The sequence below is a fragment of the Gopherus evgoodei genome, unplaced genomic scaffold (genome assembly GCF_007399415.2).
Source record: "Gopherus evgoodei ecotype Sinaloan lineage unplaced genomic scaffold, rGopEvg1_v1.p scaffold_48_arrow_ctg1, whole genome shotgun sequence".
NCBI classification, from domain to species: Eukaryota; Metazoa; Chordata; order Testudines; family Testudinidae; genus Gopherus; species Gopherus evgoodei.
The window spans coordinates 1,838,376-1,905,827 of NW_022060069.1; the positions used below are offsets into that span (position 1 = coordinate 1,838,376).

General features: G+C 63.0%; 3 protein-coding genes across 4 annotated transcripts in view; all 3 read left to right on the forward strand.

The window, feature by feature from the left end:
- Positions 1–3,874: 3,874 nt before the first annotated feature.
- AXL (AXL receptor tyrosine kinase) lies at positions 3,875–33,793 on the forward strand. Its single transcript, XM_030546750.1, has 20 exons — positions 3,875–4,483; positions 8,606–8,804; positions 10,044–10,144; positions 11,041–11,223; positions 15,066–15,146; positions 15,385–15,500; positions 18,276–18,471; positions 19,106–19,245; positions 19,765–19,903; positions 21,461–21,487; positions 21,848–21,980; positions 23,001–23,092; positions 24,583–24,678; positions 25,471–25,548; positions 25,742–25,834; positions 26,945–27,066; positions 27,720–27,829; positions 29,898–30,057; positions 31,564–31,700; positions 33,232–33,793. Exons 1-20 carry the CDS (start codon positions 4,411–4,413, stop codon positions 33,587–33,589), a joined length of 2,634 nt encoding a protein of 877 aa, XP_030402610.1. The 5' UTR covers positions 3,875–4,410; the 3' UTR covers positions 33,590–33,793.
- Positions 33,794–38,709: 4,916 nt separating this feature from the next.
- LOC115642997 (olfactomedin-like) lies at positions 38,710–47,006 on the forward strand. Its single transcript, XM_030546748.1, has 4 exons — positions 38,710–39,187; positions 40,556–40,768; positions 45,472–45,619; positions 46,157–47,006. The coding sequence occupies exons 1-4, from the start codon at positions 39,059–39,061 to the stop codon at positions 46,948–46,950; spliced, it is 1,284 nt and encodes a 427-aa protein (XP_030402608.1). The 5' UTR covers positions 38,710–39,058; the 3' UTR covers positions 46,951–47,006.
- A 3,096-nt stretch (positions 47,007–50,102) lies between these two features.
- HNRNPUL1 (heterogeneous nuclear ribonucleoprotein U like 1) overlaps positions 50,103–67,452 on the forward strand; it is a 24,773-nt gene continuing 7,423 nt past the window's right edge. The window contains exons 1-10 of one of the 2 annotated variants that reach the window (XM_030546641.1): positions 50,103–50,280; positions 52,654–52,788; positions 53,636–53,945; positions 54,989–55,062; positions 55,977–56,116; positions 58,776–58,875; positions 59,402–59,514; positions 61,069–61,335; positions 62,311–62,433; positions 62,983–63,111. In XM_030546641.1, the coding sequence (XP_030402501.1) occupies positions 50,118–50,280; positions 52,654–52,788; positions 53,636–53,945; positions 54,989–55,062; positions 55,977–56,116; positions 58,776–58,875; positions 59,402–59,514; positions 61,069–61,335; positions 62,311–62,433; positions 62,983–63,111 (1,554 nt within the window). In that variant the 5' untranslated portion in view covers positions 50,103–50,117. Of the gene's footprint in view, positions 50,281–50,750; positions 50,852–52,653; positions 52,789–53,635; positions 53,946–54,988; positions 55,063–55,976; positions 56,117–58,775; positions 58,876–59,401; positions 59,515–61,068; positions 61,336–62,310; positions 62,434–62,982; positions 63,112–67,452 lie in introns of those variants that run through there. The other variant, XM_030546642.1, reaches the window with a different exon arrangement.

Here is a 67,452-nt window from a genome sequence, read left to right on the forward strand (position 1 = left end):
GGGCTGTCTCAGGTGCCTGTGTCCTTGAGCCACATGGGATATGGCCCCCTCTACCCCCGGCTGCCCTCAACGCCAGGCACCCCAGAGCCCGATGATCGCAGCTGGCATGGGGCGGGCGGGGCTGGGGAGGGAGCCCAGGGCCGGGCTAGCAGGGGCTGCGGGTCAGGAGTGAGGGGCACCGGCACAGCTGGGGGGGGGGGGAGTCCAGGGCTGGGCTAGCAGGGGCTGCGGGTCAGGAGTGAGGGGCACCGACAGGGCTGGGGGGAGCCCAGGGCCGGGCTAGCAGGGGCTGCGGGTCGAGAGTGAGGGGCACCGGCAGAGCTGGGGGGACCAGGGCTGGGCTGGCAGGGGCTGCGGGTCGAGAGTGAGGGGCACCGGCAGGGCTGGGGGGAGCCCAGGGCTGGGCTAGCTGTGGCTGTGGGTCGAGAGTGAGGGGCACCGGCAGGGCTGGGGGGAGCCCAGAGCCGGGCTAGCAGGGGCTGCGGGTCGAGAGTGAGGGGCACCGGCAGAGCTGGGGGGGGCTGTCTTAGGTTCCTGTGTCCTTGAGCCACATGGGATATGGCCCCCTCTACTCCCGGCTGCCCTCAACGCCAGGCACCCCAGAGCCCGATGATCGCAGCTGGCATGGGGCGGGCAGGGCTGGAGGGGGAGCTCTGTGGTGGATGGCTCAGGCTCCCTGGCCGGTGGCTTCTCTGTCCCAGTCTGAGGCATGACGCATCCGCCCAGCAGACCCCTCGGGACAAAGCCCCCAGCCTGGTGCTCCATCAGCAGCAGCCCCCGCGTGGAAACCTGAGCCCGCAGGCGCTGCCATCCAGAGCTTTCCGCTCATCTCATCGCTGTTGTGTTAACCCCGCAGACAGACAGACAGGGGATGGATCTGGGACGCTCTGCGGCAGAGAGTAGGGTCTAGTGGTTAGAGCTGGGAGCCAGGACTCCTGGGTTCTGTCCTAGCTCTGGGAGGGGAGTGGGGGCTAGTAGTTAGAGCAGGGGAGCTGGGGGCCAGGAATCCTGGTTTCTGTCCTAGCTCTGGGAGGGGAGTGGGGGCTAGTAGTTAGAGCAGGGGAGCTGGGGGCCAAGACTCCTGGGTTCTATCCTAGCTCTGGGAGGGGAGTGGGGGCTAGTAGTTAGAGCAGGGGAGCTGGGGGCCAGGACTCCTGGGTCTATTTCTTGGTAACCGTTTCCCCATTTATAAAATGGGGACAGTGCCCCTGACCCAGCTCTCAGATCTAAGGCTAAGATGGTGGAGTCTCTTGATTCGTTTAGGGCCCCTGACCAGCTCCCCTCCCCAGTCCCAGCTATGATCACAAGGGAGACCGACATGCCCACAAGGGTAGAAGTGGGGTGGCTCCCCTCCTCCTTCCAGTGGCAGCTGTTCCTCCAGCTCAGCCTGCGGGCGGGATCCTCCTGCTGGAGGTGGCTCCCCAGGGCCACAGTCCCACCTGGCAGCTCTTCTGGGGGTTAATGTTTAAACCAAAAGGACCCAGGCTTGTAATGGGCTCCCGCCCCCACTTAATCTGGTCAAATACAACCTGGGGCTTTACTGGGCCAGGAGGCACCTGCCTAGGAGCCAGGACTCCTGGGTTCCATCCCCAGCCAGGGGAGGGGGTTGGAGCCAGGACTCCTGGGTTCTCTCCCCACTCTGCCAGTGACCCCAGGCAAGTCATAGCCTCTTTCTATGCCTCAGTTTCCACATTTGTAAAATAGGGGTATGGCTCCTCCCTGTGTCAATGTAGACTGAGCTGGTGGGGGCAGGGACTGTCTCTCACTCTGTCTGTCAGCTGCAGCCACCCAGGCTCTGATCTCAGCTCCTGCTGTGGGTGGGACCCAGCACAAACACAAGATAAGATCCCCTGTCCTTTATCAGATGGATTGTCTTTCCCTGGAGTTCTCACTCCCTGGTTTCTTTATTGCAGGGTACCTTGGCAGGCTGGGCCTGTGGATTTACTATTTAAATTACTGTGGCTCTCAAAAGCCTTGACTGACATCAGGGCCCCGTGGCGCCAGGCACTGCCCAGACCCCGGCCAAGATCAGGGCACCATCACGTCGGGCACTGCCCAGACCCCGGCCAAGATCAGGGACCTGTCGGGCCAGGCATCACCCCGACCCCGGCCAAGATCAGGGCACCATCACGTCGGGCACTGCCCAGACCCCGGCCAAGATCAGGGCCCCGTCATGTCGGGCACTGCCCAGACCCCGACCGAGATCAGGGACCTGTCAGGCCAGGCATCACCCCGACCCCGGCCAAGATCAGGGACCTGTCGGGCCAGGCATCACCCCGACCCCGGCCAAGATCAGGGCCCCGTCGCACCAGGTGCCACCCAGACCTCAACCGAGATCAGGGCCCCGTCGGGCCGGGCGCTGCCAAGATCAGGGCTGGTTGTGGTGTTTATCTTCCATTGCCAGGAAGGAGCCTTGCTTCTCTCTGCCAGCCCAGCCCCAGCACAGGGAGAGGCAGAGAAAACAGCCATTCCTGCTCTGAGGCTCCGGCTCGAAGACAGGACAAAATCAGGAACCTGGTTGGGCAAAAATAACCCGACAGAAAGTCCCCGCAGCAGTGGGTGTAAAGGGAAGTGTGCCAGTCACAGCTGGTGTAAATCAGGAACAGCTGCAGGGAAGGCAGTGGGGACAGCCTGGGGTAAAGCTGGCATAAACAAATGAGGAGCCGGTTCCCAATTGCCCCTTCCTGGTTCAATATTCGTTCTGTGCCAGCCACGGGCCAAGGCAGCATGAGCTGATGCTTGGGGGCTGGGCTGCAGTCAGGACACCTGGGGCTGTGCTGTGCCTAGTGCCACGGGACCCTCATCTCAGCTGGGGCCTGGGCAGCGCCCGGCCCGATGGGGCCCTGATCTCAGCCGGGGTCTGGGCGGCGCCCGGCCCGACGGGGCCCTGATCTCGGCCGGGGTCTGGGCAGCGCCCGGCCCGATGGGGCCCTGTTCTCGGCCGGGGTCTGGGCAGCGCCCGGCCCGATGGGGCCCTGATCTCAGCTGGGGTCTGGGCAGCGCCCGGCCCGATGGGGCCCTGTTCTCGGCCGGGGTCTGGGCAGCGCCCGGCCCGATGGGGCCCTGATCTTGGCTGGGGTCTGGGCGGCGTCCGGCGCAACGGGGCCCTGATCTCAGCCGGGGTCTGGGCAGCGCCCGATGTGACGGGGCCCTGATCTCGGTTGGGGTTTGGGTAGTGCCAGGCATGAAAGGGCCCTGATCTTGGCCGGGGTCTGGGCAGCGTCTGGCGCAACGGGGCCCTCATCTCGGCTGGGGTCTGGGCAGCGCCCGACGGGACAGGACCCTGATCTCAGTCAGGGTCTGGCCCCACCAGGCCCAATGGGGCCCTGATCTTGGTCGGGGTCTGGGCAGCTCCTGGCACGAGGGGGCCCTGATCTCAGCTGGGGTCTGGGCAGCTCCCGGTGCGACGGGGTCCTGATCTGGGTCGGGGTCTGGGCAGCGCCCGGCACAACGGGGCCCTGATCTCAGTCGGGGTCTGGGCAGCTCCCGGCGCAAGGGGGCCCCGATCTCCACTGCACACTATTATCCTGTTAATAAGACTAGAAAAGATTGAATTTGTACTAACCCCTGGTGTGCCCTGGGCGCAGGCAGCATCTGCCCGCCCCCCTCAGCAACCCAGTCCCGCGCCCGCCTGGCCCCGGCCTCGCCTGCTCCGTTCCCAGTGCCTGTAACTTTAACAGACTGAAAACTTTCTTTCAGTCTTTCTGCTGCTCTCCTCCCATTAACCCCTCGGCTGCCAGCTGGAATTTCCCAACCATTCACCCCAGTGCTGGGGCCAGCAGCTCCCTGCCCCCTTCTCCTTTTGGGCCCAGCCAAGTTTCAGCCCAGGCAGCGTGGGTGGGTGGGGAGCCAGGCAGGGAGGAAAGCGTAAGCAGCACTGGCTCTGGCTCTGGCTCTGACTCTGGCTCTGGCTCTGGAAGGAGGGAAGCCAGAGGGCTGGGAAGGGGCCAAGCCCTCGCTGGGGTTGGACTGGATGTTTCAATCTTGTGTTGCGAACTTTTCTGACACCCGGGCGCCGGCGGGCGGATGAGAGACGTGGGGAGTCAGGTGTGGACACCGCGAAGGAAGGCTGAGACCGGGACGATCCCACTAGCTCGGCCAAGGAAGGAGAACTGGAGCCAGCTCTGTGTCGGGGCTCGCACTGCTCTGGCCCAGTCGTGGGGAGGAATTTGTTTCCCCCAAGCCCCGGCAAACCATCCTTCGAGGCACGGATCGGCTGTGTGGAGCCTGCGCTGATTCGGGACCTGCCTGGACCAATTCCAGCCTCGGGACAGTTCCCAGCCCCTGGCTCTGTCCGTCAGGGCAGGGCTCCTGGCTCTGGCCCCCACCTCCCCGACCCCCCACCTCATTTCCAGGAGCTGGCGATTTGGGGGGAAATCGGAGCCGACGGCTTGTTTTGGTTGGTAGAAGATGGGCAAGGCCTGCAGGTCCCTCCTGTGTGTGCTGGTGGCCTGCTGGATGGGCACAGGCGCTGCCCAGTCGGGTGAGTACCCACCCTGAGCCCCTCCGCAGAGGCCTGGCTTCCAGGCTATGCCAGGCGCTGTGGGAAAATGCTCTGGGCCCCCAAGCAAGTCACACTGGCAAGTCTGGCTCTCCCTCAAAGGGCTGTTGGGCCGCCTGGAGGCAGGGACCCAGTGCTTGGTGGGAGCCTTTGAAATCCTTCTGGAAGGGCCTGGGCTGGAGCTCAGGACACCTGGCTCTTCTGCAGCCTCCCACGGCAAGTAGGGCAGAGCCAAGCGGCAGGATCAGGGCCATCTTCCCCTGTGCCCCACTGCATGCAGAGGCAGCTGGGTCCTAGAGGGTAGGGCAGAGGCCTGGGCCCATAGGAGACCTGGGTTCAAATCCTGACTCTGCCACAGACTCCCTGTGTGACCCTGGCCAAGTCCCTTCACCCCCACTGTGCCTCAGGTTCCCCATTTGGGGTAAGGCTCTTGCCCAGTCTCCCGGGCACGGGAAGGGCAGTAGGGTAGGCTGGGGTAGAGAGGAGGTCAGACTCTAGGACCTGCTCTCAGACTCGCTGTGCGCTTCGGGAGGCGCCCAGAGCCCACAATGAGGAGGGTTGTAGAGGTGCCTGAATAGGTGGATGCTAAAAATGGCTTTACCCCGAAGTACCCTGCGGGAAAGGGGCCTGTTCAGAGCCCAGTGGGGCTGGGACGGCAGGGGGCTGCGGGAAAGGGACCTGTTCAGAGCCCAGTGGGGCTGGGACGGCAGGGGGCTGCGGGAAAGGGGCCTGTTCAGAGCCCAGCGGGGCTGGGACGGCAGGGGGCTGCGGGAAAGGGGCCTGTTCAGAGCCCAGCGGGGCTGGGACGGCAGGGGGCTGCGGGAAAGGGGCCTGTTCAGAGCCCAGCGGGGCTGGGATAGCAGGGGATTGCAGGTCGGAGCAGAGGGGCATTGGCAGAGCTAGGGGGCAGGGCTGGGACCCAGGAGGCAGTGGGGCAGGGCTGGGGGGCACAGGCAGAGCTGGGGAGCAAGGCTGGGACCCAGGGGGCTGCGGGGCAGGGCTGAGGGGCACCGGAAGAGCTGGGGGGCTGGGCTGGGACCCAGGGGGCTGCGGGGCAGGGCTGAGGGGCACCGGCAGAGCTGGGGGGCTGGGCTGGGATCCAGGAGGTAGTGGAGCAGCGCTGAGGGGTAGAGCTGGGACCGAGGAGGTAGTGGGGCAGGGCTGAGGGGCACCAGCAGAACTGAGGGGCAGGGCTGGGACCCAGGGGGCTGTGGGGCAGGGTTGAAGGGCACCGGCAGAGCTGGGGGACAAGGCTGGGACCCAGGAGGTAGTGGGGCAGGGCTGAGGGGCACCAGCAGAACTGAGGGGCAGGGCTGGGACCCAGGGGGCTGTGGGGCAGGGTTGAGGGGCACCAGCAGAGCTGGGGGGCAAGACTGGGACCCAGGAGGTAGTGGGGCAGGGCTGAGGGGCACCGGCAGAGCTGGGGGGCTGGGATGGACCCAGGGGGCTGTGGGGCAGGGCTGAGGGGCACCAGCAGGGTGTGCTGCGCATGCCACACATGATACCTCCTGGCTGGGAGAGTTTTGCACCTGCTGCTCCCCTCAGGCGGCGGCCGGGGGCCAGGACTGCCAGGTCAGGGCTGTGGGGACACTGCTTGGACCAGCCCCCCCGCCCCACCTCTCCCGAAGGGACCCAGAGCAGCTGAGGAGCCCGCCCTGCTGACCAGGGCCAGACATCTGGGACTGGTTACTGCTGGCCAGGCGGTGCCTGTGGTGAGGCAGCCGGCCTGGACAGCCCCTGCCCTGAACCCAGGTGTCCGGGGGCCTTTCCCAGCTGCTGAGGAACTCCTCCCCAGAGCTGGGTGCATTTCAGCCCCACATTGACCTTGTGAAATGTCTTGGGCTGGGACACTCGCTGGTTGTTATGCAGTCCCTGCTAGTGCCTTGGAGCGCTGAGCTCTGCCACTCGGACACACCAGGGCGGGTCATGGTGTTCTTATTATCATCTAAGGGGCCTCAGCTGAAAGGGCCCTGTCGTGCCAGGTGCTGCCCAGACCCGAACTGAGCTCAGGGCCCCGTCATGCCGGGCGCTGCCCAGACCCCAACCGAGATCAGGGCCCCGTCACGCTGGGCACTGCCCAGACCCGAACCGAGATCAGGGCCCCGTCATCCCGGGCGCTGCCCAGACCCAAACTGAGACCAGGGCCCCATCATCCCGGGCACTGCCCAGACCCGAACTGAGATCAGGGCCCCGTCATGCCGGGCGCTGCCCATACCTGAACCGAGATGAGGGCCCCGTCATGCCGGGCGCTACCCAGACCCAAACCGAGATCAGGGCCCCGTCATGCCGGGCGCTGCCCAGACCCAAACCGAGATCAGGGCCCCGTCATGCCGGGCGCTGCCCAGACCCGAACCGAGATCAGGGCCCCGTCATCCCGGGCGCTGCCCAGACCCGAACCGAGATCAGGGCCCCGTCATGCCGGGCGCTGCCCAGACCCGAACCGAGATCAGGGCCCCGTCATCCCGGGCGCTGCCCAGACCCGAACCGAGATCAGGGCCCCGTCATGCCGGGCGCTGCCCAGACCCGAACCGAGATCAGGGCCCTGTCATGCCGGGCGCTGCCCAGACCCGAACCGAGATCAGGGCCCCGTCATGCCGGGTGCTGCCCAGAGACATGGGCCCTGCCCCGACGAGCTCCCAGTTGACCAGCCCAGAGGAGGACGATTCTCCTCATTTCCCAGAGAGATGAAGAGACTGAGCCCAGGCCCTCCAGGGCGGCAGTGGTCCAGTCCCTTCACCACTAACCCAGCCCGCCCTGGAGCCTCTGCCCAGCCCCCCATCTCTGAGCCCAGCTAGGCTGTCGGGGTGAGTCCCAGGCCCTGAAATCTCTGCAGCCACCGGGACGTGCTGGGAACGGCTGCCCGGGGGCCTGGCCCCGGCCCCTCGGCCGGAAGCTCGAAGGGGAGAAATGAAAGAGGAAATAAATACTTTTGAACCACAACAGAGGGAGGGGGCACGGGGTGTCATGCTCCAGGCCGGGTGCCTGTGTCTGATACACACAGCTGGGTGGCGGGGTTGGGGGCTGGGCTGTGCAGAGCTCTCGGGCTGCTAGGACCCACAAGCCCCCAGAGTGAGGAGCGGGGCCCTTGCCAAGTCCCATCTGCTTCCCACGCCCTGGAATGTGGCTCCCCTTCTTGAAGGGCTAAAACAGACTGGGGGGGGGAGGGATCTGGGAAGGTCCCTTCTCGAGGGGGCTGCAGAATAATCATCTGTCATTCGGCCACTGGGGAAACCGAGGCACAGGGGGCGGGCAGGGACTGTCCAAGGCAATGCAGACACTCAGTGGCCAAGCCAGGGATGGAACCCAGGTGTCCTGATTCCCAGCGCTCTGCTGTGTGCAGGCATTCAGGTGCCAGGCCTCGGGGCGGCCATGCCCACCCCATCCACCAGAGTCTGCCAGTGCGCCTGGCACGAGGCAGGCCCCTCCCACGCAATGCCGGCTCGTGCATTCCCTCCGTGCTGAGCCAGCCGAGTGCCTCCTGCCCCCCAGCCCAGGCCGCAGGGTGTCACTCTGCAGGGGGGTCTGTCACACCAGGACAAGCCCCGAACCTTGCCCCACCTTACCCAACACACCAGAGAGCAGGGCCCTCTTGACGAGCCCCCTGGGTCCACTCCCAGCAGGTGCAGCCAGTTGCATGCGTCAGGGCCAGAGCCCCAGGGGTCAGGAGGGACCTCCCCTGGAACCCGAGCCCATGGGCCAGCTCTGGCTGTAAACCAGCCTCTGTCTGGCTCTAGAACTTCAGGGCTGGTGCTGTCCCAGGGGCTCATGATGATTTACATCCCTGGGATATAGATATACACAGGGATCCCTTGCCCAGCTGAGATGCAGCTGCTTCTGAGGTGGGGCATGGGGGCTGGTTATACAGGGATCCCTCGCCCAGAGCTCAGATGCAGCCACCTCTGGGGTGGGGCATAGGGACTGGTTATCCCTGGATCCCTCACCTGGAGCTGAGGTGCAGCCACCTCTGGGGTGGGCACAGGGGCTGTTTGTACAGAGATCCAGGGAACCTGAAGTGCAGCTGCTCCCATACCCAGGGGATTCTGGGGGGGCAGCCTCTGGCACTGGACCCCTTCATCCTGTCTCTCCTCCCCCACCCACCCGCAGACTTGCACTTCCTGGAGAACCCCTCGAACCAGACCTCGTCCCTGGGCAAGGACGTGCGGCTGCGCTGCGCTGTACAGCTGAGCCAAGAGCTGCCCGAGATCAGCTGGCTGCGGGACGGGCAGGCACTGGAGCTGGCCGACAGCAACCAGGTGCAGATGCCCATAAACGAGAAGGTCTGGCTGGCCATCAGCGAGCTCAGGTGAGTAGGGGCCTGGCAAGGAGGTGTCTGGGGGGCACAGCAGCTCCTGGGGACCAGGCAGGGTCCCCCCTGCCTCCTCACAGGGCGGCTGCGTGGCCCAGTAAGGGAGGAGCCAGGATCCTGGGCCAGATGGGCCCATTGGTCGCCCCTGGGGTGGGACGCACAGGGACACGGGGCTGGTGGCCTGTCGCTCTGATCTGGGTAGCCAGGGGGGACGGGGCTGGTGGCCTGTCGCTCTGATCTGGGTAGCTGGGGGGGACGGGGCTGGTGGCCTGTCTCTCTGATCTGGGTAGCCGGGGGGGGACGGGGCTGGTGGCCCGTCGCTCTGATCTGGGTAGCCAGGGGGGACGGGGCTGGTGGCCTGTCGCTCTGATCTGGGTAGCCAGGGGGGGACGGGGCTGGTGGCCTGTCACTCTGATCTGGGTAGCCAGGGGGGACGGGGCTGGTGGCCCGTCGCTCTGATCTGGGTAGCCAGGGGGGACGGGGCTGGTGGCCCGTCGCTCTGATCTGGGTAGCTGGGGGGGGGCGGGGCTGGTGGCCTGTCGCTCTGATCTGGGTAGCCGGGGGGGACGGGGCTGGTGGCCTGTCGCTCTGATCTGGGTAGCCAGGGGGGGACGGGGCTGGTGGCCTGTCACTCTGATCTGGGTAGCTGGGGGGGACGGGGCTGGTGGCCTGTTGCTCTGATCTGGGTAGCCGGGGGGGACGCGGCTGGTGGCCCATCGCTCTGATCTGGGTAGCTGGGGGGACACGGGGCTGGTAGCCCATTGCTCTGATCTAGCGTAGCTGGGGGAGGGGAAGGTTGCTGGTGGCCTCTTGCTCTGATCTGGGTAGCCAGGGGGGATGGGGCTGGTGGCCCGTCGCTCTGATCTGGCGTAGCTGGGGGTGGGGGTTGCTGGTGGCCTGTCTCTCTGATCTGGGTAGCCGGGGGGGATGGGGCTGGTGGCTCGTCGTTCTGATCTGGCTGCCTGCGGAGGCCCCTCTGTTGGGCCCGTTGGGGAGAGATGGGGGCTGTGAGAGAGGCAGAAGAAGGGTTGCGGGGGGTGATATTGGGGGCCCCCCCCATCGTGGAGCCCATTATATCCCCTCAATAATAATTATTTGCCTTAGGTGGGCAGTCCCTAAACACCTACCTGTCCCCCACCCCTGCCCATGGCCATGTCCCTGTCTGGGGGGCGAGCAGTGGGGCTTCGCTGTGCCAGGTGGTGCCCGCCCTGCTCACGCTCCCTCTCCGCCCCGCAGCATCCCGTCCGTGCAGCTGTCAGATGTGGGCAGCTACCAGTGCGTCATGTGGGTGAATGGGGAGGAGGTGCTGTCCGATGCCGCCCACCTGGGGCTGGAAGGTGAGTGTCCCTGTGCCAGCGCAGGGGCGGGGCATGCACAGCCCTGATCCTGCCATGGGCACCACGCCAGGGGGCCTGGCATGGGGCTCAGGGCAGTGTCTGAATAAAGGGGAATGCAGCAACACTGCCTGGGTCTGCAGAGAGCCTGAGCCTGTTGCTGGGAGAGGGGGAGCTGCCCCGAGTGTGAGTGACGCAGCGACACTGCCTGGGTCTGCAGGGAGCCTGAGCCTGTCGCTGGGAGCAGGGGGAGCTGCCCTAAGTGTGAGTGATGCAGCGATGCTGCCTGGGCCTGCAGGGAGCCTGAGCCCATCGCTGGGTGGGGGGAGCTGCCCCGAGTGTGAGTGACGCAGCGACACTGCCTGGGTCTGCAGGGAGCCTGAGCCCATCGCTGGGTGGGGGGAGCTGCCCCGAGTGTGAGTGACGCAGCGACACTGCCTGGGTCTGCAGGGAGCCTGAGCCTGTCGCTGGGAGCAGGGGGAGCTGCCCTGAGTGTGAGTGACACAGCGACGCTGCCTGGGTCTGCAGAGAGCCTGAGCCCATCGCTGGGTGGGGGGAGCTGCCCTGAGTGTGAGTGACGCAGCGACGCTGCCTGGGTCTGCAGAGAGCCTGAGCCCATTGCTGAGAGTCGGGGGAGCTGCCCCAAGTGTGAGTGACGCTGCCTGGGTCTTCAGGGAGCCTGAGCCCATCGCTGGGGAGCTGCCCCAGTATCTTGATGGGGTGCTAACACCCAACCCCACTGCTCTGGGGACTCTCTGTAGGGCAGTGTGGGGAGAGGGCAGCTAGAGATGCCCCAGCTCTGGGGGGCCCCCTAGTATCCATCCAAGTAGGGGTGACACTCTGCATGGGTGGAGCCCTGGAGGATGGACTAGTCTGAATGCAGCTCTGCCCTCCCCCAGGTCTGCCCTTCTTCTCCGAGGAGCCCCAGGACCTGGAGGTGGCAGCTGACACCCCCTTCAACCTGAGCTGCAGCGCCCAGGGTCCCCCCGAGCCAGTGCGGGTCATCTGGCTGCAAGACGGGGCCCCCCTCAACTCCCTGGTGGACCCCCTGGCACAGGTGCCCTCCACGCTGGCCGTGAACGGTGAGTGTGGTGGAGGTGTCCCCTTGGGGGTGGGGGGGGTTTCCTACCGGGGGCGGGGGGCCAGAGGGCAGAGTCCCCCCAGCTGTGGACTCTATAGAACAGGGTCCTTGGGAGCGGGGGATGGGGAAGGAGGCAGAGGTGGGGGTGGGGGGAGCAGCCCGCAAAGGCGTGCGCTGGCCTCCATCTCCATTCAGTGGGGGCCCTCGCTGCTCCCCCACCCCCCGGCCCCGCTCTCAATAGGCCGCTTGTCTCCAGCCCGCGGCCCCTTTTGTCGCCTGCCTGGAAGGTGGCATCGGTCACTGGCGGCGGCTGGTTCTCCAGGGCTGAGGCTGCGGCGGGGGGCTGGCGGGCACTCTCCAGGCGTGGGAATGGCTTCTGCAATCCCAGGAGACGCTGCTGTTATTGTAGGGTTGCTGCTGGGCAGAGCTGTCCGGCCGCAGGGTGTTTACTGCAGAGTCAGCCGCTCAGGCCTGCTGTGTCAGCAGGACATGTCCCCCTGCGTGCAGCTCTCAGGGCACTTTCTACAGGGTGGAAACAGCCGGGATCCTTGTGGCACCTTAGAGACTAGCCCATGTTTGGGGGCTTAAGCTTTAAACTCACTTGGTGGGATGCCTGGCGTGGAGCATACAGGAGCAGGTATAAATACATGGGAGGAGCCTTGCCAAGGGGGGGCAGTGGAGTGACCTGCTGCTGACACTCGTACTGTCTTGTCAGCTGCTGGAAATGGGCCACCTTGATTGCATTGGCCTCGTTAGCCCTGCAGACTGATTTCCCTCCCTTGGTGTTCACCCCTTCTTGTCAACGGCCACTTTCACCTCCGCTGAATTGGCTCGGTAGCGCTGACCCCTCACACCTGCCTGTATGTTCCCCTCCAGGCATCCCACGAAGTGCGGGTAGCCCACGAAAGCTTAGGCCCAAATACATTTGCCAGTCTCGAAGGTGCCACAAACAGGGCCGGCTTTAGGCCGATTCCCCCAATTCCCCCAAATCGGGCCCCGTGCCCATGCCTAAGAGGGCCCCGCGCCCTAAAGAAGAGTGCCGAATTTTTAAAATTTTACTCACCCAGCGGCGGTCCGGGTCTTTGGCAGCACTTCGGTGGCGGGTCCTTCACTCTCTCTGGGTCTTCGGTGGCATTTCGGTGGCGGGTCCTTCACTCTCTCTGGGTCTTCGGTGGCGTTTCGGCAGCGGGTCCTTCACTAGCTTTGGGTCTTTGGCAGCACTTCGGTGGCGGGTCCTTCACTCTCTCTGGGTCTTCGGTGGCATTTCGGTGGCGGGTCCTTCACTCTCTCTGGGTCTTCGGTGGCATTTCGGTGGCGGGTCCTTCACTCTCTCTGGGTCTTCGGTGGCGTTTCGGTGGCGGGTCCTTCACTCTCTCTGGGTCTTCGGTGGCATTTCGGTGGCGGGTCCTTCACTAGCTTTGGGTCTTCGGTGGCATTTCGGTGGCGGGTCCTTCACTCTCTCTGGGTCTTCGGTGGCGTTTCGGCAGCGGGTCCTTCACTAGCTTTGGGTCTTCGGTGGCATTTCGGTGGCGGGTCCTTCACTCGCTCCGGATCTTTGGCAGCATTTCAGCGGCGGGTCCTTCAGTGCCGCGGAAGACCCAGAGCGAGTGAAGGACGTGCCGCTGAAGACCCAGACCACCTCCGGGTATTCAGATTGGGCCCCGCACTTCCTAAAGCCGGCCCTGGCCACAAGGACCCTCATTGTTTTTGCTGATACAGACAAACACAGCTCCCGGATCAGGACCAAGGAGTGTGCCCCATTGGCCGTGTGCACCATGTCCAGGGCCCCGAAGCCAGAAGGAGCAGGGCCCCTACCCGGGTACCTGCCAGTCCCAGCCCCTCCTCTTCCCCCCGCCCCAGCCCCCACGGACGTGGCCAGCCCGGCTCTGCTGACTCAGGCTGGGGGAATGGGCAGCAGATGCCGGAGGTGACCGGGGTGTGAGTCAGGCACCCGTCCCAGCCAGGCTGGGGGAGGAGGGACAGGAGAGGGGCTGAGATGGGGAATGGGGGGCTCTAGAGCAGCACGGTTGGGGGGGGTGCAGCGGCACCAGGTGCAGTGCTGGGCTGGGACATGTCCCTCCCGGGCAGACCCAGCTGGTGGGTCAGGGCACAGCCCGCTCCGGCTGGTGCCACCACAGGGCCCGGCGTGGTAGCAGTGTCCATTGCATGGCGTGGGAGGGCTGGGAGTGATAGTCCAGCCGCCTTGTCCCCCACCCTCCAGGCTGGGAGGGGAGGGGGTCGCTGCAGAACCCCGCAGGGGAAGGGAGTGGCAGTGCTGGCGGGTGCATGGAGCGCGCAGAGGGGGCTGGGAATGGAAAAGCAGTGGTGGGAGGGGCAGGGGAACAGGGGAGTGGGCAGGGGGTGCAGTCCTAGGGGGGCTGGGGGCAGGGCAACTGTGGTGAACACGGAAGGTGGGGGCAGGGGGGCCAGGGCAAGGGGTGAATGTAGAACATGGGGGGCTATGGCAGGGTTGGCACGGGGGGGCCACAGGGGATGCAAATCCCTGGAGATTGTTTTTCCCTGCCGCCCCTGGGCAATGGTTCTGGGGCTGGCTCCCAACCCCCCTCAGTCCAGCCCCCAGCCCTGTCTGAGGTCCCTGCACTGGGGCTGCGGCCAGGGAGCCAGACCCGGAAATGCCGACCACATGGCGGGGGCTGGGGACTGACATACCAGCCCTGGCCAAGCCGGCTGGGAGGGAGCCTGGGCCCCAGATGTGCCGGGGAGGAGGGGGGCACTGCCAGGCTGGGAGAGGGGGGGCTGTGGGAAGCTGGTTCCGCTCGCTCTGACGCCCCGGGCAGGCGCCGGCTGAGTTCCTGGAGCACAGTGTGGACAGACACACGCCGAGCTGCCCTGCCCCCTCTGCCCCCTGCCCGGCCGGGGCAGCCTGCCTGGGACTGCACTGCCTGGTGCACTGGGGTGAGGGGGCTGGGGACCCCTCCCATCACTGCACAGTCCCCCAGGCTAGGCAGGGGAGCAGGGAGTGGGGAGGTGCCAGGGACTTGGAGGGGACTGAGGGGAACTGGGAATTTGCCCCACAGCCGCTCCCTGCTAGTGGCCCGTCCCGGCCTCCTGAGCAATCTGGCCTTGGGCTGAAGACCCAGCACCCCCCGTGCCCAGTGCCCCTTCCCCCAGTCCCTGCGGGGGACGCCCTGATAAGCTGGAGGCGCCATGACCTTGGGGGACGGGAGGAGGCTGCAGGAGCCAGCGCTGGGAACAGAGAGGGATGGGAACACTTGGCACTGACACCCCCTCGCCCAGACAGAGCCGGCCAGGAAAGCTGGGCCAGGGAGCGGGGCGGGGGTCAGTAGGGGGGTGCTGTGGGTCGGGAGTGAGGAACAGCATGGGGGGGTAGGCCTGCAATGGCGGAGGGCTGCGGGTGGGGGTGAGGGGCACCAGGGTGGCAGGGGGATGTGGGTCAGGGGTGAGGGGCACCAGGGTGGCAGGGGGCTGCGGGTCGGGGTGAGGGGCACCAGGGTGGCAGGGGGCTGCGGGTCAGGGGTGAGGGGCACCAGGGTGGCAGGGGGCTGCGGGTCGGGGTGAGGGGCACCAGGGTGGCAGGGGGATGTGGGTCAGGGGTGAGGGGCACCAGGGTGGCAGGGGGCTGCGGGTCGGGGTGAGGGGCACCAGGGTGGCAGGGGGATGTGGGTCAGGGGTGAGGGGCACCAGGGTGGCAGGGGGCTGCGGGTCGGGGTGAGGGGCACCAGGGTCGCAGGGGGATGTGGGTCAGGGGTGAGGGGCACCAGGGTGGCAGGGGGCTGCGGGTCGGGGGTGAGGGGCACTGGGGGGTAGCCTGGTCCCTTTGCCCCATGCTCTTATCCCCTCCCCCTGCTTTGTCCCTTCCAGGCCTGAACAGAAGCGCCTCGTTCTCCTGTGAAGCCCACAATGCCAAGGGTGTGGCCACCTCCCGGACCGCGGCCATGACAGGTGAGGGGGCCGGGCCCTGCCCTGCACTGCGGATCGGGCCCTGGGAGCCCGCGGCCGCTAGGCTCCCCACTGCACTGGAGGAGGGCGTGTCCCAGGTTGCTGGGAGGGGCAAGCCCCTGCCTCAATTCCCCCATGAGCCCCCAGAGGGTCTCTCAGGATAACCCCCCCTGCCCAGCCGCTATGCCCTGGAGCACAGGCTGAGGCAGCCCCTGAGCCCTCCCCCATATGCTGCCCACAGTGGTCCCCCAGCGGCCGAGGAGCGTGGTGCTGGTGACGCGCAGTGAGAACGCCCTGGAGGTGGGCTGGGAGCCGGGGGCCAGCGGGGCGTCGCCCCTCAGCATCTGCACCGTCCAGGTACGCTCGGCCTGGGGCTGGTCCGGGGGGATCAGGGCCCGGAGCACATAGGATGGGGGGCCTGAGCACACGGGGGGCTGATCCATGGGGATCGGGGCTCTTAAGGGGCAGAGCACATGGGATGGGGGGCCTGAGCACACGGGGGGCTGATCTGTGAGGATCGGGGCTCTTAAGGGGCAGAGCACATGGGATGGGGGGCCAGAGCACACAGGGGGCTGATCCGTGGGGATTGGGGCTCTTAGGGGGCTGAGCACACGCGATGCGGGGGCTGAGCACACGGGGGGCTGATCGGTGAGGATCGGGGCTCTTAAGGGGCAGAGCACATGGGATGGGGGGCCAGAGCACACAGGGGGTGATCCGTGGGGATTGGGGCTCTTAGGGGGCTGAGCACACGGGATGCGGGGGCTGAGCACACGGGGGGCTGATCGGTGAGGATCGGGGCTCTTAAGGGGCAGAGCACATGGGATGGGGGGCCTGAGCACACGGGGGGCTGATCTGTGGGGATTGGGGCTCTAAAGGGGCTGAGCACACGGGATGCAGGGGCTGAGCACATGGGGGGCTGATCCGTGGGGATCGGGGCTCTTAGGAGGTTGAGCACACGGAATGCGGGGGCTGAGCACACGGGGGGCTGATCTGTGAGGATAGGGGCTCTTAAGGGGAGAGCACATGGGATGGGGGGCCTGAGCACACGGGGGGCTGATCCGTGGGGATTGGGGCTCTTAAGGGGCTGAGCACACGGAATGCGGGGGCTGAGCACACAGGGGGCTGATCCGTGGGGATTGGGGCTCTTAGGGGGCTGAGCACACGGGATGCGGGGGCTGAGCACATGGGGGGCTGATCCGTGGGGATCGGGGCTCTTAGGAGGTTGAGCACATGGAATGCGGGGGCTGAGCACACGGGGGGCTGATCTGTGAGGATAGGGGCTCTTAGGGGGCTGAGCACATGGGATGGGGGGGCTGAGCACACGGGGGGCTGATCCGTGAAGATCGGGGCTCTTAGGGGGCTGAGCACACGGGATGCGGGGGCTGAGCACACGGGGGGCTGATCTGTGAGGATAGGGGCTCTTAAGGGCAGAGCACATGGGATGGGGGGCCTGAGCACACGGGGGGCTGATCTGTGAGGATCGGGGCTCTTAAGGGGCAGAGCACATGGGATGGGGGGCCAGAGCACACAGGGGGCTGATCAGTGGGGATTGGGGCTCTTAGGGGGCTGAGCACACGCGATGCGGGGGCTGAGCACACGGGGGGCTGATCGGTGAGGATCGGGGCTCTTAAGGGGCAGAGCACATGGGATGGGGGGCCAGAGCACACAGGGGGTGATCCGTGGGGATTGGGGCTCTTAGGAGGTTGAGCACACGGAATGCGGGGGCTGAGCACACGGGGGGCTGATCTGTGAGGATAGGGGCTCTTAAGGGGAGAGCACATGGGATGGGGGGCCTGAGCACACGGGGGGCTGATCCGTGGGGATTGGGGCTCTTAAGGGGCTGAGCACACGGAATGCGGGGGCTGAGCACACAGGGGGCTGATCCGTGGGGATTGGGGCTCTTAGGGGGCTGAGCACACGGGATGCGGGGGCTGAGCACATGGGGGGCTGATCCGTGGGGATCGGGGCTCTTAGGAGGTTGAGCACATGGAATGCGGGGGCTGAGCACACGGGGGGCTGATCTGTGAGGATAGGGGCTCTTAGGGGGCTGAGCACATGGGATGGGGGGGCTGAGCACACGGGGGGCTGATCCGTGAAGATCGGGGCTCTTAGGGGGCTGAGCACACGGGATGCGGGGGCTGAGCACACGGGGGGCTGATCTGTGAGGATAGGGGCTCTTAAGGGCAGAGCACATGGGATGGGGGGCCTGAGCACACAGGGGGCTGATCTGTGGGGATCGGGGCTCTTAGGGGGCTGAGCACACGGGATGCGGGGGCTGAGCACACGGGGGGCTGATCCGTGAGGATCGGGGCTCTTAGGGGGCTGAGCACACGGGATGCGGGGGCTGAGCACATGGGGGACTGATCCATGGGGATCGGAGCCCTGAGTACACAGGATGGGGGCCCCGGGGAGCTGAGCGCACAGGCTGGCTCCGGGATTGGGGGGATGTTATGGGGGTGAATATCCTTAGCAGGGAAGGGAGTGGTCACATGGGGGGTTAAGCAGGTGGGGGGAAGGTGACACGGAGGGCAGCTGGCCCCCTATTTCCTGTGTTCCCCCCCCCCGAGAAAGAGGAAGTGCAAGTTGCTGAGTGCCCGGATTTGGGTTTTATGAAAGAATCCAGCTTCCCACTTCTGCTTTCCCCAGAGCCCGGACGTCCCGTCCCCCTACCCGAGGCAGGCTGTGACGCCCCCCCCACCCCACTCCCGGCTGTGTCTGCTGCCCAGCCCGGTGTGCCCAGGAAAACGAAACTGGGGAGGGGAAGGGAGTTTCCATGGGGGGACCATTGCCCCGCCCTGCCATCCTTCAGCCTCCTGCGATGGGGATGGAGCTGAGAAACCTTCTCTCCCTCCCCTGCCATGGGGCTGGGGAGTCAGGACCAGCCCAGCAGTGAATGCAGATAGTGGCCAAGTTCTGGGCGCGGGGGCTCTGGGCCGCCCCACTGGTGTGAGAACCGCCTCCTCTGCAGCCTGGATCTGCCTAGCTCTGCTCTCCCAGGAATGGGGGTCAGGGGCCTGGGGGCATCCCGTGGCTTGCAAGGGGGATTGAAGAGGAACCTGGACACCTGCAGGCAGGGAAGGGGGCACCCCAGGCTGGGCACCACCCCCACTAATGCCCCACTGTCTCCTCCAGGCTGTGCGCACCGACCAGGACCTCAGCACTGTCCCCCCCGAGGCCATGTACAACCAGAATCTCAACGTGCCGCCCTTCCGCCACCTCATCCAGGGGCTGGCACCCTTTGCCTCCTACCACGTCCGCGTGGCCTGCCGCAGCGAGGCCGGCGCCTCCCGCTGGACCCACTGGGTGCTCATGGAGACCCTGGAAGGGGGTGAGGGGTGTCAACAGGCCCGGGGAGCTGAGCAGGGAGGGCAGTGGGGTCTAGTGGTTAGAGGGGGCGGCTGGGTGCCAGGACTCCTGGGTTCCATCCCTGTCTCTGGGAGGGGAGTGGGGTCTAGTGGTTAGAGGGGGATGGCTGGGTGCCAGGACTCCTGGGTTCCATCCCCGGCTCTGGGCTGGGAGTGGGGTCTAGTGGTTAGTGCATTTTGAACCACCTTGCCCAGTGCCAGCTGGGCATTCACTGACTCATCACGTGGTATCCCCATGACTAAGTGCCCGGTTTCCTGGGGGCCTGGATTCCTGGGTTCGCTCGGTCAGGTCCCCGCTGGGACAGGATGGAGCAGGGGGTGCTATCCTGGCCCCCCAAGGCCGCTCTGCATGTTGGAGCAGAGGCGGGCAGGGTTGGGCTCAGGAATGTTTCGCTCCGATATGGGGCTTTGTGCAGTGCCAAGACAAACACAGGGGCAGGGCTGGGGGGGCTCTGTTCCCACGGGGGGGGTCCCCTGGGAACGCAGCTGCCCCAGTGCCTCATGGGGGAGTTCTGCTCCAGGACAGGGCCCTGCCCCCCCAGGGGACGGGCCTGGAGAGGGGCAGCCCCTGGGTGACGTGTCTGTGCCCCCTGGCAGCGCCCTGTGCCCCGCCGGAGAACGTCACAGCCTTCCAGAACGGCAGCCGGGCCACGGTGCATTGGCTGGAGCCACGCGGGCCACTCGGCGGGATCCTGCGTGGGTACAGGCTGGCCTATCAGAGCCCCGGTTCGCCCGAGGTGAGCACGCCCCCCTGCTCCCCCGGGACCCTGGCCTGCCCGCTGAGGAGAACCCACCAGCTCGCCACCGCCCCCTAAGCTAGCCCCCACCACCATCCTGGCCCCCTTGCCCCAGCAAGCACCCCACGCTGGCGCCAGATCGGGGCCAGTGCCCCTAGTGGGGGAAAGGCCCCATTCCCCACCCCCCTGCGCCCGCCACTTCCCTGCCCTGGGGCCAGATCAGGGCCAGTGCCCCTAGAGGGGACAGGTCCCATTCCCCACCCCCCTGAGCCAGACACTTCCCTGCCCTGGGGCCAGATCAGGGCCAGTGCCCCTAGAGGAGATAGGCCCCTGCCCCATCCCTCCCCCCCCCACTGCCAGCCAGTCCCTGCCCTGGGGCCACATTGGGGCCAGCACCACCTGGAGGGGGCAGGCCCCATGCCCCATTCCCTGCCGCCTGAGCCGGCCAGTCCCTGGGGCCAGCGCCCGTAGAGGGAAAAGCCCAGTGTCCCAGCCCTGGCTAACCCCGCTCCCCGGCAGGTGGTGGTGGATGTGGGGCTGACCACCGAGAAGACCCTGGAGCTGGTCTCAGAGGTGCAGAACCTGATGGTGCGGGTGGCGTCATACACCAGCGCCGGGGACGGGCCCTGGAGCGACGCCGTCATGGTCTCCCCATCCCGTGAGTGCTGGGGGACTGGGCCGGGTGAGGGACCAGCCGTGGGGTGGGCTCTCCCATCACACTGCAGCCCCACAGAGGCCGGGCTAACCTGGGGGGGGGGCTGACGCTTGCAAACCCAGGGATGGCTCTGATCCAGGTCTGTGGTTCTGAACTGGGTCCCCTGGTGCTGACCCAGGTCCCTTGGTTCCGAACTGGGTCCTCTGGCGCCGACCAGGGTCCCGTGGTTCTGAACTGTCCCCCAGCGCCGACCCGGGGCCTGTAGTTCTGAACTGTCCTCCGGTGCCGATCTGGATCCTGTGGTTCTGAACTGGGTCCCCTGGCTCCGACCCAGGTCCAGGGGTTCTGAACTGGGTCCTCGGGCTCTGACCCGGGTCCGGGGTTCTGAACTGGGTCCTCCGGCTCCGACCTGGGTCCTGTGGTTCTGAACTGTCCCCTGGCGCCAACTCGGGTCCCGTGGTTCTGAACTGGGTCCCCCAGCTCCGACACGGGTCCCGTGGTTCTGAACTGTGTCACGGAGCCACCGGGCGATGCTCTGGAACTGCTCCCCACCAAGCCAGGCAGGACTTTGGGGAGCCTCCTCTCCCTTGGAGCAGACTTGTTCAGGGCAAGAAGCTCCCACGGCTTCACCTCCTGGGTCTCTCCTTGGAGCATTCAGCATCCTCTGCCCCTCCGTGCGCTTCCCACAGCGAGTCACCCCAGGGGGGTCCTGGGGAAGCCACAGGTCCTGCACCCCCACTTTGCAGTCAGATGTGACTCTCAGCCAGCCAGTAACACAGAGGTTTATTCGATGACAGGAACAGGGTCTAAAACAGAGCTTGTAGGTACAGAGAATGGGACCCCTCAGCCGGGTCCATTCTGGGGGGCAGTGAGCCAGACCCCCACGTCTGCCCTCACTCCTCGTCCCCAGCCCGCTCCAGACTGACACCCCTCCAGCCCCTCCTCTCTGCTCAGCCCCTTTCCCAGGCCAGGAGGTCACCTGATCTCTTTGTCTCCAACACCTTCAGTTGGCACCTTTGCAGGGGGGGGCCCAGGCCATCAGTTGCTAGGAGACAGAGTGCCAGGCATTTAGGGGCACTGGCCCTTTGTTCTGCAGCAATCACACCCCCTGATCCCACCACCTAGGTATTAAGAACTGCACAGGGGACACTGAGGCACCAACACAGTATTCAGAGAAAACATTAAGAACATTCCCAGTTCATCACAAACTGTCCCCCGGTGCTGACCCGGGTCCCGTGGTTCGGAACTGGGTCTCCCAGCTCCGACCCAGGTCCCGTGGTTCTGAACTGTCCCCAGTGCCGACCCGGGTCTCATGGTTCTGAACTGTCCCCAGTGCCGACCCGGGTCTCGGGGTTCTGTGTTGGAGCGATTTCTTGCTAACGGCAGTGTTTTGATTTCTTGCAAACCCAGAACCAAGACTGGTTCCAATCCAGGTCCCATTTCAGGCTCAAAATCCCCTGGACCAGCTGGTTGGGCGACGTAGTGCACTGGCCCCTAAACACGTGCCCCTGGCCTGCCCCCCACAGCTTACGGCACCTCTCTTCTCTCTCCCCTTTGCAGATCCCCTCGCCCCACAGACCGAGCAAGGTGAGGAGCCCCCCACCCTCTCCCTCTGCCCTGCCCCCTCCACCCCCTCCACCCCACTGCCTGCCCAGTCCTGCAGGACGTTGGGGTCAGATCTTACAGGGATCTGTGGGGATCCAGCGCTGGGGGTAGGCACCTGACGGGCTAATTCTCCCCACCTTGGGTGCAGCCTCCAAGTGACTCAGCCCTGCCCCCTGCAGGGAGCAGGTTTGGTCTGGTGGAGCTGGGGGGTTGGGGAGCCCAAGGGGAGCCTGGCTCCCGGGCGGGTCCATGGGCGGGGCCTGGGGGGGGGCCTGGGGCAGATCCACAGATCACCCGGCTGCCCCCCTCCAACCCAGCTAACCCTACACCTTGGCCGTGCAGTGAGGGAGACTGTGGCCCCTGCCTTCTCGTGGCACTGGTGGGCTGTGATCCTGGCCGTGGGCCTGGCCGTGGCCTTCGCCATCTTCTTCGTCCTCGTCCTGGCCCGGCTGCGCAAGAAGGAGACGCGGTTTGGGTGAGCGGGGAGCAGAATGGGGGCTGGGAGTGGGCCAGTGGGGAAAGGGGCAGAGAATGGGGCACGGGGCCTGTCCCCTCTAGCGGGCGCCGGCTCCCATCCAGCCCCAGGGCGGGGACTGGCTGGCTCGGGGGTGGGAATGGGGCAGGGGCCTGGCCCCTCTAGCTGGCACTGGCTCCCATCCAGCCCGAGGAAGGGACTGGCTGGCTCAGGAGGGTGGGAATGGGGCAGGGGCCTGTCGCCTGTAGCAGGCACCAGCTCCCGTCCAGCCCGAGGGCAGGGACTGGCTGGCTCAGGAGGGTGGGAATGGGGCAGGGGCCTGTCGCCTGTAGCAGGCGCCGGCTCCCGTCCAGCCCGAGGGCGGGGACTGGCTGGCTCAGGAGGGTGGGAATGGGGCAGGGGCCTGGCCCCTCTAGCTGGCGCCGGCTCCCGTCCAGCCCGAGGGCAGGGACTGGCTGGCTCAGGAGGGTGGGAATGGGGCAGGGGCCTGTCGCCTGTAGCAGGCGCCGGCTCCCGTCCAGCCCGAGGGCAGGGACTGGCTGGCTCAGGAGGGTGGGAATGGGGCAGGGGCCTGTCGCCTGTAGCAGGCGCCGGCTCCCGTCCAGCCCGAGGGCAGGGACTGGCTGGCTCAGGAGGGTGGGAATGGGGCAGGGGCCTGTCGCCTGTAGCAGGCGCCGGCTCCCGTCCAGCCCGAGGGCAGGGACTGGCTGGCTCAGGAGGGCGGGAATGGGGCAGGGGCCTGTCGCCTGTAGCAGGCACCAGCTCCCGTCCAGCCCGAGGGCAGGGACTGGCTGGCTCAGGAGGGTGGGAATGGGGCAGGGCCTGGCCCCTCTAGCTGGCGCCGGCTCCCGTCCAGCCCGAGGGCAGGGACTGGCTGGCTCAGGAGGGTGGGAACGGGGCAGGGGCCTGTCGCCTGTAGCAGGTGCCGGCTCCCACCCGGCCCCAGGGCAGGGACTGGCTGGCTTCGGGGTCCAGATGTTGCAGGCTGGGGTCTCTCACCGGCTGTCACCCCCCGAGCAGGGAGGCCTTTGAACCCCGAGTGGAGCAGGGAGAGCTGGTGGTCCATTACCGTGTCCGCAAGTCGTATAGCCGCAGGACCACGGAGGCCACGCGTGAGTACCTCGCCTGCCACGCCCCGGCCCACGGCTCGCCCCACTCGCCAGGACCTGACAGTCAACCTAGGGCCAGCCTGCAGCCAGGCAGGTCCCGGCTGCCCCATTGTACTCTGGGCATCTCCGAGAGCATGGCCCAGAGACTCGGGCGCCACGCGGCTCCAGACACCTGGGTTCCTATCCTGGTTTTACTGCTGGCTGGCAGGCTGCCGCTGGGCCAGTCCTTGGCCCTCTCCAGGCCTCGTTCCCTCCACCCCTGGTTCAGACGGAGAGTTGGCTGGGCGGCGCCTGGCGCGACAAGGCCCCAATCTCAGCCAGGGTCTGGGCAGCGTCCAGCACGATGGGGCCTTGATCTCGGTTGGGGTCTGGGCGGCGCCTGCCACGACGAGACCCCGATCTTGGCCAGGGTCTGGGCAGCACCTGGCGTGATGGGGCCCCAATCTCGGCCAGGGTCTGGGGAGAGCCCGGCGCGACAGGGCCCCACTCTCGACTGGGGTCTGGGCGGCGCCCGGCCCGATGGGGCCCTGATCTCGGCCGGGGTCTGGGCAGCGCCCGGCCCGACGGGGCCCTGATCTCGGCCGGGGTCTGGGCAGCGCCCGGCCCGACAGGGCCCTGATCTCGGCCGGGGTCTGGGCAGCACCCGGCCCGACGGGGCCCTCATCTCGGCCGGGGTCTGGGCGGCGCCCGGCCCGACAGGGCCCTGATCTCGGCCGGGGTCTGGGGGCGCCCGGGCAGCGCCCAGCCCGACGGGGCCCTGATCTCGGCCGGGGTCTGGGCAGCGCCCGGCCCGACAGGGCCCTGATCTCGGCCGGGGTCTGGGCAGCGCCCGGCCCGACAGGGCCCTGATCTCGGCCGGGGTCTGGGCAGCGCCCGGCCCGACAGGGCCCTGATCTCGGCCGGGGTCTGGGCAGCACCCAGCCCAACGGGGCCCTGATCTCGGCCGGGGTCTGGGCAGCTCCCGGCCCGACAGGGCCCTGATCTCGGCCGGGGTCTGGGCAGCACCCGGCCCGACGGGGCCCTGATCTCGGCCGGGGTCTGGGCAGCGCCCGGCGCGACGGGGCCCTGATCTCAGCCGGGGTCTGGGCAGCGCCCGGCGCGACGGGGCCCTGATCTTGGCCGGGGTCTGGACGATGCCTGGCGCGACGGAGCCCTGATCTCGGCCGGGGTCTGGGCAGCACCTGGCGTGATGGGGCCCCAATCTCGGCCAGGGTCTGGGCAGAGCCCGGCGCGACGGGGCCCTGATCTTGGCCGGGGTCTGGACGATGCCTGGCGCGACGGGGCCCCGATTTCAGCCAAGGTCTGGGCAGCGCCCGGCACGACGGGGCCCTGTTCTCGGCCAGGGTCTGGGGGGTGCCCGGCACGACGGGGCCCTGATCTCTGCCAAGGTCTGGGGGGTGCCCGGCACGACGGGGCCCTGTTCTCGGCCAGGGTCTGGGCCCCGTCCTTACCACGCTGGAGCCTGACCCCTTGTCCCCGTCCTTGTGCCGCAGTGAACAGCCTGGGCATCAGTGAGGACCTGAAGGAGAAGCTGCGAGATGTGATGGTGGATCGGCACAAGGTGGCCCTGGGGAAGACCCTTGGTGAAGGTAGGGGGCTTGCACCCCATGCTGGAGGGCAGCAATGCATTGTGGGATCTGCTACCCCTCGATGGATCCATTGGGGTTGGCGGGTTCCCCCCATGTGGCCCAGGGAGCCAGGCAGGCGGGGTGCTGGGGGCTGCAGGCCAGGTTCCCCACACGCCACCAACGTGGCCAGGGAGCTCCGGCTTTGGAAAGTTGTGAGCCAGGCTGGAAAAGCCCCTGGCTCGCGGCTCCAGCGCTCCCAGGTTTCCGGTCCCCACCCCGGCCCAATTCCACAGCCTCATCCAGCTCCCGGCTTGAGCAAGATTTTCCCCAAGCTGCTCCCTCGCCGTGGAGCGGATGTAACCCGTTCTGGGCACATTACCCCCTGTTGTTGGTACAGAGATCCGGGGTGGGGGGTGCCCCCTGCTGTCGGCACAGAGATCCTTGGGGGGGTGCCCCCTGCTGTCAGGACAGAGATCAGGGGGGGCCCCCTGCTGGCAAGGCTGTGCACTGCTGGGTGTGTGCTCTGCTGGATGTGTGTGTGCGTGTGCACTGCTGTGTGTGTGTGCACTGCTCTGTGTGTATGTGCATGTGCACTGCTCTGTATGTGTGCACTGCTGTGTGTGTGTGCATGTGCACTGCTGCGTGTGTGTGCACTGCTCTGTGTGTGTGTGTGTGCACTGCTCTGTATGTGTGCACTGCTCTGTGTGTGTGTGTGTGCATGCACAAGCTGCTGCCCAGGGAATGGCCGTGCCGTGTGTCCCAGCCCCCGCACTGCCGGGGATCTCATAGCTTCTCTGCCTCCGGCTTCCCCAGGCGAGTTCGGCTCCGTCATGGAAGGGCAGCTCAACCAGGACGACAGCGTCCTCAAGGTGGCCGTCAAGACCATGAAGAGTAAGTGTGTGGCAGGCGCCTGGGGGGCTGGCGAGACCCTGGGACCCTCCCTCCCCCCAGAACCCCCTCTCCTCTTGCCTCCCTAATGGGCCCCCTCCTCCCCAGGGTCCCCTCCTCTGCTCCCTCCCCTCCCCTGCGGCTCTGCCCTGGTGTCCGTGGCTCTGGCATCACCCCCCCCCCGTGTTCCCCGCAGTCGCCATCTGCACCCGCAGCGAGATGGAGGATTTCCTGAGCGAGGCCGTCTGCATGAAGGAGTTCGACCATCCCAACGTCATGAAGCTCCTGGGTGAGAGCCCCTCTCCTGGGCACAGCACCCACAGGGTTAAGGGGGGGTGGAGGAGCAGGGTGCCCCGTACGCCGGGCCGGGGGATGTCACTGCGATGGCCTGGGAAAGCAGAGGGGGGGGGGGGGCTGGGGCCCCAGGGGGCGGGAGGTTTCCCTGGGAAAGCAGATGTGGGAGGGAGAGACGGGAACTCGGGACAGCTGCCAGGGGAATTGGCACAGGCTGTGCCGGGCCAGCACCCTGCGCCAGGCTGGATTCCCTCCCTCGCTGCGTCACGCCTCAGCTGCACAGGGCCTGGGTTCATGTCCGGCCTCCAGCAGTGCCCCTGGGCGACCCAGGCCGCGGTGCCCGGCCACAGAGCGGAGCCTGCACTCCTGGCCAGGCCGGGAGCTCAGCCCGCGGGTCCCCAGGTGCTACCCACATGCCCCTAGTGAGGTCACTGGAGCCCCCTGGCCACATGGAGCAACTGACCACCAATCCGGGGGACGGACTCACCCACCACCTGGAACCCAGGAGTCCTGGCTCCCAGCCCCCTGCTCCAACCCCCTTAACCTCATTCCCCTCCCAGAGCCTGGGAGAGAATCCAGGAGTCCTGGCTCTGAGCCCCCTGCTTCAACGCCCTACACCCCACTTCCCTCCCAGAGCCTGGGAGAGAACCCAGGAGTTCTGGCTCCCAGCCCCCTGCCTCAACCCCCTACACCCCACTCCCCTCCCAGAGCCGGGGAAAGAACCCAGGAGTCCTGGCTCCGAGCCCCCTGCTCCAACCCCCTACACCCCACTCCCCTCCCAGAGCCTGGGAGAGAACCCAGGAGTCCTGGCTCCCAGCTCCCTTCCCACTCCTTCATTTTGGATTGGGATCTAACCTTGTCTTGGTGGCCCTGTTCCATCTGGGGGGCTGGGATCCAGGGGGAGTCTTGGGGTGGTAATCCAGGGGCTTTGAGATCCCTGGGAGGCTGAGATTCAGGGGGGCTGGGATCCTGGGGGTGGGTATTTGAGGGGTGTGGGATTCAGGGCGCCTGGGATCTAGGGGGGTGGGTATATGGAGGGGCTGGGATCTGGCGGGGCTGGGACCCCAGGGGCAGGTCTTACGGCCGCTCTGCTCCCTCTCGGCAGGGGTGTGTCTGCAGAGCACGGAGAGCGAGGGCTACCCCTCGCCTGTCGTCATCCTGCCCTTCATGAAACACGGCGACCTGCACAGCTTCCTGCTCTACTCCCGGCTCGGGGACAGCCCCCTGGTGAGTGCGCCGCGGCCCCCGGCCCCGGCCCCGGCCCCAACCCCGACCCCGGCGCCTCCCCAGCCCCGCCACCACCCAGCCCTGCCGCCACCCCAGCCCCACTGCCACCCCACCCTGGCCACTGCCCCGGCGCCTCCCTAGCCCTGCCGCCACCCCACCCCAGCCACTGCCACGGCCCCTCCCCAGCCCCGCCACCACCCAGCCCTGCCGCCACCCCGGCCCCCCTGCCACCCCACCCCGGCCACTGCCACGGCACCTCCCCAGCCCCGCCACCACCCAGCCCTGCCGCCACCCCGGCCCCCCTGTCACCCCACCCCAGCCACTGCCACGGCGCCTCCCCAGCCCCGCCACCACCCAGCCCTGCCGCCACCCCGGCCCCCCTGCCACCCCACCCCGGCCACTGCCACGGCGCCTCCCCAGCCCCGCCACCACCCAGCCCTGCCGCCACCCCGGCCCCGGCCCCGACCCCGGCGCCTCCCTAGCCCTGCCGCCACCCGGCCCCAGCCACTGCCACGGCGCCTCCCCAGCCGCGCCGCCACCCAGCCCTGGTGCCATCCCGGCCCCAGGCGCCGTGGGCCACGTGGGGGGATGCGGCAGGGACCCAACTCGGGGAGAGCCCCTGGCTCGGGCACTGACCAGCTGTCCTCCCCCAGTACCTGCCCACACGGACACTGGTGGGGTTCATGGCCGACATCGCCAGCGGGATGGACTATCTCAGCAGCCGGGATTTCATCCACCGGGACCTGGCTGCCCGCAACTGCATGTGAGAGACGTGCCCCCCGCAGCCAGAGCCCCCCTGCGCAGTGGTGCTGGCTCCTCCTCCCCCAGCCCCCCTCCTGCCCCCACCTGCCTGCCCCTCCTCTCCCAGCCCCCCAGGGTCCCATTCCCCCCTCCTGCCCCCACCTGCCTGCCCCTCCTCCCCCAGCCCCCCAGGGTCCCATTCCCCCCTCCTCCCCCAGCCCCCCAGTGTCCCAGCCCCCCCGGCCTCCCAGGATCCCATTCGCCCCTCCTCCCCCAGCCCCCCAGGGTCCCAATCCCCCTCCTGCCCCCACCTGCCTGCCCCTCCTCCCCCAGCCCCGCAGTGTCCCAGCCCCCCCATCCTCCCAGGATCCCATTCGCCCCTCCTCCCCCAGCCCCCCAGAGTCCCATTCCCCCTCCTGCCGCCACCTGCCTGCACCTCCTCCCCCAGCCCCCCAGTGTCCCAGCCCCCCCGGCCTCCCAGGATCCCATTCGCCCCTCCTCCCCCAGCCCCCCAGGGTCCCATTCCCCCCTCCTGCCCCCACCTGCCTGCCCCTCCTCCCCCAGCCCCCCAGGGTCCCAATCCCCCTCCTGCCCCCACCTGCCTGCCCCTCCTCCCCCAGCCCCCCAGGGTCCCAATCCCCCTCCTGCCCCCACCTGCCTGCCCCTCCTCCCCCAGCCCCCCAGGGTCCCATTCCCCCCTCCTGCCCCCCCCCACCTGCCCCTCCTCTCCCAGCCCCCCAGGGTCCCATTCCCCCCTCCTGCCCCCACCTGCCTGCCCCTCCTCCCCCAGCCCCCCAGGGTCCCATTCCCCCCTCCTGCCCCCACCTGCCTGCCCCTCCTCCCCCAGCCCCCCAGGGTCCCATTCCCCCCTCCTGCCCCCACCTGCCTGCCCCTCCTCCCCCAGCCCCCCTGGGTCCCATTCCCCCTCCTGCCCCCGCCTGCCTGCCCCTCCTCCCCCAGCCCCCCAGGGTCCCATTCCCCCTCCTGCCCCCACCTGCCTGCCCCTCCTCTCCCAGCCCCCCAGGGTCCCATTCCCCCCTCCTGCCCCCACCTGCCTGCCCCTCCTCCCCCAGCCCCCCAGGGTCCCATTCCCCCTCCTGCCCCCACCTGCCTGCCCCTCCTCCCCCAGCCCTGCAGTGTCCCAGCCCCCCCCATCCTCCCAGGATCCCATTCACCCCTCCTCCCCCAGCCCCCCAGAGTCCCATTCCCCCTCCTGCCGCCACCTGCCTGCACCTCCTCCCCCAGCCCCCCAGTGTCCCAGCCCCCCCGGCCTCCCAGGATCCCATTCGCCCCTCCTCCCCCAGCCTCCCAGGGTCCCAATCCCCCTCCTGCCGCCACCTGCCTGCCCCTCCTCCCCCAGCCCCCCAGGGTCCCATTCCCCCCTCCTGCCCCCACCTGCCTGCCCCTCTTCCCCCAGCCCCCCGGTGTCCCAGCCCCCCCGCCTCCCAGGATCCCATTTGCCCCTCCTCCCCCAGCCCCCCAGGGTCCCATTCCCCCCTCCTGCCCCCACCTGCCTGCCCCTCCTCCCCCAGCCCCCCGGTGTCCCAGCCCCCCCGGCCTCCCAGGATCCCATTCGCCCCTCCTCCCCCAGCCCCCCAGGGTCCCATTCCCCCCTCCTGCCCCCACCTGCCTGCCCCCCAAGGTCCCATTCCCCCTCCTGCCCCCACCTGCCTGCCCCTCCTCCCCCAGCCCCCCAGGGTCCCATTCCCCCTCCTGCCCCCACCTGCCTGCCCCTCCTCCCCCAGCCCCCCAGGGTCCCATTCCCCCCTCCTACCCGCACCTGCCTGCCCCTCCTCCCCCAGGCCCCCAGGCTCTGCCCCTCCTCCCCCAGCCCCCCAGGGTCCCATTCCCCCCTCCTGCCCCCACCTGCCTGCCCCTCCTCCCCCAGCCCCCCAGGGTCCCATTCCCCCTCCTGCCCCCACCTGCCTGCCCCTCCTCCCCCAGGCCCCCAGGGTCCCATTCCCCCCTCCTGCCCCCACCTGCCTGCCCCTCCTCCCCTGGCCCCTCTAGGGTCCCAGCCCCTCCTCCCCCTCCCTGGCCTGCCCCTCCTCCCCCAGGATCCCCCCTCACCAGGCCCTGTGCTGCCGCAGGCTGAACGAGAACATGAACGTCTGCGTGGCCGACTTCGGCCTCTCCAAGAAGATCTACAACGGCGACTATTACCGCCAGGGCCGCATCGCCAAGATGCCCGTCAAGTGGATCGCCATCGAGAGCCTGGCCGACCGCGTCTACACCACCAAGAGCGACGTGGTGAGCCCGGCGGGTGGGCGGGCGCAGCTACGACCCCTCCTGCCGGCTACGGGCCCCTCCTGCGCGGCTACTGGCCCCTCCTGCGCGGCTACCGACCCCTCCTGCGCCGCTACGACCCCACCTTCCGGCTACGGGCCCCTCCTGCGCGGCTACCGGCCCCTCCTGCGCGGCTACCGACCCCTCCTGCGCCGCTACGACCCCACCTTCCGGCTACGGGCCCCTCCTGCGCGGCTACCGGCCCCTCCTGTGCGGCTACCGACCCCTCCTGCGCCGCTACGACCCCACCTTCCGGCTACGGGCCCCTCCTGCCGGCTACGGGCCTCTCCTGCGCCGCTACGAGCCCACCTTCCGGCTACGGGCCCCTCCTGCGCGGCTACGACCCCACCTGCCGGCTACGGGCCCCTCCTGCGCCACTACGACCCCACTTGCCGGCTACGGGCCCCTCCTGCCGGCTACCGGCCCCTCCTGCGCCGCTACGACCCCTCCTGCCAGCTACGGGCCCCTCCTGCGTGGCTACTGGCCCCTCCTGCCGGCTACCGGCCCCTCCTGCGCCGCTACGACCCCACCTGCCGGCTACGGGCCCCTCCTGTGCCACTACGACCCCACCTGCCGGCTACGGGCCCCTCCTGCGCCACTACGACCCCACTTGCCGGCTACGGGCCCCTCCTGCACGGCTACCGACCCCTCCTGCCGGCTACGGGCCCCTCCTGCGCGGCTACTGGCCCCTCCTGCACGGCTACCGACCCTCCTGCCGGCTACGGGTCCCTCCTGCGCGGCTATCGTCCCCTCCTGCCGGCTACGGGCCCCTCCTGCCGGCTACGGGCCCCTCCTGCGCAGCTACCGACCCCTCTTGCCAGCTACGGGCCCCTCCTGTGCGGCTACCGACCCCTCCTGCACGGCTACGAGCCCCTCCTGCGCAGCTACCGACCCCTCCTGCCGGCTATGGGCCCCTCCTGGTGCAGCCACAACCTCTCCTGCCTGGTGCAGCCATGACCCCTCGTGCGTGGCTAGAACCCCTCCTGCCCGGCCATGACCCCTCCTGCCTGGTGCGGCCATGACCCCTCCGGTGCAGCTACCGACCCCTCCTGCCTGGCTACCGACCTCTCCCAGCCCAGCTACTAGCCCCCCGGCGCAGCCACTGGTTCCTCCTGGCACAGTCACGACCCCTCCCAGCATGGCTGTGAGCCCCTCCTGACGCAGCCACAACCTCTCCTGCCTTCTGCAGCCACGACCCCTCCTGCGTGGCTACCGACCTCTCCCAGCCCAGCTACTAGCCCCCCGGCGCAGCCACTGGCTCCTCCTGGCGCGGCCACGACCCCTCCCAGCATGGCTACGGACCCCTCCTGCCTGGCTACCAGCCTCTCCTGGTGCAGCCACAACCCCTCCTACCCAGCTACCGACCCCACCCAACGCAGCCACTGCCCCCTCCTGCCCCCCAGCCCATGGTGGATGCCCCCAGACCCCTCGTGGCCCGGCCCACGCGGCGCTGACGCTCTCCTCCTGCAGTGGTCATTCGGGGTCACCATGTGGGAGATCGCCACGCGGGGGCAGACACCGTACCCGGGCGTGGAGAACAGCGAGATCTACGACTACCTGCGCCAGGGCCATCGCCTCAAGCAGCCCCTCGACTGCCTGGACGGGCTGTAAGAGCACCCGTCCCCCGGGACCCCCGGCCTCCCCCAGGCCCTGCCGGCACGCCGCAGGGACCCCCCTGCAGCCCCCAGACACATTGCAGGGACCCCCCTACAGACCCCTAGGCCCTGCCGGCATGCCACAGGGACCCCCCTGCAGCCCCCAGGCCCCCGGGACCTGCCAGCACACCACAGGGACCCCCCTCCAGACCCCGGAGACCTGCCGGCAGGTCGCGGGGACCCCCATACAGACTCCCAGGCCCTGCTGGCATGCCGCAGGGACCTCCCCTGCAGCCCCCAGACTCCTGGGACCTGCCAGCACGCCACAGGGACCCCTCCAGACCCCTGGGACCTGCCGGCATGCCACAGGGACCCCCCTGCAGCCCCCAGGCCCCCGGGACCTGCCAGCACGCTGTGGGGACCCCACCCAGACCCAGGGGCCTGCCGGCATGCCGCGGGGACCCCACCCACCCCCAGACCCCCGGGACCTGCCGGCATGCCGCGGGGAATCCCCGCACCCCGAGACCCACAGGACCTGCCAGCATGCAGCGGGGACCCCCTGCACCCGCAGACCCCCGGGACCTGCTGGCACGCCGCGGGGACTCCCTGCACCCCGAGACCCCCGGGACCTGCCGGCACGCTGCAGGGACTCCCGCCACCCCCAGACCCCTGGGACCTGCTGGCACGCTGCGGGGATAACCTCACACCCCTGGGACCTGCCAGCATGCCACAGGGACACCCCCTCCAGACCCCCGGGACCTGCCGGCACGCCGCGGGGACTCCCGCCACCCCCAGACCCCTGGGACATGCTGGCACGCTGCGGGGATAACCTCACACCCCTGGGACCTGCCAGCATGCCACAGGGACACCCCCTCCAGACCCCCGGGACCTGCCGGCACGCCGCGGGGACTCCCGCCACCCCCAGACCCCTGGGACATGCTGGCACGCTGCGGGGACAACCTCACACCCCTGGGACCTGCCAGCATGCCGCAGAGACACCCCCTCCAGACCCCCGGGACCTGCCGGCATGCCGCGGGGACCCCCCAGAGCCCTGGGACCTGCTGGCATGCCGTGGGGACCCCCCAGAGCCCCGGGACCTGCTGGCATGCCGCGGGGACCCTCCAGAACCCCCCAGGACCTGGCAGCACACCACAGGGACCCCCCCAGATCTCCAGGACCTGCTGGCATTCTGCAGGGACCCTCCAGGGCCCTCCCAGACCCCCAGGACCTCCCAGCATGCCATGGGGATCCCCCCAAGGTCCTGCCTCCAGCATGCCATGCCCACCCTCGGGCATTCCCAGCATGCTGCATCTCAGCCCCAGCCGGGGGATCGCCGTATGGCCCACCTGTGCCCCACCCCAGAGGTGTCTGCAGCTCTGTGCCGGGCGAGGGAACCCCGTATAACCAGCCCCCCCATGCCCTGCGACTGCGGCTCTACGCCAGGCAAGGGGACCACGTATATCCAGCCCTGCCCCAGAGGGGCCACATCCCTGTAGCTGTGGGGCAGAGGTGGCCCCCCATTGATCGCTGCCCCTCTCCCCAGGTACCAGCTGATGACCAGCTGCTGGGCCCTGCACCCCAAGGAGCGCCCCAGCTTCGAGGAGCTGCACGGGGCGCTGGAGAAGACGCTGCAGAGTCTCCCGGCCGCCCAGGGCCCCGACGAGATCCTCTACGTCAACATGGAGGATGGGGGGGCAGAGCAGGGCGCTGTGGGGGGGCCGGGCCCTGAGCTGCCGGCCAAGGAGCAGCTGCTCCCAAAGGGGGCCGTGGCGGCCCAGGTGCACCGGGCCGAGGGGGAGGGACGCTACGTCCTGTGCCCCGCCCCCCCCGAGAGCGGCCGGCGGCCGGGTGACCCCCCCGCCTCCCCCGCGCCCTGCACCGCCTCCGAGGAGGGGGCCTGAGGAGGGGCTGATCCCCAGGGGGCCCCGATCCCCAGGGGGCCCCAATCCCCATCTCACTGGCAGGGCTGGGCAGCCTGCTGGGGTGGCCTGGAGACCCTCCCTATACCAGCTGCCCCCATCTCATGTCTGACCCCCCCAATCCTAGGCCTCTGCCCCCCATCTCCTCTCTGACCCCCCCAATCCCGGGCCCCACCCCCCATTTCCTGTCTGCCCCCAAAATCCTGGGCCCCGCCCCCTTTTCCTGCCTGATCCCCCCAATCCAGGGCCCCTGTCCTCCCTTTCCTGTCTGACCCCCTCGATCCTAGTCCCCTGCCCCCATCTCCTGTCTGACCCCCCCGATTATGGGCCCCTGCCCCATCTCCTGTCTGATCCCTCCGCTCCTGGGCCCCACCCACCATTTCCTGTCTGACCCCCCCACTGACCCTGGGCCCCTGCCCCCCATCTCCTGTCTGACCCCCCCCAATCCTGGGCCCCACCCACAATATCCTGTCTGACCCCCCAATGACCCTGGGCCCCTGCCCCCCATCTCCTGTCTGACTGCCCCCGATCCTGGGCCCCACCCACCATTTCCTGTCTGACCCCCCCACTGACCCTGGGCCTCTGCCCCCCCTCACCCAACTCCAATCCCCAACAACTCCTCCCCCAACATTGCCTGTCCCCACCAACCCTTCCACCCCCAACAGGGGAACCCGGCCCCCCAACCCATCCTCCCCAAATCCCTCCCACCCTTCCCCACCTGCAGCCAGGCCCCCAGCGAGACCTTCCCTCCCAGCCCCCTTTGCCACGTGGACGGTCTCCCTGCTGAGCCCAGGCCTGGCTGCCCCCCATGGCACATACACCAATTGCCCCCCTCGGGCTGAGCAGGGGGGTGGCCAGGCTGGGGCAGGGCAGGGACTGGCTGGGCTGCTGCCCCCCACCCCTGGCCCAGCCCTGCCATTTCTCCTCCAGCTGTTTCACTGCCATAGGCCGGAGCGGGGCCCTGCCCCTCGCCGGGATGGGACCAGGCCCTCAGGGCCAGATCGAGGTCACCCCACGCTGGGGAATGACCCACGGCGCCGGCCACCCCAGCGGGAGCTCACAGGAGCCACCACGGACCTGGCCACCGACTCCCGCCAGGCTGGTACGACGGAGCCGGCGGAGCATTACGGGAAGAGAGTCACGGGGCGGGGCCGGCTCCCAAAGCCCCGGGCCCGGAGCCGCTGCGTGTGGGGGATTCCTGGGACCGAGCTGCCCCCTGGATGCCGCCAGCGTCCGGTGCCCAGCTCCCCTCCGTTCTGCCAGGTAGGGCGTCACGTCGGGTCCTGGGCCACTCTGGAGGTTCGAACCCAACCGGCGGCTCTTCAGACGCGGCCCCGCCAGGAGCACAAGGAAACCGACCGGGGAACTCGGGCAAAGGGCCGCCGGGCCGGGGCTGCGCTTTGCCGTGGCCAAAGCCCTGGGCGAGGCCAGCGCGGGCCCAGGGACATGGGGCTGATTCAGGAGCCCGGGTTAGAGATGAAGCCACTTTTGCACTATGTCCGTGTCAGGCCGGGCGCACGGCAGTCTGAGCCGCTGCCAACCGGCGCCAGGTTCGAATCCCTCCGGCCGTAGAGCAGCCCGACAGCGGCCGGACTGGATGCAGCCTGCACGGGACGGCCTGTGAGCTCCGTCCGGCTGGGGGACGTCTGTGCTGCTGCGGGTATGCGTGTGCCGTGGGGCTCCCCACAGAAAGGGAGCACAGCGCGGACGTGGCAGGCACCGGGCCCCAGCCTGCTCCCAAACCCATCGAGGCCAAGAGCTTCCCGGGGCTGCGCCCGCCGTCACCACCCTCAGGGCGCCCGGCTCGGGGGAGAAAGACGGGCCCCCAGCTCGGGGGCTGCAGGGAATTCAGCCTTCGCTAGCCCCCCGCGTGCTGGCCCGTGCACCCGGCCGTTACGATGCCCACGCTGCACCACCAGCCCCAGCGCTGCCCTGAGCCGAACGCCCGGCAGCAAATCCGGCCCAACCAGGGCCCGGGCGAGGGACGCAGCCGGTTCCTGGCGACGCGCCGGCGGGACGCTCACAGAACTGTACACAGGCTGTTTACACGCTGTATATGGAACGGCGGCTCCGGTTTTAACGCACCCGCGTCCCTGTCAGGGCGCGAGCCGAGCGAGAGCTTATAAATAAACGCTGCCGAGCCGAGCTGGTGAGCGGCTTCCATCTCCGCTTCAGAGCGGGGGCTAGTGGTGAGAGCGGGGGGCTGGGTGCCAGGACTCCGGGGTTCTCTCCCAGCGGGGGGCTGGGTGTCAGGACTCCAGGGTTCTCTCCCAGCAGGGGGAGGGCAGCGGGGGCTAGCGGTGAGAGCAGGGGGCTGGGAGCCAGGACTCCAGGGTTCTCTCCCAGCAGGGGGAGGGCAGCGGGGGCTAGCGGTGAGAGCAGGGGGCTGGGAGCCAGGACTCCGGGGTTCTCTCCCAGCGGGGGGAGGGCAGCGGGGGCTAGCGGTGAGAGCAGGGGGCTGGGAGCCAGGACTCCAGGGTTCTCTCCCAGCGGGGGGCTGGGTGTCAGGACTCCAGGGTTCTCTCCCACCAGGGGGAGGGCAGCGGGGGCTAGCGGTGAGAGCAGGGGGCTGGGAGCCAGGACTCCAGGGTTCTCTCCCAGTGGGGGAGGGGGGCTGGGAGCCAGGATTCCAGGGTTCTCTCCCAGCAGGGGGAGGGCAGCGGGGGCTAGCGGTGAGAGCAGGTGGCTGGGAGCCAGGACTCCGGGGTTCTCTCCCAGCGGGGGGAGGGGAGTGGGGGGCTGGGAGCCAGGATTCCAGGGTTCTCTCCCAGCAGGGGGAGGGCAGCGGGGGCTAGTGGTGAGAGCGGGGCGGCTGGGAGCCAGGACTCTGGGGTTCTCTCCCAGCAGGGGGAGGGGGGTCTGACTCTGTCACTGACTAGCCACCCATAGCCAGGCTGGTCCTTGTATCAGGGCTGCCCCAGCCGGAGGGTTAACGGACCCGTCCAGCGCTGGGCTGGGCCCCATGGCAAACAGCCTGGAACAGTGGGGCTGGGCCCCAGGGAGAACGTGTGGGAGCCGGAGCAGGCCCCAGTGTGTCTGTGGGGTGGGGGGGGGGAGCTGGCTGGAGTATCCTCTGAGCAAAGCATGCTGGGAGTGGGAGGAGCTCCTGGGGCTATAAAACACGCCCCCCCCCTCCCCCAGTCCTGCCTGGAGCCAGTGTGAGGGGAGCTGCTGGGGAGGGCAGGTGCCCACAGGGGCAGGGGGCACCTGGGGCCTTGGGGGGTCTGGTGCTGGCAGCCGTGCCCCGCCATGGGCCACGTGCTGCCCTAGCCCCAGGAGAGCAGTGGGGGTGGGGGAACGGGCTGGGCACAGCTGGTTCGGTCCTGCCATGTTTTGCGTGGCTGGTGCAAAGTGGGGTGGTTCTGATGTCAGTGGAGCGATGCTCCTCAATCCCAACCTGTAGCCCCCGGGGGTGTCCCCCACCTCTGCCTGTGCCCCTCACTCCCGACCTGCAGCCCTGCTAGCCCAACCCTGCCCCCCACCTCTGCCGGTGCCCCTCACTCCCGACCTGCAGCCCTGCTAGCCCAACCCTGCCCCCCACCTCTGCTGGTGCCCCTCACTCCCAACCCGCAGCCCCCTGCTCGCCTAGCCCTGGGCTCCCCCCGAGCTGTGCCGGTGCCCCTCACTCCTGACCCGCAGCCCCCTGCTCGCCTAGCCTTGGGCTCCCCCCCAGCTGTGCCGGTGCCCCTCACTCCTGACCCACAGCCCCTGCTAGCCCAGCCCTGCCCCTCCCAGCTTTGCTGGTGCCGCTCACTCCCGACCTGCAGCCCCCTGCTAACCCTGTGCCTCTGAGCGCCAGCTCTGAGATCCGGGGAGTCGTGGCCTGTCTTGCCCCAGGGAGCTGAGCCCCCAGCTCTGGAGCCCCGATATGATGGGGGCTGGTTTCCATTTGCCCACCAAGAACAAAGGCTCCCCAGTGCCTCGCTGCCAACGCTCCCCTTATCAGGGGGGATTAAGACATTTTGCAATTGGGGGGTGGAGGCCCGTCAGAGAAGGACAATCCTCCCCCTTTGCTCTGGGGGCTGTTCCGCAAACTGATACGGGGGCGGGGGGTGGCGCGAACATGCCAAGTTTCTGCAGGGCCTGGTTACACAATGGGATTTACAGCAATTCCCCCCATCACCCTCCCCATCATCAGCTCTGGATTCTGTGCTCCTCACTCCCCACCCGCAGCCCCCTGTTACCCCAGGCCTGGGTTCCCTCCTGCACCCAGATCTGCAGTGCCCCTCACTCCTGACCCGCAGCCCCCTGTCAGCCCAGCTCTGCCCCCCCCCAGCCCTGCCAGTGCCCCTCACTTCCGACCCACAGCCCCTGCCAGCCCAGCCCTGCCCCTTGCAGCTCTGCTGGTGCCCCTCACTCCCGACCCACAGCCCCTGCTAACCCAGCCCTGGGCTCCCCCCAGGCTTGCTAGTGCCCCTCACTCCTGACCCACAGCCCCTGCTAGCCCAGCCCTGCCCCCTGCAGCTCTGCCAGTGCCCCTCACTCCCAACCCGCAGCCCCTGCTAACCCAGCCCTGCCCCCTGCAGCTCTGCTGGTGCCCCTCACTCCTGACCCACAGCCCCTGCTAGCCCAGCCCTGCCCCCTGCAGCTCTGCTGGTGCCCCTCACTCCTGACCCGTAGCCCCCTGCTACCCCGGTCCTGTCCCCCCACAGCTCTGCTGGTGCCTCTCCTGACCCGCAGGCCCCTGCTAGCCCGCTCCAGCCTTGGCTCCTTAGCACCCCCTGCAGCGCCCCCTCCCCCCCCCGGGTTTCCATCAGGTCACCCCCAGGGCTCAGGCCTCTCTTGCTTAGGCATGAGACACTCCCCCCTCCCCGTTAATCCCCCTGCCCTGCTATCTCGCTGGCACATGCAGCCCGTCAATCACTGAGCTGAACAAATCAACCTGAAACCAGCCAATTTAGGGATCAGTGTCAGGTCACCCGGCTAGTGAATGGCTATTATCAGCCTGTCCCTCCGTCACGCGCGGGCCTGCGGCACCTTCCGCTGCCGATATAAAGCACCTGGAGGCGCCGAGGGCTGACACAGACGGGCCATGTCCACCATCGTGCTAGCCCTGTTCCTGGCGGGCTGTCCGCTCCTGCGCTGGACGGCTGCCTCCGTGAGTATCTTGGCCCATGCGCCGCTTTGCCAGGGCCAGGGCGGCCCGGAGGTTGAAATCACCTGCCCGCCTTGGACATGGGTGAAATCCTGCCGGGGTGACTGGCGATTCCAGGCCTGTCCGTGCTGAGTGCCCATGAAATGTCCCCTGGGATTCCCCTCCACCCGCTCCGATCCCCTCTGCACAAACTTGCCCCTCTGCCCTGGCCGCTGCACCTTCTGACGCGCTCCTCCCCAGAAGTGGCTGCATTCCCGTGGTGCTTCGGGGAGGGGACGTGAGACGTGACGCTTCGGTAATGGGTTCCGCCTGCTCCCCACTCCCCCTTCCAGGCCGTCCAGAATCTGAGCAGCGTGATGGACGCCAGCGGTCACTGTGTCTGCACCGTCATCCTGCCCGACGACACCTTCCCCTTGCAGCGGATCGAGCTGCTGGAGTCGTCCGCCCACAACCTGACCCTCCGTGTGCAGCGGGAGATGGAGAAGGTGAGGCTGGGGAGGGGACGGGGGAGAACCGAGGGGTCAGGGGCCCTGGCTCTGCGTGACCTCGGGCCAGTTCCTTCCCCCCCAGGCCAGGGCAGCATCAGCCCCGGGGCTGGTCCTGGTCAGGGCAGGCTACGCAAGGGGGGGCTGCAGGCTGGGAGCTGACAGAGCTGCCCTTGAGCAGCCAATCAGCCTCTGGGGCAGCCATTCTCGGGGTACTCAGCCCTGGTGCAAGGCCTAGGCTGCGTGTGGCACAGCTGCCCTCTGCTGGCCTGGCTCTCGGCACCGTCGGGGGGGGAGGGGGACGCCTCCGGCCCTAGCCGCCGAGGGCCAATTTTAGACCATTTCTTGCCACTAGTGAATCACTCGCCAAACAAGCATCCCCTGCCCCCGCTCTCCCCCCTCCCCGGGGCTCTGGGCTCCCAGCGTCTCAGTGCCAAGGCCAAGCCCAAGGGAACAACGAACGACGTCGTCCCCGGACTCACCGGGGCCCAGACTCAGCCCACCGGAGCGAGACACCCCCCCGTGCCCCCATCAGTCTCAGCCCTGCCCCCCCCAGCTCTGGGCGCCCCCTCTTCCGGCACTGGGGGGAGGCCACTGGACGGTTCTCGTCAATGTCGTTGGTGAAACTGACCCAGGCGCAGAAGGGAACCTTTCCACCAAACTCCCTCCCTGGGGATCTCGCCTCTGACTCTGTCCTGGCTCCAGGGGAATCTGGGCTTTGTTTCCTGGTTCCCCAGACTGTGAAATGTTCAGGGGAAGGGATTTCTGCTGGCCAGCCGGTGGGTGTGACCAAGACGGGCAGGGAGCTCCCCCCACGTCCAGCCCCCCCACCGGGAGTAACACGGGTGTGAATCCAGAGTCACCCCCGACTGCAGTGGGGTCGGGGCTGGGTTCTGATCTCAGCTGCTCCAGTGTTAATCCGGAGTCACCCCTGACTGCAGTGCGGTCGGGGCTGGGTTCTGATCTCAGCTGCTCCAGTGTTAATCCGGAGTCACCCCCGACTGCAGTGGGGTTGGGGCTGGGTTCTGATCTCAGATGCTCCAGTGTTAATCCGGAGTCACCCCCGACTGCAGTGGGGTTGGGGCTGGGTTCTGATCTCAGCTGCTCCAGTGTTAATCCAGAGTCACCCCTGACTGCACTGGGGTCAGGGCTGGTTCTGATCTCAGCTGCTCCAGTGTTAATCCGGAGTCACCCCTGACTGCAGTGGGGTCGGGGCTGGTTCTGATCTCAGCTGCTCCAGTGTTAATCCAGAGTCACCCCTGACTGCAGTGAGGTCGGGGCTGGTTCTGACCCAGGGGAGTAATGTGGATTTACACCAGATGAGGTCTGACACCCTCTCCCCGGGTCTTTACTTCCTCCCCCCGGCAGCTCCAGGAATACGGGCAGCGCCTAGCGTGGTACGAGGCCAAGCTGCAGAACGCCAGCCGCCGGCTGCAGCTGCTGGAGGTGGGCGACCTGACCCCCACCGAGCTGGACTTCCAGGAGCTGCGGAAGGAGATCGGCGAGATGGAGTCCTTCGTGGGCCACCTCCGCTCCTCCCTCAACGGAAGCGACACCACGGTGGAGGTGGTGCACCGGGAGGTGAGCGTCTCACGGTGCTGGGGTCTGGCAGGAAGGGCCCGGGCCCCCCTGGCAGGGCAGGGCTGGGCTCAGATCCCGTGTGGATCAGACACAGGCTGGCCCAGGGGTGAAAGATGGACTGTGGGGGCGCTCGGGGCGACCCCTGATTCCCACCCACGCTCAGACCCCCGGCTGGCCCTCGTGTTGGGGGGCGAAGGGATTCCCCCCAGCACGGAGTGGCAGGAAGAACCAGCCAATTGCAAGCTGGGAAGGCTGCGTGTCACTCGCTCACTCCTCTTCTGCGGCCAATTGCTTCCTTTCCAGACACAGGCCAGGCCCTCAGGGGATAATCCATGTAAGCCCCGCCCCAGAAGAGCGTCCCCCTCCAGAGCAGCCCCTGTCAGGGTGGGACTGATGCCATGAAGTGCCCGCAAAACCGACCCCCACCCTCCTGGGGGCTGGCACGGGGCCCACTGCCAGGCCGGCTTTCTCTGGGCTTCAGTGGGGTTTGGGTCCCACCCGCAGCAGGGAGATCTCAGCCCCTGCCTGTCCCTCCATGTGTGGGGCCCCCATCTACTCCCACCAGAGCCATGCGGTCGCCTGCACACACGATGGGCTCAGGCTCTCTGCAGACCCAGGCAGTGTCGCTGCGTCACTCACACTCAGGGCAGCTCCCCTCACCCGGCGACGGGCTCAGGCTCTCTGCAGACCCAGGCAGCGTCGCTGCGTCACTCACACTCAGGGCAGCTCCCCCTGCTCCCAGCGACAGGCTCAGGCTCTCTGCAGACCCAGGCAGCGTCGCTGCGTCACTCACACTTGGGGCAGCTCCCCCCACCCAGCGATGGGCTCAGGCTCTCTGCAGACCCAGGCAGCGTCGCTGCGTCACTCACACTTGGGGCAGCTCCCCCCACCCAGCGACAGGCTCAGGCTCTCTGCAGACCCAGGCAGCGTCGCTGCGTCACTCACACTCGGGGCAGCTGCCCCCACCCAGCGATGGCCTCAGGCTCTCTGCAGACCCAGGCAGCGTCGCTGCGTCACTCACACTCGGGGCAGCTCTCCCCACCCAGCGACAGGCTCAGGCTCTCTGCAGACCCAGGCAGCGTCACTCACACTCGGGGCAGCTCCCCCCACCCAGCGACGGGCTCAGGCTCTCTGCAGACCCAGGCAGCGTCACTCACACTCGGGGCAGCTCCCCCCACCCAGCGACGGGCTCAGGCTCTCTGCAGACCCAGGCAGCATCACTCACACTCGGGGCAGCTCCCCCCACCCAGCAACGGGCTCAGGCTCTCTGCAGACCCAGGCAGTGTCGCTGCATCACTCACACTTAGGGCAGCTCCCCCTGCTCCCAGCGACAGGCTCAGGCTCTCTGCAGACCCAGGCAGTGTCGCTGCGTCACTCACACTCGGGGCAGCTCCCCCCACCCAGCGACGGGCTCAGGCTCCCTGCAGACCCAGGCAGTGTCGCTGCGTCACTCACACTCGGGGCAGCTCCCCCCACCCAGCGATGGGCTCAGGCTCTCTGCAGACCCAGGCAGTGTCGCTGCGTCACTCACACTCGGGGCAGCTCCCCTCACCCAGCGACGGGCTCAGGCTCTCTGCAGACCCAGCCAGTGTCGCTGAGTCACTCGCACTCGGGGCAGCTCCCCTCACCCAGCGACGGGCTCAGGCTCCCTGCAGACCCAGGCAGCGTCGCTGCGTCACTCACACTCGGGGCAGCTCCCCCCACCCAGCGACGGGCTCAGGCTCCCTGCAGACCCAGGCAGTGTCGCTGCGTCACTCACACTCGGGGCAGCTCCCCTCACCCAGCGACGGGCTCAGGCTCTCTGCAGACCCAGCCAGTGTCGCTGAGTCACTCGCACTCGGGGCAGCTCCCCTCACCCAGCGACGGGCTCAGGCTCTCTGCAGACCCAGGCAGTGTCACTCACACTCGGGGCAGCTCCCCCCACCCAGCGATGGGCTATGGGTCCCTGCAGACCCAGGCAGTGTCGCTGCATCACTCGCACTCGGGGCAGCTCCCCCCACCCAGCGATGGGCTCAGGCTCTCTGCAGACCCAGGCAGTGTTGCTTCGTTGGTTCTGCTCAAGTCACATTTTCAAGCTTTTCCTCACAAGCGCCAGGGTTAGAAATTTAATTCCCACCCCCAACCCCCCACAGACAGGCAAAGTTACAATAAAGGGTCAGCCTCCGCGTACCCAATTCATTCCTCATCGGGGTCAGGTCCATGTTCAAAGAGCCTGGCTGACGATCCTGCCTTGCCGGCTGGGGAGCCCCCTCTGCGGAGGACGCCGGACAGGGCGACCCCGTTTCTAAGCACCTGACCCCGTTGGGGCGAGTGTCTGGTGCTCGTGCGCGGTGGGAAAGCTCTGCTGGGACTGGGCCAGGCCGGAGTTCGCTCTGTGGCTGTTGGGAGAAGTCCTGTTTCTCCAGTGACGGGCCACACAAAGTCTTGCTGCTAACGATAACGAGAAACGCACTGGAGGGGCCGTTTGCCGGAGCGTGGCGGCCCTATGGCAGGACATCGCTGGGACCCGGCAGGATTCCCACCCTTTCGACAGCCTCCCCGACAGACTCTTCCGTGGCCCGGTGGGGCCTGCGCTGCTTTGTCCCAGCTCTGCCCCCTCCCCACAGACGTCTCCAGCCAGACGCCGGCAACCCCTGCGCCCTGCAGCCCCCTCGCCAGGAGCCCCGGGCGCCCTTGACTCCCACCCCATATCTTGGTCTTTCAGCTCTTTGTGACTTTCTGCCGCCCCACCAACTACATCCTGCCCTTCGTCAACGTCCAGGGCAAGTCCCTCATCGACCGGCGCTGGAACTGCCCCCTCATCTACCTCCTTCGCAGGACCCAGCGGGCCCGGGCGTGTGAGCTCCTGGATGCCCCCCACTGGTGGGGCAAGCCCAAGGAGGACTACGTCATCCTGGCCCCCCGGCGCTGGGACAGGAGGTCTCACAAGAGGTCCTTCGCCTGCTGGAAGCCACAGTGAGCCGCCAGCCGGCCGGGTCCCGAGGCGGAAGGGTGAGGCTGGGACAGGGGGACTGGGATCCTCGCCCCGCCGGAGGCCATCAGCCACCCGCACACGGGCTCGGCCACCCTGGGAATCTGCTGCCGATCTCGTCAGCTGGAGCTTCACGCCACCCGCTCTCCCCATCTGGTTCTGTGGCACCCGGCCCTAGAAATCCAGGAAGGGTTAATCGGTGCCAGTGATTGACAGTTGCATCTCCCTTTGTCCCACCCCCAGTGGGCGTGGCATAGTTTTGGCCACACCCCAAGGCTTGGGGGGCTCTGGTGACTTCCAGGCGGTCCTGAAGTCGTTCCCGGGCCTGGCTGCAGCAGGGAAACGTGACCCCACTGCCAGGGTCCAGCTGCCACTGAAATCCCGAACTCACCCAGGAGTCCCAGCGCTGGACGATTCTGTCGTGGGCTACAGCCAGCCGGGGCCTGGCCCCCTTCCACCAGGGATAAACGCAGCCCCAAGGCGTCCTTTCCAGTGAAACCGCCCCTGCTTCCTTGTATTTCCCTGCATGCTCTGCCCTCCCCCCGCCTGCATGTCCCCTGGCGCTGTCCCACCATCCCCTTAGTCGCTGCTAAAGAAACGAACGGCAATAAAAATGTTTCTATTTCACCATCCTCCGTGGTCTCGCTGGACGAGTTCATTTCCGAGCCTCAGGTGGGACACACTAAAATACGCATAGGACCCCAGCGGGGTGAGGGCCGTAAAGCGGGGATCGCCTATCGCCCGTCACAGCAGCCAGCGTGGGCTGAGCACCCGGACAGATTTCCCGGGACAGCTACCTCCGGGACGGTCCTGGGAACACCTGGCCGGGCAGGAACACCGGCCAGCACAGCACCGGGGACGGTAGCAGGGCCGAGCTGTGCAAATAACGGATATTTTGGTTCTCTGAAGAACAATTGTTTTGCGTCGAACCGAGGACAAATAGTTTTGTGCTGTTTGGTGCATCGAAAAGTTGTGCGGGCAGGGATTTATTTGGGGCTGAATGAAACGTTTTGCTTGTTACCCTTTCGTTTTGATTTGGGTCCTTTTTAATCCTTTGCCGTGGGGCTGGTTCTAAACAGAGAGGCCCGTTGAAACCCCCAAACACGACCCAGTCCGGGTGGCTCGGAATTGTTTTGGGGTTGGGGGGGGGGTTTCCAACAGAAACAATTTGGTGAAACTGATGTAAATTCACGAAACGTTTTGGCATTTTGCCAAATCTGCATTTTTCCCCTAGAAAAAAGTTTGGGATTCAATTCCCCCCCCAGCTCTCATGGGGATTTGGGCTACAGGCTGGGGCTTACCCCAGCTGGGGGGCTTGGCCCACTAGATGCCTTCCCACCTAGTCTCCAGGCTGGGTTTCTCTGTTCCCTCTGCTTCAGAGGTTGGGGAGGACGTGGCCACGAGGCGCTGGAGGGTGACTATCTAGATTGTGTCCTGGAGCGTGACCTGGACTTATTGGCTAATTGGCGGTGTCGGAGACGGGACATTTTTGGTGACATTTGGCTGGGTGGAAAAGTGCTCTGAGCTCACCACTGTCAGAGCCGCTGCTCTGGGGTGGGCGTCCGACGGAGCTGGATGGCTGAGAGTGCAGAGGCCCGGCTTTGGCACCGGGCAGGGCGGGAGGCTGGGCACCGGGAGGATCCAGCGAGGGGGTGCCTGGAGCCCTGCTTCCGCCGGAGCGGGGTGCCCAGGCCCCGTGGGGAAGGGCTGACGCTTGCCTTGTTCCTTGCAGCTCCAGAACATGTCGGTCACCGTAAGCGCCCTGGAGTCCTACGACAAGAACCACGTGGTGGCCGTGAGGCGGGAGCTGACCAGGCTTAGGCAGCGCTTGGCGGAGTGTCAGAAGGACAAGCCCCTGCTGGGACGGCAGCCGCCGACCGGTGAGTCCCTCCCAGGGGCGCTCGCTGTGCTGGTGGTTCCGGGGCCCCTCGAGGGGAAGCACAGCCCCATGGTTAGGGCTCTTGGCTTGGGCCCTGGCGCTGCCCCAGAGCCCCCCTCTGTGACCTACAGGTTACCGTGTCGCTCTGTGCCTCAGGGTCTCGTCTGAGAAGTGGGGCTAGCAGCCCTGGCTGCCCCCCCGGGGGAAGGCTGTGAGGGGCTGGGGGCCAGACGGAAAGAGGAGGCCAGGGATGAAGGGACACAGGGATAGTGTCAGCAAATCCAGGGCTTTCAGACACAGCTCAGGGGCCAGCATGGGAGGCTGGTTTCCTCTGAATCATTTCACCCACTGGTTGGCCTGAATCCCACTCCTGTCAGAGCCGGCAGAGAACCCAGGAGTCCTGGCTCCCAGCTCCAACTGCTAAACCCCACTCCCCTCCCAGAGCCGGGGAGAGAACCCAGGAGTCCTGGTTCCCCACCCCACTCTCACCACTGGGCCCCCCCGGCCATCTAACCCTTGTGACTCCCCATCCCCCCAGGCACGTGCGACCACCAGGGGATCTGGCGCATCGGCAAGCCCACGGTGGTGCAGCTGAACTGGCGGGGTGCGAGCTACAAGGCCGGGGCCTGGGGCAAGGAGTCGGCCCTGCGCGCCTGGCGGAGGGAGCGCTACTGGGTGGCCCCCCTGAACCTGGACGGCCGGCGGCTGGACTCGGTGCGTCTCTATGGCTCCTACCAGGACCTGCTGCTGGCCCGGAACCCCACGGACCAGCTGATCACCGGCTTCGGGCAGGGGGCCGGGCCAGCGCTCTACAACGGCTCCTTCTACTACAACTGCTACAACGCGCGGGACCTCTGCCGCCTGGACCTGGAGAGCGGGGCCGTCGACCGCAAGGCGGTGCCCAACGCCACCTTCAACAACCGCTTCTCCTACGCGGGCACCAGCTGGCAGGGCCTCGACCTGGCTGCCGATGAGAGCGGGCTGTGGGTGCTCTACGCCACCGAGCACAGCGAGGGCGACATCGTCATCGGCCGCCTTGGCCCCGGCTCGCTGGCCCTGGAGAAGACCTGGCAGACCTCCCAGTACAAGCCGGCGGCCACCAACGCCTTCATGGTGTGTGGGGTGCTGTACGCCACCCGGGCAGTCAGCACCAGCCACGAGGAGATCTTCTACGCCTACGACACCCGCACCGGCCGGGAGAGCCACCTCAGCCTGCCGCTGGACAAGGTGACGGACGTCGTGCGGTCGCTGAGCTACAACCCCACCGACCACAAGCTCTACATGTTCAGCGATGGCTACCTGCTTCGCTATGACGTCCTCTTCCGGCCCTAGTGCCTGGCCAGCTGCTGCTGCGGGTCGGCCTCCCGCCTCCTCCGGCCCAGCCTTCTCTGTTCCTCCATCCCCTTCCCACCTCCTCCGTTCCTCCATCCCCCTCTGCCTCCTCCGGCCCAGCCTTCTCCATTCCTCCATCCCCGTCCTACCTCCTCCGCTCCTCCATCCCCCTTCCCACCTCCTCCGTTCCTCCATCCCCTTCCTACCTCCTCCGTTCCTCCATCCCCCTCTGCCTCCTCCGGCCCACCTCCTCCGTTCCTCCATCCCCCTCTGCCTCCTCCGGCCCAGCCTTCTCCATTCCTCCATCCCCGTCCTACCTCCTCCGTTCCTCCATCCCCCTCCGCCTCCTCCGTTCCTCCATCCCCCTCTGCCTCCTCCGGCCCAGCCTTCTCCATTCCTCCATCCCCGTCCTACCTCCTCCGTTCCTCCATCCCCCTCCACCTCCTCCGTTCCTCCATCCCCCTCTGCCTCCTCCGGCCCAGCCTCCTCCGTTCCTCCATCCCCCTCTGCCTCCTCCAGCCCAGCCTCCTCCGTTCCTCCATCCCCCTCTGCCTCCTCCAGCCCAGCCTCCTCCGTTCCTCCATCCCCCTCCACCTCCTCCGTTCCTCCATCCCCCTCTGCCTCCTCTGGCCCAGCCTTCTCCATTCCTCCATCCCCGTCCTACCTCCTCCGTTCCTCCATCCCCCTCTGCCTCCTCTGGCCCAGCCTTCTCCATTCCTCCATCCCCGTCCTACCTCCTCCGTTCCTCCATCCCCCTCCACCTCCTCCGTTCCTCCATCCCCCTCTGCCTCCTCTGGCACAGCCTCCTCCGTTCCTCCATCCCCCTCCACCTCCTCCGTTCCTCCATCCCCCTCTGCCTCCTCCAGCCCAGCCTCCTCCGTTCCTCCATCCCCCTTCCACCTCCTCCGTTCCTCCATCCTCCTCTGCCTCCTCCAGCCCAGCCTCCTCCGTTCCTCCATCCCCCTTCCACCTCCTCCGTTCCTCCATCCCCCTCTGCCTCCTCCGTTCCTCCATCCCCCTCTGCCTCCTCCGGCCCAGCCTCCTCCGTTCCTCCATCCTCCTCTGCCTCCTCCGGCCCAGCCTTCTCCATTCCTCCATCCTCTTCCTACCTCCTCCGTTCCTCCATCCCCCTCCACCTCCTCCATTCCTCCATCCCCCTCTGCCTCCTCCGGCCCAGCCTCCTCCGTTCCTCCATCCTCCTCTGCCTCCTCCGGCCCAGCCTCCTCCGTTCCTCCATCCCCCTCTGCCTCCTCCGGCCCAGCCTCCTCCGTTCCTCCATCCCCCTCTGCCTCCTCCGGCCCAGCCTCCTCTGTTCCTCCATTCCCACCATGCCTCCTCCGGCCCAGCCTCCTCTGTTCCTCCATCCCCCTCTGCCTCCTCCAGCCCAGCCTCCTCCGTTACTCCATCCCCTTCTCACCTCCTCCGTTCCTCCATCCCCCTCTGCCTCCTCCGGCCCAGCCTCCTCTGTTCCTCCATTTCCACCCTGCCTCCTTTCCCCCCTTCCATTCACCTGCAAGCTCCCATCCACCCCTTCCCTTTCCCCCCCCCCTCCTTCCCCCCCTTCCCTGCCCCTTGCTCCCCGGATCCTTTCACTCCCTCCTGCCCTCTTCCCCAGCCACTGGCCAGCTTCCTCCTCTCCCACCTCCAGCTGCATCACTAGAGCCAACCAATGTGATTTTTTTCTCTTAAACCTCTCGGCTAGAACTAAGTTTGCTCAAGGGCCGAGGGAGATTCCCCCTCCCAGCTCCCGGACTCTGCCTCCTGCCCCGATCCGGTTTCTGCCACCCCATCCAATGCAAGCGCGGGTGGGGCTGCGATCTCAGCTCCCGATCCCCCTTTACCCTAAGTCCACTGCCCACGACTGGATTGGGGCAAAGGGACCAGAACAGACAATCAGACCTTTGGGGTTTCCGGGTCATTGTTCTCTTGGGTTTCCATTCATCCCATTGCCTCGCTGGCGTTACAGCCAGGACCAGTTCGGCTCCCCGGATTGGGGGTCAGCGATTCCGCTTCTCATGTGTTTTCTGAGGCCCCACCGGAGCCTGATTTTGCTTAGAACTTCCCGGTAGCGAATAAACGTGATCATGTGAGCGCAGCCCCGTTTGTTGGTGTCACTCAGAACAGTAACCGAGCGCCGTGCTCAGGGTCGGGGAGGGATGGACCCTGCGTCTGGCGCACAGGGCAGGCCAGTGCCCCTCGCCTGCCCAGCGTGAGTCCAGGTTATGTTAAAGCCACTGGCCGTCCTGCCACTGGGCCAGGCGGCGCGTTGAGTCCTGCAGGGCTGCATTGCCTGAGCAAACCAAACACACCCTGGATCAGCACTAACAATAAAACCCCCGGGGCTCAGCCAATGGGAAATGCACTAAGAATAAATCCCCCCAGGGCTCGGCCAATGGGAAATGCACTAAGAATAAATCCCCCAGGGCCCAGCCAATGGGAAATGCACCTACAATCTCCCTCCCTGGGGCCCAGCCAATGGGAAATGCACCTACAATCTCCCTCCCTGGGGCCCAGCCAATGGAAAATGCACATACAACTCCCTCCACTTCCAGGGCCCAGCCAATGGGAAATGCACCTGCAACACTCCCACCCTGGGCTTAGCCAATGGGAAATGCACTAATAAAATAATCCCTTCTACAAAGAAACAAAATATCCCCCGGGGTCAGCCAATGGCAGACAAGCTCACACCCTCCCTCTCAGGCTCAGCGAATGGGAAATGCCCAGAAAACAAATAAACCCAGGGCTCAGCCAATGAGATACTCAACAGGAAATTATGGGACGCCGTTGTGATTGGTCCAAAGTAGGTCTGACCCCGCCCACCCTTCAGCTGTCCATCAAGTTCACCCTTCACACCCTCGAGGCTCTGTTTGATTGACTCACACAGGAGGCGGCCTGCCGCCAATGGTAAGGCCTGTTACAACGCCGTCGCTATCGTTGGCCAATGGGAGCTCCCCTGACAAACTAAGCGCGAGCGGGAGACGGGCGGCGCGGGAGGGAGGAGGGGCGGCCAGGCTGTGACCCAATGAGAAGCGGCCTTGCATCGCGGCGGGGCGCGCTCGGCCAATCAGCGGCCCCGTGGCACGGCGGCGCGGCGCGGGCCGGGAGGAGGGCGATGGCGGCCATTTTGAGCCGCTGGCCGGGCCCAGCGCGGGGCGGGGAGCGGCGCCATGGACGTGCGGCGGCTGCGGGTGAACGAGCTGAAGGAGGAGCTGGGCCGCCGCGGCCTGGACACGCGCGGGCTGAAGGCCGAGCTGGCCGAGCGGCTGCAGGCGGCGCTGGAGGCCGAGGGGGCCCGGCGGGGGCCCGGGGACCAGGCGCCCGACGGACGCTGTGAGGGGCGCGCGGCGCGGCGCGGCGCGGCGCGGGGGGGCCCGGCGGGGGGAGCCGGCCCCGCCCCCGACTGTCAGCAACGGCCCGGCCCGGCCCGGCTCCCCTCCCCGGGGGCTGGGCGGGGGGGTGACGCGGGGCCCGGGGGGTTGGCGGGGTAACGGGGGGGTCGGGGGGGTAACGTGGCGGCTGGGGAGGAGGGTGATGCAGAATTCGGGGGGGCAAAGGGGGGGTCCGTTGGGGTCGGCGGGGGCGATGTGGGCGCCCTGAGGGGGTAACGGGGGGGCCCTGGGGGTTCAGGGGGGGTGATGTGGGGGTGATGTGGGGGCTGGGGGGTAACGTGGGGATCCAGGGGGGTAACGTGGGGTAACGTGGGGGGTCCGTTGGGGTCGGCGGGGGTGATGTGGGGGCTGGGGGGTAACATGGGGGTCCGGGGGGGGTAACGTGGGGGTCCGGGGGGGGTAACGTGGGGGTCCAGGGGGGTTGGTGGGGTAACAGGCACCCCCAGTCCAGGGCTGGCCCGTGCTGATGGCGTCGCTGTCGGGTGCGGGCGGCCGGTTACTGAAGTCCCCAGGTGAGGTGACCAGACATCAAGTGTCAGTAATCGGGAGGGGGGATGATAGGAGCCTATATAAGAGAGAGACCCAGAAATCGGGACATCTGATCACCCTGTCCCCAGGGGACCTACCTCACCGGGGGCACGTGGGCATCACAGTCCCGAGGCCCCTGCGTCTCATCGCATGCTGAGATTGGCGGCAGCTCTGCCCACTGGTGTCACCTGAGGTCACAGCCAGGAGAGCTGCATTGGGCCTTGTTTGGTCTCCGCAATGGGCCAGGCATCTCCGCCGCGGCTGTTGGGACCACGCACGTTCTCCCCGGGCTCCTCTTGTCACGAGGGGCGTACCCCTTGGCAGGCGTGATGTGCTAACCCAGCCCCAGGGCGTGTGGCCTAGGGGTTAGAGCAGGGGACATGGCGACAGCAAGTCGGGACTCCTGGGTTCTACTCCCAACTCTGACACAACGAGCAAGTCCCAGCCATCTTGTACTGAGGTGGGGGAGTAGGCATAGAAAGCGTGTGTAGATCTACCTGACAGACCTCTGTGCCCCTAATGAGGAAACGTTGCATCCTTCTGCCAGCTGCTGGTGCTTACCTGTTACACCACGTGATTGGTTTTATTTTGGTCCAGAGCAGGGTCAGCTCCTTCCCAGAGTAGTTCCTCCTTTCATTTTCTTGTTGATGGATTTTGGCAGATGGGAATCCTGACAGCCCATCTCGACTTCTGTCAGCTTCCCCCCGTTTACCAGGGGGTTAGGGTCTGCTTTGGTGGTAGAATTGGTGTTGGCAGGTGCTGTAGAGCAGTGTCTCCACTGTTTTTTGCTGGCCTAATGTTTCTACATGGTGCGACTGTCCGGCTGGAGGAGCTACATGTGCAAGTGTGCAGATGTCTGGGTAATATATTTGATCAGTTCTATTTTATACAGACAGAAACTGAACTGCCCCTCGGGGTTCGGCATTGGGCATATGTATGGGTCTGACCTTGCTAGTCATCTTACCATTTTACTATATTACACTTCAAACCATCCTAAATCTCTGGTGCCTGGAAGCATGTCTCCCTGGGCAGCTTGTTTGCTTGCTAACGGCTCTTTGAGGCATACTTTTATCCTTAATAATGGTGCATCTTGTACAGGTTCTGCGCTGCTCTGGCATGCGGTATTTCCGTGTAACTTGCTAAGATACCTCATCGTGCTGTGAAAGGGAATGAGCCACCAGGCAGTGTTTCGCTAGAGGACACTGGTTTGCTTAGGGTCTGCACTGAGATGCTCTTGCTATATCATTGCTAATTTGTTTGATGGCCTCTGAGCAGATCACCAAAATTGGCTGTTCTGCATTTCCCCTGGAAGGTGGTGGTGCCTCCCTTGCCACTTTCACTTTTGCTTTTTGTGGATCTTGGAAAGTAAATGGCAGTTTATCAGTCCTGCTGGTTCCAGGGCTAGACATGAGGGTCACAGGTCAATACTGCCGTGTGGGAAGTGTTGTGTCTGTCATTGTTTGCTGGAGTGTTGGTTAGGAGACTCGTCTTACTCTGGGATTTCAGAGTTTGGTTGTTTTTAGTGGAAACTGGGTTGTTTCCTTTGGAAAAGTTTTGTGACTGAAGCACATGCCTCTTTTGCAGTGAACAAGTGGTTGGCTTCTTTCCGTTCCCGATAAGTTTCTGAGAGTGCTGGGTGCCAGGCCTGTTAATCTTCAGTGCATAGGTCCCAAAAGGTGCAGGGACCAATTCCCTGGTGATAAAATGCTGAAGCTCCGTTTTCCTCTGCACGTTCTAGTTACAGTCCGTTGTAAGTAACGGCCTTAATGCCTGTTTCTATTTGAAGATGGTGTCGATAACAATACTCATCAGAATGACCCCCAGGGTTATCAGTCCTTCGAGCACTGCAATATTAAACAGGAGAACGAATCCAAGTACGAGAGGAGATCTCTAGACCACGAGCGTCCGGTCTTACACTCAGGTAATGTTCATTTTAAAGTCGGCCTTGTCAGCAAAACTCTTTGAAAAGTAAGATTATAACGAATGGGCATGTAATTACTGCCTTAAGTCACTGTGGTGCCCAGAGCTCTCCTGTGCTAGTGGATCAGTCCCTACCGGAAGAAGGAAGCTTTCTGTGGTTCTCTTCCCCTCCCTTCCCCATGCTGTGTAAGCCTTTGATAGGGGTTTGCAGTTGTATTGCCCCATTGTGTAGTGTGATCAAAGAACTGGTTTCAGTCTGACAGGCACTCAAAAGGCAGTATCGAGGGACGGAAGCTACACTGTTCTGATGCCTGAGACTTGAAATAGCCTGTTCTTAGACAGCTCTCCAAAACCCTAGTATAGATCAGTGGTGCATTTATGATCCAGCGTTTTGTGGTTGTTCAAGGCTAGGAACAATTTCTGCATCCCCTGGAAAAGCTGTGATTTTGATTCCCACTGGGGTACAGCAGCTGAATGTATTGTTGCCAAAAAGATCACAAGACATCAGACCTTAAAATGACATCTCTCTGATCCCCAGCTTGCTTCCTGTCATCCCCCATGGTTGCAGTATTTTGCAGCCTAATAGGGCTAGAAATAATTGGAGACCCGTATCCTGCCAAGGACTGGTCCTGAACATGCGATTAGGAATAGGGAAATAATGGAGCCCTGTAAACTAATCCCTTTTAATCACACTGGGGGAAAAGGATGAATTATCATAGCAAAAATACCCCGGGGAGGGGTGGTGGGGTTGTTAGCAGCATTGAGCAGCTCTCAGTAAAGGCAGAGGAGTCCCTGTCTTGTCATGGGTGACTGGAATATTTTAATCTCACTGCCTGTTTGAAATGCAGAGATGAAGACAGAACTAAAGCAAGAAGAACCAACTCCTGGCTATAACATGCCGGCCCCTGCCTATAACATGCCGGCTCCTGGCTACAACGCCCCTAGCTACAATGCACCCTCCTCTGGCTACAACACCTCCAGTTACAGTGCTCCCAGCTCTGGTTACAGCGCCCCCACTGCTGGCTACAATGCGCCCCCCTCTGGCTACAATGCACCTGATCCATCTCAGCCCAGACAGCAGCAGCAGCCACAGGGCCGCAAGAGACCTTATGAAGAGCAGCGAGGGCGAGGGTATTACGAACACCGGGAAGATAAGAGGTGAGCTCACGGAGGGAAACCTGAATGAGTCTCTGGTTTATGGCAGTTAAGGACGTTTATTCCTGGGCCAGGAGCTAAGGAGAGTCCTAGAAGCTGAGTTTGGAAAGAGCTGGGAGCGTAACTTGTATCTGTCGAAATAAGAATTATAAGATGGTATCTCCTCTTAGAGCTTTTGGCTCTTCCTGGTTTGTGGCAGGCTCTCCCTTGTATTTAGGCTTGGAAGGATTAGATTTTTATCAGTAAAAGTTGGTAAAGATCAATTTCATCGAACACACACAGATGGGCAAAGAAAGGTCCACTGATGATCAAGATGGGCAGAGTGAGAAAAACACTGCTTGAGAACCTACTCGTTTGATTTCGGGTTGTTTCTTGGGTATATTTTGACGATAAAGTTATAACTTTATGAAAGTTTTAACTTTTTGCATCTCCATGTCTGCTGTTGTTAAATAATCATCTGATGCCCCTGTTATCTGACCCTTCAGAATTTCTTTGAACTGTGAAAATTTAAATACATAAAAAAGTTGAAAGCAACTATATTATCCGTCAATATGATAAACAATAAAAATCCAGTTCTGCCAAGCCTGCTTGTATTTAAGAAAGTGATTGTCCGTATGAAATTTTTTCCATCCAGTCTTAGTCAGAGTTCGTGTGTTTTAAGAACAGGTCTGGTTCTGTGTTCCCCACAGCCTGTACCGGTTATTGGCAAGTGTCAGTTTCACTGTTCTTCTCTGGAGGTTTGTTACAAGCTGTTTGTACAGGGTCAATAACTCTACCAGATGCAGGGCCTAAGGTAACATCCCGTGATGAAAACCTGGAAGCTTTCAGTGGTGGGAAAAAGGGCCACTGTCAAATGTTCCCGGAGAGCCTCTTCACCTTTGCTTTTCTAGTAGGAGTCTCTGGTTGCAAATCCATACTGATCTGTCCCAGTGAAAGTCTGACAGTTCTGAAATCCTTCCAGGCCTTCTTCCCGCTCTTTGTCCCCAAAGCTCTGCCTTGCTGGTTGACACATGAGTAACATTGGTGCCTTGGTGTTTTTGCTCTAGGGGACGATCGCCTCAGCCTCCTGCAGAAGATGACGAAGAAGAGTTTGATGAGACACTAGTGGCCATTGATACATGTGAGTGCAGGGGGCAGAGAATGGTGGCACCCTGCACCCCAAATACCTTTACCTGATGGTCTCCTTCCTGCCTCTTCTCAACTTGAAAGTTATCCAGGACAGCAAGACTAGACTTCTCTGGTTTGACGGGAGGACTCTCAAGGGGGCCCAGAGAGATACTGGCAGCTTTCTCTCCCCATAACTGAGGGGCAGGGCTAATGTGCCTTTAACAAAGACTGCCTTTCTCTGTAGTGCTTATGCGTTGGAATTCATAGAGTCCAAGGCCAGAAGGACAGCTGTGGTCATGTAGTCTGAGGACTTCCCCGAATTCCTTCCTGTTTTAATTTAAAAGTGTTAATGAGCACAGGTTTTACATCTGACTGAAGGTCTTTCCTGCTCCCTTGTTTATTTTTCAGCCCCCAGAGATCTCATCGTCTCTCTTGTCCTTATCTGGCCCCTATCATGGTAGTACCTGAGCGTCTCATGTTCTGCAGTGTATTGATCCCCCCGCCAGTCCAGTGAGGTGGGGGGTGCAAGATAGGGAGAGGCCCTTCTGTTCTCCCCGTCTTATGGACGGGAGCTGAGGTGAAGAGAGACAGAACAACTTGTGCCAGAGCTGGGAATTGAACTGAGAGCCCAAGCTGTGCTAGGCATGCTGCAAACTTAGAGTAAATGGTGGTTCCTGCTCCACACAATTTATAATCCAAGCTGCTCCTTGTGCCAAGACAAGGTGTGACAGGTGGATGAGACACACAGGCAGGTCGGGGAGTGGGGGAACGCCAAGAACAGGGCTTTTACTGTATTATGGTAATGCCTAAAATCTCATTGTGCAAGGGGCTGTAGGCATAGGAGGTGGCGTGCGGTTCTTAGCCAATCTAGTGCACTGATCACCTCCATATTGTTCCAGTCAACAACCAGACCTCCTTGTCCTCTAGATAATTGCGACCTGCATTTCAAAGTAGCCAGGGACCGATACAGTGGCTACCCGCTGACCATAGAAGGCTTCGCTTATTTGTGGTCAGGCGCCCGAGCTACCTACGGCGTGAGGCAAGGGCGAGTCTGCTACGAGATGAAGGTAAGAGCAGCGTGGTATCTCTAGCAATGTGTAAGTCACTGTGAATGGTAACTTCACCTTTCATGTGTTAGGGATCTTCCAGTGGGGAAAGAGAGCTGGATTTGGGAGCATTTCCATCAGGAAACAGGGCTTAGCCATGAATAGGACTAACAGCAAATAGGTTCCTAATGACTCGTCTGAATATCCAGCTTCACCAAGGGGAAAGAGTAAGATGGAATCAATCTCCACGTGTACACTTCATGCCTGTTTTCATTACCACCTATGTAGCCTTCCTTCTGAGGAGAGATAGGGACTGTGGAGTAACAACACAGATTTAATTCACCTCCTTCCGGTGAGAGAGGAATGTCTGTCCTTTAACCCGGGTCTCCTTTTTCCGTGGAGGTGTCCAATTCACCGATGGTGACCATTAAATCCTCTTTTTTTATCAGCTGAAGCTGCAAACCCTCTTTTTTCCTCACAAGTGGCATAATCAGCAAAGTTGGCTTCCTTTGTAAGATGGTCAGACCAAAGTCCCTCCACTCCTGTTGTGGGGCTAGTGACTTCAGTCTAGGCGTATCCCTCAGGCAGAGGTCAATTGGATCAGCTTGCAATGGCTTGGTGGCCTTGGATTCTTTCCCTGGTAGCTGTATCTTGTCCTCCTGAATCTATGGCTTCATTTTTTAAAGTTTCTAAAAAAAAATTAAAGTGCAGGTTGCTTAGCACTTAACATGACTAAAATGTAAATCAGTGCAGGGCAGTCTTCAGACCTGGGCAGAGAGCCTGGAGCAGTAGCTTTAAGAGATGCCAGTCTTCGTTCATTTCGGCTTGGTGTTAACTCTGATGCCTAGTGGTGGTGCACTGAATGTCAGTGCTGACTGTTTCACTGCAGATCGTAGCATGTGTGCATGGGGAGGGATGGCCGGCTGAAGACCTGTCCAATCTGGCCTCTTGTTTTGGGTCATAAGTGGACAGCCTTTGGATTGTGGTTGTGACATGGGAACGCTTTGCTGCTCTTTCCAATCCCCTGGTTGATTGGGCTACCAGACCACTTCTGTAGCAGAGTTCTTTTCACTTTCGGGCTCTGCGTAGTTACACTCCACACAGCTGGAAGCACAAACCTCTCAAACTGGTTGCAGCAGGAAAAAAGAATCTTCCCCAGAAGAGCTGTGCATGCACCCGTACCTCCCCACACTCACTCAGGAACGTCGTGTGCGATCTGCCAGGCCAGACCGTCTGCACTGGGATTGGGGAATTGAAACAGGAGGAAAACACCGTGCCCAGTTACCTACAGGGAGGTGTAATTTCCCATCACCCTTGGTAGCTGATTTCATGAGTCTTAGCAGTAAAACACAGCACAGTCCCACCATTTGTCACACAGTCTGGAGCTGGGCAGAAAACTTCCAATTAGTAAACTGGAAACTTACAAACATCAGCTTAACTCAAGTCATGCCTTTAGCCAGTTCCTTAGTGCTGCTTCATGTAACACAGAGAATTCTTTCCAGTAATCCAGGCTGCTGGCCTCTCTCAGCTGTGGTCTGTTAAAGCTTCTTAACAGAAATCTAGGGAAGAGATCATGAGTACAAGGAGCTAGGACACCTGGGTTTTAATCTCAGCTCTGCCACTGACGGCACAGAGCATTGCTTCCCCTCACAGACGAGGCTAACAGGAACTTCTCCCAGAGCTGAGAGAGTTATGAAGCTTTTTTTAAAGTACCATTGCAAAACGTTACTTACTGCGGCACTAAGGTGGGTTCAAATTTCCTCACCAATGTTATGTAACAAACCCATGGCTTTTAGAAAGCTTTCGGCATTTCATCTTGTGCTTCTCTCAGCTTGGGCTGTGAAAATAGCCTTGTCAGTTTCTCGTTCATTTCTGTTTTACTATTAGGCTCTGGTGTACTAGTACCTTGTTTTTCAGTCTTTTCACATACACAACCCTTTGTTCTAAGTCAGTTTTCACACACACACCCATTGCATTTACCATAAGAGCGTCTGTGACAATGATTCTAGTTATACTGGTGTGGGGCTGGACTAGATGTCCTCTTGAGGTCCCTTCCAGCCCCACGTTTTAGTGTTTAGAGGGCTTGACCCAGAACACATTACCTTGAAAAATCAGAGTGTGGGGCGTGGGTGAGATTTTCTTTGCTTTCAAATGTAATAAAACATTCAGTGCCTTGGGGGTCGCAACCCATGGGTGAAGAAACCATGTACTAGCACAATGGTTCAATGATCCCATTGCAGATGCTCTGGGGCAACCATTGATTAAAAGTTGTTACTCTGAGAATCGTAGATTATCAGGGTTGGAAGGGACCTCAGAGGTCATCTAGTCCAACTCTTTGCTCAAAGCAGGACCAATCCTCAACTGAGTCCCCAAATGGCCCCCTCAATGATTGAACTCTCAGCCCTGGGTTTAGCAGGCCAGTGCTCAAACCACTGAGCTATCCCTACCCCAGCTTTGTGGAAACACTGGTTTTTACAGACCCTGAATTTGGGGCCACATTTTCCTGCATCGCTCTAGATGAGACAGAGTTGTTAGGCTGGTAATTTACTTCTCTGAAGTGTCTGTCCCTGGTTCTTGCACAGACCACTCCAGGCGTTGACTTTAAAATGTAAAAAGTTTTTTGTGAACACTCTGGTTGTCTAGGCATGAAGGTCATTTCAATCTTGTTTTCTGTTCCCAGATCAATGAAGAAATTTCTGTAAAACAGCTTCCTTCCACAGAACCCGATCCTCACGTCGTGCGCATTGGCTGGTCCCTGGACTGTTGCAGCACTCAGTTAGGTAAGGGCTGCTGCAGCTTTTCAAATGCGACGCCAAATAGACACATCGTGTTACTTCTGTGATGCGCTGAAATGTTTGGTAAAGTCTTTGCTGTCACTAATTGCCTGGGTACCCATCGCCATGGCACCCAGGTTCTCATGTCCCTGTATGGGGTGGGAGGCCTGTACCCTGCCAACCCGTCACTAACTGCTTACAAAGGTATTTTCTTCAGCTCTTGGTTTGCACCGGACCTAGCTGGGCCATTCAGCTGCTGCCAGTGTTAGGGGGTGGCTTGCTCAGAGATGGGGCTTGCTTGGCCCTTTCCATCCACTGAAAATGCCCTAGCCCCAGAGACTCTTCTGTCTCCTCTGAAACAGGCTGTGAAGCTGGGAGTGTTGTAGCCATGTGCAGCTAGCCAGGGCTGGCAGTAACCCTGAGAGGGCAGGGCCTGTATCCTTTCCATTAGCCTTCGGTTAAGGAAGTGGCCTGTGCAGCCCTATGTTTGAATTGGCCGTGACCAAGCGAGCCCCTTGGACTCTCTCCTCAGGGGAAGAGCCCTTTTCCTATGGTTACGGAGGCACCGGGAAGAAATCCAGCAGCTGCAAATTCGAGAACTATGGCGAAACATTCTCGGAGAACGACGTCATCGCCTGCCTTGTTGTGAGTATGGGCTCTTGCTTCTTCGAGGGGACCCCCCCTTGTGCTGCCAGTGTCCCCCATGCACCCCTGTAGGCACCACTTCCAGTGCGTCCTGGCGTGGAAACTGAGCTGCTGGCCGAGCATTCCACCAGCCGCAGCCCCAGAGCCGCTCTTTAAAGTATATTCAGTCACTTCATTTCCATAGTCTCTGCTCAATCGTTCTGAGCCACTGCAGCAACTCCACCCCCTTCCCTCCTCTGCGGTGATATTCTTAAATACAATGTACCCTGCCAGCACCTCACTAACTGCTCACAAGGGTATTTTCTACAGCTCTTGGTTTGCTTCAGATGTAGCTGGGTCGTTCAACCGCTGCCACTGTTATGGGGTGGCTCCCTGATCGTGTCTGTGTAACATGGCCGTGGCCGGGTTGAATCTTCGCCCTCGGGATCTAAAACCAGTGAGCAGGAGATAAAGGACTGGATCTCTAGGAGTTTGCTTCTGCCCGTGGTCCAGGCAGTAAAGCAGGGATAGGCAACCTATGGCATGCATGCCAAAGGCAGCACACGAGCTGATTTTCAGTGGCACTCACGCTGCCTGGGTCCTGGCCACCGATCCGGGAGGCTCTGCATTTTAATTTAATTTTAAATGAAGCGTGTTTAAAAAATGTGAAAAAAACTTTACATACAACAATAGTTTAGTTATATATTATAGACTTATAGAAAGAGACCTACTAAAAATATTACAATGTATTACTGGCACGCAAAACCTTAAGGTAGATGAATAAGTGAAGACTCAGCACAGCACTGCTGAAAGGCTGCCACTCCCTTCGCTACAGGGAGCTTCTGTCTGCTGCGTTTTGCCCACTCCTGAGACTAATTCAGTGCGTAGGGAGGAGCTTCACGTTCTGCTTCCAGACTGTTTGCTTTGTGCGTTCAACTGCACTCTGTGTCTGGTCATTTTCACCGTGAAGTCAGCCCACTTCCTCTGTCCCCTCTGCAAGATCCCCAGGGGAAGAGAAGCAGCTGAAAACCCTGAAATACTGAGGAGGCAGGTAGCGTCAGATATGACACCGAGCTCGCTCCTGCGTTCGCCCCCAGGAGTGTTATCGCAGGTGGTGGTAGGGGAGAGCCCCCTGCTATAGATGAGGGTTTCCGTGCAAAGTTGTGCTGGGAATTCGCATCTCCACACGCCCACCTTCCTGCCCTCCTGGATGTTCAGTCACATACTAGTTCAGTTAGGGGCGGAGTCAGAAAGCACCTAACAGTTGCTCAGACCGTGCGGTAACTACCTCTCTCGGCACTGGGCTTCCACGCTGGAGCTGTCAGTTGCTCACTCTATGCTGGCTGACCTTGGAGCAGGTTACCTTGCCAGCACTGTGCTTGCAAACAGCTCAGAGCCGGGGCCAGCAGAGGCAGGATCTTCCCCAGGACACTGGGGATGCTGTCTCAGTGGGGGGCTGTGGTGTTAACACATGTTTGCATAGTGCCCGAGGGTGTGGTGTTCAGCCCGTAACTAGCTCTGTTTGTCCTTCTTTCTGGCCCTGCATTTGCACTGACTCTCTTCCCCTGTAACTAGGACTTTGAGTGTGGGGAGGAGGTGGAGATGTCCTTCATGAAGAACGGGAAGTGGCTGGGTGTGGCTTATCGGGCACGAAAGGAAGCGCTGGGCGGCCAGGCGCTCTTCCCCCACGTCCTGGTGAAGAACTGCGCCATCGAGTTCAACTTTGGGCAGCGGGAAGATACCTACTTCCCCGTCCCCCCGGGCTTCACCTTCATTCAGCATGTTCCGCTGGCCGAGCGCATCCGTGGGACCATAGGACCAAAGAGTAAAGCAGAGTGTGAGGTGAGTGTTTTGCATTGCGCTGTATAATCCACATGCTTCATGCCATGAGGCATTTACAATCCGAGGGTAAGGCTAGAGACAACTGGGGCTAACCATGAACCGTTTCCATCAGCGTGAAAACAGCACCAAACAGCACGCCAGCTGCCTGCCATCAAGTGTCTCCTGGGCAGAGGGGAAGATCAGACAGTGTTTGGAGGAGGACAGTGTGGGGTGGCTTTTTACTGCCTGCAATTCCTGTGACCAAAGATCTGAGCTGGGGTCCATCTCCCCCAGTATCCTGCCTCCAGTGGCCAGTATCTGCTACTTCAGAACTTGGGGCAGGAACCTCTAGTGGGGGGCCGGAGGCTTTAAATTCCATCCGCCAGTCTTGTTTATATTGCTCTTCTTGTTCTCCATATAAATCTCCAGTCCTGCTCTCAGTTCTGCTGACCCTTGGATTCAGTGACCCCTTGTGGCAATGAGTTCCTCAGGCTAGCGTGCATCTCATCCAGTGGTAACTCTATCACGCCACTAGAATGGAGAGAAGCAGGAATGTTGGTTTTTAGGAATGTTGCCTTGTTTTAAGGGCACCGCAGCTCTGGTCAGCTGAAGGAATGATGATTCTCCAGCATGGTGTAGCTGTCTGAGCACGCGGCTGGGAATCAGGAGCTCTGGGGTTCTAAACCAGACTCAGAGCAGCTCTCTTGGTGCGTGGCAGCTGTAGCATCTCAGATACCAGGATGATGAGCACGCTCTGAATACCTGGATGGACAGATAGGAGGGGGAGGGTAAAGTAGCATGGGCTTGTGGTTATGGTGCCAAACTGGGAATCAGCAGTCATTGCATGGCCTTGAGTAAAGTCACTCCCCTGCCTCGGTTTGCCCCATGTAAGAGGGAGTGTCTGTCTGCGTCAGAAGAGGTCTTGGACTTAGTGTGTGGAAAGGACAACGCACTCACTGGTCTTGCAATAGCTGACGCTCTGTGTGTGTGTTTCAGATCCTCATGATGGTGGGGTTACCTGCTGCTGGCAAGACCACGTGGGCCATAAAACATGCGGCTGCCAATCCAGCGAAGAAATACAACATTCTGGGAACAAACGCCATCATGGATAAGATGAGGGTAAGAGATGAGCCCTTGTCAATAGCTAAGTCTCCCACTGCTGTGGATTGCTCCTCTTTCGATGATCAGAGGGGATTGTTCCGCTGGAAAGCAGTCACTCTTGTATTAGACGTGACAGGGGAGCACTACACCTTTCTTACTCCTGGTCCCAACTCAGCCTTTTCTTAGAGCAGATTGTTCGCTCCTTTCATTCAAGAACCTTTAAGTGGTTCACACACGAGTTGACATATACACCCTGCACAGTGAAATGGGTATTGTCCTCATTATGTAAATTAAAGAAATGATATAGCGAAAGTAATTGGCTTTCCCAGGGGTCATTGCCACAACTCAGAAAACAATCCCAAGAAATCCTGGCTCCCAGCCCCTGCTCTAACCGCTAAACCCCACTCCCCTCCCAGAGCAGAAACTGGAACCCGGGAGTCCTGACTTCATCCTGTGCTGTAACCACTAGATCCTACTTCCAGTACTACCACATGAGGTGCTGAGGATCCCACCCTGTAGCAGTTCGCAGACCCCGCGCTATAATCCTGTACCGTATTTTCCTTCAAGGTGATGGGACTTCGCCGCCAGCGCAACTACGCGGGCCGCTGGGACGTCCTCATCCAGCAAGCAACGCAGTGCCTGAACCGCCTGATCCAGATCGCCGCCCGGAAGAAACGCAACTACATCCTGGATCAGGTACAGAGTCGTTCGCCCAGCCACCTCCCTGGCGTCCGCCTGTGCGCGTGACCAGGCTTACCTGGTGTACTACACAAGTGTTAACCATGTGCACATACATACACCCCTGTTGTATGTCTGGGGCTGAAGGAAAACTCCCATTGTAAAGGGCATACCAGAGAAATGAGGGTTCAAACATTCCGTGGTGAGTAATAGGAAGCATCCCCCTAGCTTAACCGCACGCAGTTCCAAATATTTAGAGAGCTTTTGGAACTAAATTGATTGTTCTGTTTAAAGTGTATCCAGGTAAGTGGCCGTGCAACTAAATACTGGCTTTTCAGGTCAGGGAAGATAGGCTAAGGTAAGTGCTGGTCTCTGGACGTTTCCTAGAGTGCCCTAGGGATCCGTAAGTACCACTGGTGAGTAGTTTGTTGTCTTTTGTTGGGATGGATGTCCTGAGAAGAACAGGTAAGCCCAGGTGAGTCACAGCCAGGCTGGCATCACTCAGGGTTATAGGAAACCAGACTTTCCTCCCATTACGTGTGCAGGCTTAAACCTCATGGCTGCATTTCAAAGCCCTTTACCTTTAATGGGAATTGAGCATCTCATTCCCCTAGGGGGCTTTGAAAGAACCCTGTTCTGAAGAGTCCAGCAACTCTGGATCTTCATCATCTAGCTGGTAGCATTCCCGGCAATCCATACAGCTCATTATGTGCCCATGTGGGGTTCCCTGTCAGCACACTGAATGCAAACCCTTGCTTTGGGTTAAGGCTTAAAGGCAGGGTGGCCAAAGGAAGATACTGTTCTCTAATCCTACTGCTGATGCGGTTGTCTCAGAGATCAGAGGATGCGGATAGCATTTAGTGTCTTCCCTTTATTAAGACACATCGGCGCTAGCCGTATTTGATGACAGCGCTCGGTTTAGTCTGTCCCTGTTAACTAGGGCATACGTGTAACTGACCCATACGTGTCTGTCGGTTCTGTATATTGACCCCTGAACAATAACCCTGAAATGTAGGATTAGTGTCTGAGGATTTAAAAAAACGAATGAATACCCAGTTTGGCCTAAAAGGTGCGCAAATGAGATCTTTCTTTGCTTCATCCGTCTAAAATTCTGAACCCTGATACTCTCCTTGTATAATGTTGATTAAATTTGCCTTGAGCCTACAAGTGAGATCTGGATGCCAAGCAAACTGTCGATCGTATGTGGAGTGAGGAAGTGTCTTCCCCACTTGGGGCTGGAGAGTTGTGAGTGTGTGGGTGTCTGGAAGATTTGGAATTAGCTCCTGCTGGTTTTAATATGATACAGAGCTGAATGCAGCGAGAGGTTGAGGTTGTGTTAGAGGTTTAAGCATGTTTCCAATACAGCTGGCTGCTTTCTTGAAGAAGAGAGAACATTTTTCCTCAGCTGCTATTTAGGTAGCTCAGTATGGAGTTTAGACTGTAACAGCGTCGTCTGTGAACTCTGTTATGGTCCCAGATCTTTTACTCTTTTGGCAACTCTAGGTTTGGCATATGCTTCTCAGGCTTTGTCCGTCTGTTTTCTCGTGGTTTTCTTGGGTTGTAGCTTTTTGCAAGGTTTAAATAAGATGAAGTGTTAGTGACTGACCTGTTTTAACTGTAAAACTGCAAAGAGGTGGGTTTCTGACCTTCTTGTATCTGAAGTACAAAGCCAAAAAGATTGTCCATGTACACGTCTTTCAGTAAGCTGCTACGTGTTTCTGTACGGGTGCTGTGCTTTTATGTAAGCGGCTGTGCTTCAAGGCAAACTCCTTTGCAGGAGTGTGTTTACAAATTGACTGTGTATCTATCATGTAGATGAGAGTTGAATATTTTTTAAAACTTTTAAAGACAGAGGATTCAGGAAAGCTGCCATGATCTCTCTTTGCTGTGTTCGCTCTGTAAAACTTCCGGGGTGTCTGGCAGTAGCTGAGAAGCGTTGGCTGTTAACATTTGAAGGTGCCCTACTTGCTAAGTGGCTGAGAGTTGCGTCAGTTTGCCATATACAACAACCACAATGATCTGAAACTGGTAACAGTCCCTCCAAAATATTGCGCTGTTGTTTTGGGACATTTTGTGCTTTTCTGTCCCAAAGGGTGTTGTGTATTTTGGTGAAAGTGTCATGGGCTCCTCGCTGCATTTATATGGCTAGAGCCTCTGGGTGGGCACCGTGGCAGCAGACTGGCTCTGAGAAAATAACGTGGCCCGTTATCATGCTTCTTGCGAAAGTTAGGGGAGACGTCCAGCTATGTGCCGACTTCGGAGAGCTGGTGGAAGCGCAGTCCAAGCTGCAGCCAGCCAAAAGATTGCCAGAAATCTGGCTGGCCAAGCCGACTGACGCCTCGGTTTTGCTTTGAGTTTGAGCTAGCCTTTCTTTTGGCTGTGCTGGCATCGTGTGTGCCCTGCTGAGGGGCGGAGATACAACTAAGGGAAGGGAGCATCAGTGCTCTGTGGATGAATGCGTTGCTGATGTTTATTTCATTGGAATTCCAGTGAGCTGTACAGTAGCCATGTGAAAGATTCAGGGCAGGTCCTCAGGTGTTGTAGAACAGTGCCACTCACTAGATGCTGATGGAGCTAGCTGCTTTACACCAAGGGAGGATCTGGCCCAAATCATTGAAACCCAAGTTCCATGGCTAGATCTAGTGCATTGTGCAAAGAATGGGATCCCCAGACCATCTGGAAAACCCCGCTCCAAAAGCGTAAGACCCGAAGCCCTGGGCCCTGAAAGGTAACCAGTTAATGGACAGAGCTGAGTCCTCAGGGAGCAGAGATTCTCGGCTGCATTGCTCAGATTTAAGGGCAAACAGGTCTCTGTGATTGGCTTAAAACCAGTCTCTGCACCCCTGCTTGTGACTGACCTCGGGCCATTCGCAGCTGTCACCCTGCCTCCTGCAAGGTAATCAGCAGAGCCTGGGGTGGCAGAGGCAAATCCCCAGGTAGGAAGTGAAGCCAGGTATCTGGGTTCCTGGGTGTTCACACCAGGGCTTTGGAGCAGAGCCCGGGGCTGGAGCGCGGAGCAGCTCCGGAGCAGTGGAGCTGCAGGTTTTTGCCTGGAACTGGAACGGAGCCAGAGCATAGCTCCAAAGCCCTGGTTCACTCTGAGCATCAGGAAAAGTAGCTTAATAAGAACACGCCCCTTATCCCTTTCTGGTGTTCTCCAGGCTGCGCCCCGTGGGGCTCAGTATTGTACCAGCCCGTGTTGTGTTTGAGGGATGTGCCGCTTGCCGTGCTGCTGGCATCAGCCCGTTTCCTGGGGACCGGGGAGAGCAGCAAGGACGCCGTGTGCTGTGTCAGTCCCTCACCTCGCTGAGCTGTGGGCTCAGGGTCCCCTTTTGCACCTTGGACCTCACTGCTTCCTTTGTTGATCCCCAGTTCTGTGGCCCTCCCCTCAGTCAGGGGTGGGCTTTGCCCTTTCTGCTGGGCCATCAGGTAGGCCTGGACCTCCTCTGGAGTGCTGAGGAGTAACCTCGCTGCCTGGAACTGACAGCAGAGGGTGAGAGTTTCACTTTAGGTGCCACTTGGCCTTGAGAGGATGCCAAGAACTTGGAACCTGTTTAGTATGTGCGACCTAGGCTCCCGCTGGCTCCAGTTCTCTTAGTCTGCCGAGGGTGGGAGGTGGCCATGCCGTGTGAAGCCGGAGTGGTTGGATGTCATGCACTGCCTTGCTAGATGCTCAGCTTCGGCAGGGCCTGGTAAGAGCGTGCTGGTCTGGCTGTGAGCTGGCGCCTTTTTGCTGCAGTATTCTGTGTCCTTACCTTGGATCTCTGCTGTAGCAGTAGCTGCAGAGGTTTTTCCGGCTGTGGATATTCTCTCCCGCTTTGGGAGCAGTTGGGCCTGGTCTGGGACGGGCACTTGTGTGAAATGTTGTTTCCAGCTCATCACCACCCTTGAGCACGTACAATAGATGCTGAAGGAAACCGAAGCATCAGTGTTTCAGCAACGCACATACCTCTGGGTTTAACTGGCCTGTCGTGAAGATCTTAATCACCGGAGGAATTTTAACTGACTAGATACTGGCATTACAGCAATCAAGGCTGGCATCTGTCTGTTGAAAACCATTGTACACCTCAGGCAGAGTGTTAATGTAGCGTGTGAAATCCCCGGGGAGGAGATGGTTAATCCCATTTTATATTAGAACTAAAACTGAGGCTCAAAGCAAATGCAGATGTTGTGGCGGGAAATGTGCATTGTGACAAACATGTAACAAATAATCTCATTAAACCAATGAGAGCGAAATGATTTTGGCTTAACAAAGCCATAGGTTGAAGTCCACCTAAACGTCAGTTTTTAATAGGAATAAAGTTAAAACGTGAGGCTTCAGTTTCCCAGTTTATTATTTGATCCCCCCTTTGAATCCAA

Excerpts from the sequence above, each read along its gene's own strand:
- AXL (XM_030546750.1), top strand. The coding sequence starts at position 4,411 with ATGGGCAAGGCCTGCAGGTCCCTCCTGTGTGTGCTGGTGGCCTGCTGG. Across the intron at positions 21,488-21,847 it reads CGCCCCACAGACCGAGCAAG|TGAGGGAGACTGTGGCCCCT; the intron begins GTGAGGAGCCCC and ends TTGGCCGTGCAG. Across the intron at positions 23,093-24,582 it reads CAGGACCACGGAGGCCACGC|TGAACAGCCTGGGCATCAGT; the intron begins GTGAGTACCTCG and ends CTTGTGCCGCAG.
- LOC115642997 (XM_030546748.1), top strand. The coding sequence starts at position 39,059 with ATGGACGCCAGCGGTCACTGTGTCTGCACCGTCATCCTGCCCGACGAC. Across the intron at positions 39,188-40,555 it reads TGCAGCGGGAGATGGAGAAG|CTCCAGGAATACGGGCAGCG; the intron begins GTGAGGCTGGGG and ends TCCCCCCGGCAG. Across the intron at positions 40,769-45,471 it reads TGGAGGTGGTGCACCGGGAG|CTCCAGAACATGTCGGTCAC; the intron begins GTGAGCGTCTCA and ends TGTTCCTTGCAG.